At 37.5% G+C, this 58,220-nt stretch overlaps 2 protein-coding genes across 2 annotated transcripts in view; one reads left to right on the top strand and one right to left on the bottom strand.

The window, feature by feature from the left end:
* Positions 1 to 5,312: 5,312 nt before the first annotated feature.
* CC2D2A (coiled-coil and C2 domain containing 2A) lies at positions 5,313 to 51,773 on the top strand. Its single transcript, XM_031066498.1, has 33 exons — positions 5,313 to 5,396; positions 5,903 to 6,004; positions 7,798 to 7,899; positions 8,693 to 8,869; positions 9,035 to 9,185; positions 10,350 to 10,486; positions 11,755 to 11,886; positions 13,598 to 13,807; positions 15,868 to 15,971; positions 18,726 to 18,866; positions 19,282 to 19,438; positions 21,508 to 21,737; positions 22,638 to 22,815; positions 24,006 to 24,162; positions 25,272 to 25,419; positions 27,280 to 27,418; positions 28,256 to 28,459; positions 31,784 to 31,876; positions 33,693 to 33,784; positions 35,547 to 35,714; positions 37,147 to 37,252; positions 38,619 to 38,728; positions 38,848 to 38,944; positions 40,169 to 40,267; positions 42,843 to 43,019; positions 44,908 to 45,111; positions 45,591 to 45,680; positions 46,456 to 46,569; positions 48,001 to 48,135; positions 48,625 to 48,747; positions 49,354 to 49,412; positions 49,855 to 50,032; positions 51,022 to 51,773. The coding sequence occupies exons 1-33, from the start codon at positions 5,370 to 5,372 to the stop codon at positions 51,208 to 51,210; spliced, it is 4,530 nt and encodes a 1,509-aa protein (XP_030922358.1). The 5' UTR covers positions 5,313 to 5,369; the 3' UTR covers positions 51,211 to 51,773.
* Positions 51,774 to 53,686: 1,913 nt separating this feature from the next.
* FBXL5 (F-box and leucine rich repeat protein 5) overlaps positions 53,687 to 58,220 on the bottom strand; it is a 22,684-nt gene continuing 18,150 nt past the window's right edge. Inside the window, exon 11 of the mRNA XM_031055437.1 lies at positions 53,687 to 54,329. Within this exon, the coding sequence (XP_030911297.1) occupies positions 54,253 to 54,329 (77 nt within the window). The 3' untranslated portion in view covers positions 53,687 to 54,252. The remainder of the gene's footprint in view (positions 54,330 to 58,220) is intronic.

The following is a 58,220-nucleotide window of genomic DNA, read 5'->3' on the forward strand; positions in this document are numbered from 1 at the left end:
GTTCCCCGCGGCCACAGACGGCGGCGCTGCTGCGGGAGGAGCGTGGGGCGCTCCCGGTCTGCTCCTCGCTCCTCCTGTCTGCTTCCTGCTGGCATCCGAGGGGTGGGCGGGGGTCTGTGCTTGTCACCACCGGGTCAGCTCCGGCTTCGAGCGGACAGGCAGCGCGGCGCTTCAACGACGTGCTCCTGTCGCGTTTAAATATGGTTAGATTATGAAAAACCCTTCGTTTTTAGATATATTTATGAAGATGTGCGGTATTTATGTAACTGGACTGGCCAGTCAGCCTTGTCTCCATCCCTGGGAAGGCGATGGAGCAGATCATTCCCGAGGTCATCACCAAGCGTGTAGAATAAGGTCATCTGGAGTAGTCAGCATGGCTCTGCCATGGGGAAATCAGTCTGATAGCTGCCTGCCATGGCACGGCGGGATGGATCAATGAGGGGACAGCAATGGGTGTTGTCTGTCTGGACTTCACAAGGCTTTTGCACTGTCTCCCACGATATCCGTGCGGGTAAGCTCAGGAAATGTGAGTTAGATGAGTGGACAGTGAGGTGACAGTAGAGCTCAGAGGATCTTATTCAGCAGAGTAGTCCATGGCATTCCCTGGGAATTAATAGTGAGTTAATGTCAGTCTTACTCAATTTGTTTATCAATGACCTGGACGATGGGACAGAATGTGCCCTCAGCAAGTTTCCTGGCGGTACAGACTGGGGAGTGGCTGCTACACCTGAGGGCTGTGCTGCCGTTCAGTGGGACCTCAATGGGCTGGAGTTGGGCAGAGGGAAACTTAGTGAGGTTCAAGAAGGGCAAGTGTGGGGTCCTGCACTTGGGGAGGGATGACCCCAAGTACCAGCACAGGCTGGGGGCTGACCTGCTAAAGAGCAGCTCTGCTGAAAATGACCTGGGACTCGTGGATGACAAACTGTCCATGAGCCAGCAGTGTCCTTGTGCCAGGAGGCCTATGGTATCCTGGGGTGCATCAGGAATAGTGTGGCCAGCAGGTCCAGGGGGGTGATCTTCTCCCTCCACTCAGCCCTAGTGAGGCCAGTTCTGGAGAGCCATGTCCAACTATGGGATCCTCAGGACTAAGAAGGACATGGAGCTACTGAAGAGGGCCCCGTGGAGGGCAATGAAGATGCTGAGGGGTCTGGGCTATTTCTCTTATGGAAAGAGAGTGTGGGAGCTGTGCCTGTTTAGTCTGGAGAGGGCTGAGAAGGGATCTCGTTAGGGCAGGTGCCAAGAGGAGGGTGCCAAGCTTTTCAGTGGTGCCTAGCGACAGCGCATGCAGCCACAGTCATAAACTTAAAAGTTTCACTTCAACATGAAAAGGAATTTTTTATATAGAGGGTGGCAGAACACTGGAGAATGCTGCCTAGGGAGGTCATGGAGTCTCCCACTCTGGAGATATTCAGAACCCACCAGGACACATTCCTGTGTAAGCTGCTCTAGGTGACTGCCTTGCCATGGGGGTTGGACTGGATGATCTCCATGGATTGGATCACCTCCAGAGGTGCCTTCCAACCCTAATCGTACTGTAAACCTCATAATTTGTGCTTGAAGTGTTTCTCATGGTATGAAGATGTGTAGATTTATTGGCATGCTATTTTAATGTCACACATTAAATACTCCTACAGTGTAAGAGAGTGATGTGGTGGTGGGAAACTGCTAGAACTAGATGTCTAATCTTTCTGCATGGATTTATGGTTTACCTAAATAGGATGTGTAAAAGATCTAATTAAGAGCAGAATTTTAAAAAATCAGTAGAATGAAAATCTAGTGAAGTATAAACATACTTGGTTTTTCATCAATGTCAAGTTTTACCAAAATAAAATGTATGTACTGTCCTTAAGCACATTTTAACAAAATATGGTACAGACAAATTTTTAAAGACATTTACAGTTTAGGGATGTTTCCAGCTCTTCAGTGTCTGCATACATTTCTTCTGTAAGTTTTTTGAGTCTCACTGTACCAGCTTGTGCTAGGAAGTGCTATGTTGTTGACAGATAGAGTCCAAACAATTTTAAGAGTTGACTGCATGGGAAAATTGAGGCACCCTCTAGTGATGGTTATTTTCTTTTACAGAAGCTTATTTTCCAAGAATAAACAGAATATCTCAGCAGTACTCTCACGAAGAAAACTAGTCCCTAGTTTTCATATGTGATAAATGTTTTGTTTTCCTGAGTATTTTGCTCTGTTACTTCTGCTTCCAAAATACCTGTAATTTTGCAAACTTTGTATGATTAAGTGAAAAGTACAATATGTGATATTCTGGATAGACTGTAGCATTGGTTTACTTAATTGCAGTATAATTTATCCATCTATTTGGTTGAGTTTTTTGAAATTGCATCTCACATTTTGAGAAAGACTAGACCTTGAGCTGAAGCCTTCATGTATCTATTCAAAACTTATTTCAATTCCCCCTATGTCTCCAGGATTCAGTTTCACAGATTTATAAATAATTTAAATTTCCATGTTCTATATGTTATAGTTTTGAATATGATGACAACTGCTGTTAGCTATTGTGTAGCCCAGTTATCAAGTAAGAGTAGATTTAAGTTTCTCACTCCTTTGTTGATCATCACTCTGTTCATACACAGAGTGATGATCTGTGTATGAATTTCTTTTTATCATTTTCTTGCCAAGTGATAGCTAACTATTTTAAAAAAATAATAATAATTCCCCCCTGCAGTTTTCCAGGTGCCATTGAAAAGTTCTGCATTGTCTGTTTGCTCTACTATCTGGTTTTGCTTTTATTTTAATGCCTGTGATAATACATCACCTCTATTCTGAGGCCTTTTTAGTTTGTCATAGTTGTCACCATATTATGTTACATCTGTGGTGTTAAAAATATACACACCCCCACACTGCTTTTTTCAGGAAAAGGGAACTGTATTTTAAAACAAGTGGGAAGTAGATAATTTTTCTGGAATCATCAATTTGTCACATCCCTCAAATAGGTGGTTTATTTTCTTCTAGCATGGAATGATTATCGTTCTTGGCCCACTATGGCAAGCTTTTCTTGAAACATGTCCATCAGCTACTTCTTCACTTAATATTCAGCATAATTTCTGTACTAGTCTTTCAAACATTCAGTCAGTCTCTACTTTTTTTAATGCAATCTGTTTGCAGAAATTCAGTATTTTACTCTAATCCAATTATATGTCCACTTAATACCTTTATATCTTCCTTAAATGGAATGACATGGCTATGTGTCAGTCCACTAATCAGACTAGTAAATAAGAATTTCAAAAGAAGAATTGCTTTAAATAAAAAGCCTGTGTCTGGTAGTTATTGCCTTGTGAAGCCAGCACAACTGCTGTGTTGCTGTAAATTTTTCTTCATTGTTGGGTTTGTGTCTTACTGTGCATTTATGCAGTTGGATCCATGAAAAATACAGCAGTTTTTCTAGGATCTGTGCTGGAAGTTACCATTCCCTGTTTTCATTCAGGTAACTGATGCTTGGTCACAGCATTAACATCTGTCTTGTGCCTGGTTTCTGCATCCTTTGAGCTACTTGCAGAAATTCTGAGTCAGTGTCAGTGCAGAGAGCTTTGAAGCCGCTCTGAGATCCAATGGCTTTGGCCCCCTCTGAGTGCAGATGAAATCAAAGGAAAACACTACATGACATTTTCAGGTTCTCAGGTTTAATTTCAGTTTGACTATCCAGCAAACTTGTTAGATCTGCCTGACATAAAATACAGAGCCACTGTAGGAGCCAAAACATTGTGTGGATATTTTTAAGCCTTCTAATGGTGATCCTGCAAAGTAATATGTTCGTGGATATCAGTTTTACTTCCTTCACTTCAAAGATGTATTTTGAAGTTGAGCACAACTTAGTTGGCTGTAGAGCCCATTCCCATAAGCAGAGCAAAAGTGTTTGTCCAGAGAAATAAAGTAACAAAACCTTTTTTTTAATGTGGCCATTTTTTTCAAAAAGCTACAGTATCTCTCACAGCATTTGATGCAACTGCCAAAGCCTTAAAATGGTTTTCATTATATATAGAAAAGATAATGATCCTGTTGTCTCAAGGAACAGATTAATTAATAAAGAATTCTGCATACAGAGCATAAGTTCTGATGCTATATGAGTGCTTGAAGTAGCAGCAGATTTTTTCTGCCCTAATTTTGTATGTTTACACTGTTCACCTAGCTTGTCTGGAAATGTTTACAGACAATTGTAAAGGATTTCACATCATCTAATCTGTTGCTTTCTAGTTTGCATTTATCAGAATGGAATTGAATGACAGATTTGCTGCAATGAAATAGAATATGTTTTTGAATGCTAACTGAACAGAATAAAACAGTAGAAAAATTCACAAGAGGAAAATCTAAAGGTAACTCTAGACCAGCTTCTTCCTTGAAATATTTTTTTCTAAGTCTTGATACCTGTGTTTGATGGGTTTTTTTGGTTGACCGAGTTTCTTTGAGGGTTGGTGTTTATCTGTTTGTTTGATTTTGTTTTTTAACTTAAAAGCTTGCACTAGTGAGGGTTCCATAACTGTTTAAGGGACTCAGTTCCAGTGCTAGAATAAAAAGTTATATTTTTTTCCAGCGTGTACCCACCTTTCAAACTGCAGTTAAAGTTCATCATATCCATCTCCAGCAGACATAGCCTTTTTTCTGTGTGCCATAATCTTTAGTGAGCCTGAAGTTTCAAAAATTGCTAAAGTTTTTTCTCAATTCCAAAAACTTTTCAAAGGCCATCTGTGAGAAAATGTGACTTCCTGAAAATTCTTGCTTGTGTTTTCTGTACACAGATAAACACTATTGCACCATTCAAATAATTAATAAATCTTCTAAAGGTGTTAGATTGAGGAAGGACAGATGCTGAAAATTCCTGCAAAATAGGGGGTTAGCACTTTGCACCTTGTTCGTTCATTTGAAAGTTTCCAAATGCAACAAATGTTTCTTTTCTAGAAATATAAGCAATAAATTGTATAATTTGGAAATATTAGAATTCTCCCAAATCTCTTGATGATTCTGAGTAGAATCAGTAGTGGTGAGGTTTATCTTAATGTATTTTTCTTTTTTAAATGTTGGTGAACTAAAAGTGTGCTTAAGCATTTCTTACAGTGGTTCATAGTATATAATGAAAGGTAGATCTGTTGTAGTTTAAAGGCATTTAAATTATAAGGCATTTAAATTGTAAGGACTGGATTCCAAAAAAAAAATGTTTCATTCATTCATATTTTCTCATGCAAGTTCTTTCTGCTGCAACATGGGATTCTGGTATAAATGGTTTTATTTTCCATACATTTATTTCAGAAAATACTTAATTTAAACACATTTCCATTTTTTCTGTTTCAGAGTTGCCACCTGTTCCTTCTACATCAAGGACAAGCTCTGCAGAGCTTTCTGTTAGGCAGCGAATGAGAGAGAAGCTAAAAGCAGCAAGGGTAAGAATCCTTCAGAAATCCTGTTTGATTGACCTCAGTCCTATAAGGAACACCCACTTGATTTTGCTTGCTTTGTGCTATGTGGATTTGAGTTGGAATATCTGCTTTTTTATTTCTGAAGCTGAAAGATTACTCAGTTCATCAGTACAGTTACATTCTGTATTGCTTTTTTCTTTTCTAAAGTTAATATTTAATTTGTTGATAGTAACCTAAAAGGTATCGTTTTGTAATTCAGATGATACAATCATTACAAGTTCCTTCTGTGTTCTTTGCCAAAAAATTTCCTACACTATTTTGAAAGCAATGGATTTCTTTGTGTGTTTGCTGTACAATTTAATAAGGTGCATTAATATATGGATCTGAAAAACCACTTAAGCTGATTTTATAATTATAGATTCTGTCCCTAACACAAATATAAGTAAGTGTTGAGTTCCTGGGAATCATTGAAGCTTTGATCTATTTCTGTTTCTATTACAGCTAAACATTTTTGTCATTTGTTTGCTTAGACAAAAGCTGAAATTACTTTATCACAAGAAGACCCCAGCTCACAGCCAAGGCGCTTAAAAGGCATCAGAGAAAGAAAACCAGGAGTCGGACTGGAGAAAAGGGTAAAAATGTGCATTCTGTCTTGCTGTTCTTATCATAAGAAATTGAGTGTGAAACATGAAAAAAATCAAAGTCTACACACTCTTGAAGATCAATTTCATTTAACAGAATTATGCTGCTGTTTGAATTAGTAACCAGAAAGGAACCATTCTGGTTATTATTTTTATAGTATATATTTAACAGTAATAAATTGCTTACATTGTAGTATGGACATCATGTGAAACTTGTGTCATTTAGAGGTTCTTGGCTTCTGTTGCTTAAGATGCCTTGAAGTATTTAAAATTTACTGTAACAGGAGCTTTATATAAACAAAGCTCCCACTGTAATAGAGCTTTAAATAAATTTGAACAGTGCAATTGCTAAATGATGGATATTAACTTTGTCATTGTATTTTATTGTATTTCCTTGTTACCATTTTATATTGAGGTTTTTTTGTATAAACATGTTCTTTGTTAGAAAATGAATTTTGTATTTAAAAAAACAACAAAGGCTTTGCCTGTGCAGAACTGGCACTCATATTCTTCAGAATTCACAAAAAGATTGCCTGCCTGTAGAAAATGTGTTCCAAAGAATGTGTTATGCCCAGGAAATAACAGCATATAGCAGTAACACCTTTATATGGAATTCCAAACAACCTGATTTAGCCTGGCTAAATCACCTGTCTAGGGGAAAATTGCCATTTCATGTATGTTGTGGGAAGATTCTTGGCAATGTTGTCTTATAATAAGTAATTATTACAGCTTTCAGTTAAGTAGTACTGTTTTAATATATTTGTATTAGGAAAATGCAGAAGTTATGTCCTTATTAAAGTTGTTTATTAATTTTATGTCAAGTATATGTGAAACCTTCTGCATGTTGGTTTTGTTTCTTGTACTTATTTATGCACAAGGTACTGTTTTGTTTCTAAACAAGTGGCCATCAGATTGACAGAGTCTGACATTTTCTTTTTGATATTATTATTTCGAAATGTAGTTGTAATAGAGGTAAACTTAAGAATTGTCTTCATTTAATCTAACAATTCGGGCCGTAAAGAAGAAAAACAGATAAAATGGAAGAACAGATAGAATGGTAGATGTGTTTTTCTTGGTTAAGCCTGATCGCTTCAAAATCTTTCAAGCAGTTACATGAAGTTGCTGAAGCAACCTCAGAACCAGTGACCTTTACAGTGATCTTGACTGCAAGTGGATAAACATGATACCTCTTTTCAAGAAAAGGCAGGGGTGTGTCACCCATGGAGTCAGAGTAGCCTAGCAATAATGTTTGACAGAATAAAATAAATAATCAAGCATGTATTTCAGCAACCAAACAATCAACACCACCTTTTTTAAACAGTACCAAGGAGGGTTTTCCTGATTGCAGCAGGGTTGTCTGAGGAGTGCCCAGATTCCCTTCCCTGGGCTGCAGCCCCTGCCAGCAGCACCCCTGGCCCTGCTGCTGGGGCTGTCTCCCCATTGCTGCCTCCCTGCTCTCCCTTTGAACATCAGCCTGTGATTGCTTGTGTTCAGGAGTGCAGCAACAATGATCCCAGCAGCAGTAAAGACAGCTACTGTCATTTAGGCAATGAACCATTTCTTCGTGTCCTACAGTCTATTTCTTGACCCATAGGAATTAACTAACAGTTAGATGTACCCTTGTAAAATAAATATGGAATCTCTTTGTTACCACAGTGGTGATGTTTCTCTTTTGTTATTTTTTTTCTGTAAAAATGCAGTATCTAGTAACTGTAGTCATTTGTTTGTATTTCTTTTATGTTCACTAAATGTATGCTAAAACTTATGTATATGTTTCTATACAGTCTGCTAATGATAAATTCAGGGAGATGCCAGAGAGTGAATCACACTTACCATCAAAAGTAAAGTTTCGGGATTCTGTAAAAAAGCTTAAGCAAAAGTCAACAGTAAGTACCAATTCCTCCATTTCAATAATGAATATTAATTTAATTTAACCTTTATATGGCTTCATGAGTCTGTTTGGAGAAGGAGACAGAATTCAGTCTTAAGCAGTGGCAAAGATTTTATTTAATTTAAAAATTCATAAGCAGTATATGCCAGCAATTGAAGTACATAAAAGGAACCTTCATCAAATACAAGAATGGCTTTGGGTCATTTGATTAAAAAACCCGAAAAGCTCTAGTAAATCCATCTGGACACTACTGGAATTTGCAGGAAAAATGTGTCTTTTGTTTAAATCCTTTTCATTTAATGCCACCAGTTGGCAGTTAAAGCATTTTACAGACTAGTATATTGATATTTATTAGCCACAAAGTACTAATGTTAATTCTTTTCTTAGAGGATTCATCCTAAAGCTGAAGGGTCCTGGAACCTTCAAAGGCAAAAGGCCATTAGAAATTTCTCTTCGTACCATTTATCTGGGTATCTGCATTGTGGCCAGAACTTAAACTTCGGTGTTCTGATTCACAAATGATTTATATTTAAAACAACAAGAATGTTAAATTAGACCAGGTAACTTTTTAAACAAAACTTTGCAAGAAATATTGAATGAATATATAGAAATAGAGAAAGTTTCATACAATTTTAGTTAGCTTCGGGATTTGAGTGAGCTCTGTTTGAGATAAAATAATTATCTTGCTGCTGTTTCATATTATTAATGGAAAGATTTATTCGATTTATTCACTTGCCCTAATTTTCTTAAGAATACCATAATAAAGTATCTTTGTCTTCTTTTTCTAGTTCCAGAATGATTTTCCTTCTGAGGAAGAAGCATATAATTTCTTTACCTTCAATTTTGATGCTGTAGCAGAGAAAATGAAAGCTGGAGCCAGGAAAAAGAATGGATTAAGTGAAGAGGAAGAGGTGGAAGAAGAATGTGTCGAAACTTATGAAGATGAACAAGAGGAGGATGAAATGGTGAGAACTGTAGGATAAATGTTAATATTCTTTATTCAGACTTCTATTAATTTTATTACTCTATATAAAACAGCATCTTTGGTTTCCTTAAAAATTCTCAAAGTGTACTTTCTCAAGAAATTTTCTAAAGAAAAACTAACAGAGATGTTTGCACTTAACCAATAGGATGAAGATGTACGTCTGGTGAAAGATGATGATTTATTCATAGGGCAGACAGATGAAGACCTTGTAGTCGTGAAACCCGTTGATTGTGAAAGCTACACTGAGCAACTAAAAAGGGAAAAAGAATTTCTCTTCATTCCCAGCATGCTAGCAGGTATGAAGATTGTGCTTATCCTGGATTTTTGCATAGCATGGCACTGATGACACTCTGTTCTGCTGAATAAATCTTGTATTGACTACCAGGCAGCAGAGAGAGATGTTTCATTGCAGCTCTCTGACACTGCTCATCCAGTCGAGTGTGAAAAAGTCTGGCAGGTGGATTAGCTGGGAGCATGCACACCTCAGCAGGTCATCACCTGCTGCACTGGCAGGTGTACTCAGGGCACCTCAGTTGCTTGGGGGTAATTTCCTCACTGCTGCCTGTAGGAAGTGCAAGGTGCTAGCCCCTCTTCTGCTGTTATTTAATGTATGCAGTGTTGATCATATCTCTGACTTTTTTGCTTTATTCGCACAGAACTTCAAAGTCCTAAAATATTGCTTTATACTATCACTTGCTATTTGATATTTGAACTGGAAGAAATAGAAGCAAGTCTCCCAGTATGTACTGGAATGGTACCAGTGCAGCTTGCAGTGCAATGTTATAATATTTGACATTGTGTGCCTCTGTTTGTTCATGTCTTGTAATTTAGTTCTGACTACTTCCTGTGTGATCCACTGTGTTCTGATTTAGGGGAGAACTTTTATTGTAACCCTCAGTACAATCCTTCCCTGTTTTGAGATTGCTTCCTGAAAAATACTGAATCCATACACACAGTGAAACAGCCTTGCAAGCAGGTCTTCAAAACGAATTCCACCTGCTGTTATTTGGCTAACATAACTCTTTTATGCATGTTTTGTATTTTGTATGAGACTAGCTTAAGCACACTATTTATTAACTGTAGGTCTGATTAGTCTGAATGTTTCATTTTCCATTGGAAGGGCTTAGAAATCTTCTCTAGTCAGTTGCTGCTCCAGGTTTTTTACACTGTTCTGCGAGCAGCCGTTAACACTAAACTCCACTAAGTAACTTGGAAGTAATTTTGATAAAGAAATTTTTAGTTATTGGTTTATTAGAATTGTGATGCTTTGTGTACTAGTATGAGATATCTGTCTTGATTAAGATAAGGACCTGTTTAAATTCCGTATTTCTTTCTTACCTTTGTAGTAAAATACTTCTGACAGCATACTTAATATACAGTGCCAATCATTTTAAGAATTAGCAAACTAAAACTACAGTTGCAAGATATTTTACATTATTTTCTTCTTAATGTCTCATTAGTGCCTGCTTCTGAGAAGATGCCTAGAAATATGCAGCCCAGGTACCTTGAGGATGAAGGTCTTTACACTGGAGAAAGGCCCTTTGTAACACAGTCTAATCAAAACATTTTAGAAAACAGAATACTCAGGCAGGACCAAGTAAGTCACTACTACCGTTTTAGTTGTAACTTTTATCAGTATTTTATCTTTATAAGTATCTTATTTTTGTTATAGTTAAGTAAGTGAATGGTCATGCTAATATAGGGCTTTCATTTTCAAAATGTTTAGCAGCAGCAGATATTGGGAAATAGATATTTTTGTAGGAGCCTGTTTTTAGTGTAACCCCACTGTTAGAACATCAGACTTCGTATTACAAAACGGATGTATTTTCTTGGCTCTGCTTGTAGCCTACTGGGGAACAGACCACTGATCAGACTGTAAGGCCAATTAAATATTGGTATAGCTTATCAGAGAGGTTTTAGAATCCTTTCAGATTTTTAAGTATGTCTTGAAGACTTGGGAAAGACTGGGGAAAGTAGCTTGGATATATTTTGTCCTCCTATATTATCATCCTATACATGGTAAGGTGTGTATTCAGTATAGACTTAAACTCCTGAGCAGTAGCTGCCTTTTATTTTTTTTTTGTCATTCTGTGTATTCTTCTTGTGCTTTTGCTAATCAGATTGGGAACATTTGGATCTAAAATTTTTGAATGGGCAGTTTGAACCCAGTTGGTTTTCTGCTTGGCTTCATGGTGTTACCACATCAACATTTGACTCAATGGTCAAGTATTGAAAATAATAATAAATATAAATAAAAGGTATATAGAACAGGTATGAAACTAACAGGGTAGGGCTGCATCCTTGGACTGCTGCACTAGTTTAAGCTGTATTTGAATCCAGGTAAAGAGAGCAGAGGGATGAATTAGGACAACGTTGAACAGGCAAAGCCATGGATAGCAATTTGCTGTGTAAAATACTTACCTGGTTGGCTTTCATAGATGCTGTTTAAGTAGTTCAGGTTTTGGATTAGAAGATTTGAGAGGTACTTTGATAAATCATCTGAGCTGCCATTTAGCTCTTGTGTAAAACAAGACTTAAAATTCTTTCCATTTTAGTGATTTAAGAAAATGACATTTAAATAAGTGACATGTTGATTTTTTTTTCTTTCAAATCTATCACCCTGAATATTGAAGGAAAAATAAATCAGTATAATCAAAGTTTGAGCAACATCTTGGTCTTTTAATTTCAAAACTTACCTGTAGTATATTTTAAGATTTCATTTTAGTGTATTAAGAAAGTTTTGGTTATTTCAGTCACAATCAATCCATAGTCACCTTTTATTCTGTATTTTTACAAGAATTATGATTTTGCAAGTAATTCCTTTATAAAGTAAGAAACAATATATCATTTTGTTTTCCTTTGTAGGGGAAAGAATGGTTTGGTGATGATGGCAAAATCTTAGCACTGCCTAATCCAATTAAACAGTCTTGTACTAGGCCTCCAATATTCTCACTTGAAGAAGACCTTGCACCAGAACTTGAAACAGTGTATAGAAAGGTAAGCATATTTCATATATGTGATTCCTGAGACTCACTGTCCCAGTTCTGCACCAGAAATCCTGAAGGGTTTTGTGCTAAGAACCATGACTATTGATTGGTTTTTGTGATTTCACGTCTGTTCTTTAAATCAGTTCTACTTTATTAAGTAAATATCTGTTTTTTCCTTTAAAAATGCATACAAAAGATGAAGAGTTTAGTTAGTGCTGGTTGAAGCAGTAAAGTGTCAGCTCATAACAATCACCTTAAAGTCTGTGAGCCACTAAGATCATTGTGAGGCTCCCTTGGATATTCTCATGCCAAGGTAGAGTAGTTCCTATATTAGTGTATATATAGAGTTTGCTGATGTAGACTAATTTTGAGTTATATAGCATCAATTCATATATTTTGGGGAGGTTGTGGAGTTTTTTCTTTGTTGTTTTTCATGTTTGTTTTGTTTTGTTTGCAGGGGTTTTTGTGGTTGGTCTTTTCCAGTCACAGCATACCTACCCTAGTAAACAGCAATCTCAATGTGCAATCAGTACAAATCAAAATAAGTTTCAATTAAAACCATTCAGCAATCTTGAAGCAAGCTTTACTTGTTCTACTTGTTAGAACTCTATTACCCTTTGGAAAAGCTGACTTTTAAGACTTTAAAATAGAGTGCTCATTTGGGACACGTAAGTGTTTCTGACTGTTGTTGACAGAGATTTAAATGTGGCCCTTCAGTTGATGCTGATGGTAAATATGCAACCCACAGGCTGCATCCAGTAGCACAGATCTGTGCAGGGTGCTTCTGCAGGCAGGAAAAATTTTCTGTTTAGATCCTGTAAAGATAGGCCAAAGGAGCTCATGTTTCAGGAGCACCATGTTGACTTGAACAGTGACATAGAAATATCTAAGTCGCAGTGGTAAGACACTGAGCTTAAGGGTCCTTTATGGGCAGAAAAACAGTTAAAGCATAAGGAATTCAAAGTTGTCATTCCTATGACACATGGTATCTTTTGATGAGAAACTGAATGTGGAAGGATGAGGGGGACTCAAGTGTTTCATGGCCATTTATATCAGTCCTATAAAAGAGCTATATAAGCCCTATGCAACAGCTTAATTTCCTTCCAAATCCTTCTTTTTCCTGTTCTCAGGAAGGGACTACAACAAACACTACATACCTAACAATCTTTTACAGCACCGCAATACCTCTGGTGCATGTCTTCTGGAGGATCTTAATAAGGGAGCAGGAGTAGTCAGGCTGGAAGCAGTGTTAATTCTCTTCTGATTTCAGTAGCTTGAGGATGTAAGCCATGGATGTCTTTTTGTTGCAGTGGATTGAAGTAGGCTTTTTAAGCTTTGTTGCTGAAAACTTTCATTTGCCTTCCTTGGTCTGAATTTCCCTGGTGTTTGAATGGGGAAGCAAGTAATATATTTCCTAATCTACACAATCTGCAAGGAGAGCTCCTTGTCTTCCTAATCTACAAGGAGAGCTGGACCCTATCCTAGAGCTCAGTTCTAAGGGGAAACAAAACAATACTAAACAAATGTGTCAAAAGAGAGCTAGCAGGCTCTGCTTTTTCTAATCCAGTGTCGTTCTCTTCACTGCTCAGCAAAACCTCCAGTATAGGAAGATATTATTTTATATTCAGTATATTTCAGCCTCACATGGGCTGACAAAAAAAATTCTTGAAAAATACTGTTGTCAGAGTCTGTAAATCCATTTTATTCTTTTTTTCTTTCAGGCAATAAAAATGACATCTACCAATCAGTATTTTGTTGGACCTGGAGATTTTCAGGGGATGTTTCAATTGGATATTGATATTTCTGGACTGATATTCACCCATCATCCCTGTTTTAGCCGTGAGCATGTGTTGGCAGCTAAACTGGCTCAGTTATATGATCAGTATTTAGCAAGAAAACAGAAGAATCTTACCAAACTTCTCACAGACAAGGTATTTCTGTTCTGTCTTCATACTTGTTGAGACAATGACATGACAATTTAAGGTAAAAACTGAACTTGTCAGAAGTTAAAAACCTAAATATTTGACTGAGTTGCTTGTGTTCAGTGCAGAATTACATTTTTAAGATTAGGAATTTCTTTGATCTTTGAATTTGAATGAACTCTGAAGTAAAAGGAATACAATAACATTTGCATAGTATTCCTTAGAGTACCCAAAATGTTTCCCAGTGAGTGACAGATTAGACATTACAGGATTGTGTACAGCAGCACTGACAGGGAGACAGCAAAAGACATTATTCAGTGATGAAGGGAAGTTAGTGAAGTTTAGTTTCAGTTATCAAATCAAAGAAAGCAGTTTAATTTCACCAGATTGTACAAAAATAGAATCCATTTCCAGGTATGTGTCTGTGACAGATGCTGTGTTTTAAATGCAAACTGCTGCCACATTTACTGTGGGACTCTTGTGACATGGCAGGACCCAAGGCTGGATGTAGACTTCTCAGTTTCTGTCTCTGTTGCTGAGTTGCTGCGTGAGCTTGACAGGGCTGCTTATTCTCTGTGTACCACCTCTTCCTCCCTCTGTACATTGGAAGTAATGGCAGTGGTCTTCTTTGATTTAAGTGTGTACAGGAACATTTGGCATTGTCAACACAGTTCTGATGTCATCTGGGCACAAAAGAACACTTCTCTGTCAAAACTTAGTTGGATTATTAAGTACATATACATTCAGATTTCCATGAGCTAAAGGCCATGATTTTCTACATTAAAGAACTATTATAATAGTCATTGTATACAAGCTCATTTTTATATTAGTGTAATGAGAGTCAGTAGGTGGTGTATAGATATTTCTGAATTTTTATAAAGCATTAGGTTATAGTTTTAATGATGGACAGACATTTCATACAGTGTCTCAAAATAATTCCTTGGTATACTTTGTTCTGTTAGTACTTTTGAAGGATTTGCCTTAGTGCTGTCCGAAACAGAACATTTGGGTTATCCATGTCTTCATTACAGGAACCTATACAGCCATAGAATCATTGAGGTTGGAAAAGACCTCTAATACCATCAAGTTCAGCCATTAACTCAGCACTACCACATCCATCACTAACCCCCAAGTACCAGTCTGCACATTTTTTAAGTTCCTCCAGGCATGGTGACTGTTCCTGCACAGCCTGTTCCAGTGCTTGACACAGCTTTCAGTGAAGAAATTATTTTCCCAAGATCCAATCTAACCTGCCTGGAACTTGAAGCCATTTCCTCTTGTTCTATCACTTGTTACTTGACAGAAGAGACCAATATCTGTCTACAGCCTCCTTTCAGGGATGGTTTACCTGGAGTTGCTCATGAGGGACCCTTATTTTTCTCTACTGCCTGAAAGGAGGCTGTAGCCAGGTGAGGGGTCAGTCTCTTAGCCCAGACAACCAGAGGCAAGTCAGGAGGATTGACTGGCCAGAAGCTGTGCCAGGGAAGGTTAAATTGTACATCAGGAAGAATTTCTTCAGTGAAGTGGTGATTAGATATTGGAATGCACTGGCCAGGGAAGAAGTGGAGTCACCATCTCTGGAAGTGTTCAGGAAATGACTGGATGTGGCACTTACTGCTGTGGTTTAGTTTATATCTGGGAGGTCTTTTTCAACCTTAATGATTCTGTGATTCTATTCTATGATTTTCTAATTCACTAAGGATTACCTTTAGTAGCCCTTCCTACTCCCAAGTTTTTGTGAAAGTTGGGGGTTTTTGCTGACTTCAGGTCTTTTTCCACTTTCACCTTTGATTCCTGAGCTTTCAGAATACTCCCTAAATCAGTCTTCCCCTTGATTAGATCTGCTGCAGTGATAAAAGTTAGTAAATCTCCCTCCTATATCCAGGGATCCTAATGAAAATGTCATGCTGAGGAATCACCTCACAGCCATGGCAAAACCCTGTAAATGCAGAATCAGGATAGTTCAGGGTTTTCTGTCACTAGTAATTAATTCTTTCCTTTCAAAGTGCAGCACACTGGATACCTTGTTAAGCCACCTGTTAATTGCCTTTTTTGTTTGTTTGTTCAAGCTGCATGCTTTGAGGAGTGCAGTGCAATACAGTATGGAAGGTGCTGGTGGTGATGGTGTTCCTGTGGCTCAGCAAAGCATACCTGAATACAAAATGGAGATCAGGTGGGTATGAATTCATTGCATTGTTGGCTTTTAAAATTGTATTCCTTTTTTCCTTTAAGTGTTGGTACAGAATATGATTCATGTCAGACTTTTAAATTCTACTATAAATAACTCTAGAAGAATTTTGAGGATTTAAGAGTTCTCGCTGATAAGTTGCATAAAACATTATGAAGAAAATACAGTTTAGGCTGAAATTTTCATTCAAAAGTGGTCTAATTTGATTATGGTTATTAATTTCTCAGTAGCTATTTACTGGTATGTTTTGTATAATTAAATTTAATTAAAGTTTCAGTAGACTTCAGCTGGATGCACAAAGCTTTTACAATACAATAAGATAATTTTTTGAACAGACAAAACCCCTAGTTTTTTCCATCCTCTTCCTCATTACACAAATGTTCTTGATTTCCTTCCCATTCTAAGGTATTTTGGCCATGTTTTTGCCAATGGGTTAATACAAATAAAGTGGTAGAATTTTGTTTTATAAGATCACAGTTATTGTTCTTGGAGAAAAGCTGAGTTGTAAAAATGTGCTACAGTTTTTGGCTCTGTAGTGACAGTTTGTATTATTTTTGGCAGATGGACAGTGATGAACTGTAAGTGTTAGCAGTATGATAAAAAAGAAGTTATTTTGGATATCCATGCTGAACAGTCTTTTAACTAGCAGATAAAAAAAGTCTGAAAGTTTTTTGCAATCTAAGAGTAGGCGGTAATGTATTCATTTGAAGAAACAGAACTATAAAGTGATGTAATGGGTCACATTATACACACACAATATGAAGAAGAAAAATGTTTTTAATAACAATTCTACTTTCAGCCTTGAAATTTACATCTGCTAAACTTATGCATCCACACACTCCTCTTAGACAGAACATAAAGCAGTCTATAATTTATTATTTTATTCTGAAGGAAAAAGAATTCCTTCAATTGAAAATGGAATAGCTTTTATCAGTATCTTATTAACATATCTTCTAGAGGACAAGGAGCAGGAGGTGTGCAGTTACCGTACTGTACCTCGGAGACAGGAGCTCTCACTAGGGAGACATGAGAATGCAGCTGGGAAGAGTCACTGTGGGAATGAGATTCTTGGGTTTTGGCACCTGAGGCTTGCTCGATGGTGAACTCCAGTAAGAAAGAATACATCTTCTGTGCATCTGATGTGTTTTTCTATATCTTGAGTGCTTTAGTTTAGTTTCATGCTATTATGAATCTGGAGAAACTCAGCTGAAATCAGTGAGATTAGTGTTGCTTAAGTAACACGAGATGAGTTTGGCTAGTATTACTCTAGAGCTTTTCATATCTGTAATTCCTTTTGGCTACAGCTCTGTTATTGGAAGTTGTTACACATGTGAAGCTCAGATGGGCTCAGGAATTTTTGCTGTCATGGTATTCAGTACTAACTTGGACCACTTAGGTTGGTAAAATCATCTGACCTGCCTTGTCTCTCTTTTAACATTGCATTTCCCTGATGGTCAATGTAGAACACTCGTGAGAAGTTACAGACATGTAGCATGGAAAATAATCTAATTGTTTCCTCCACCCTGCAATAACATAACAGATGTATACCCTTTGCTTTCTGAAGATCAAAGCTATAATTTTCCATTGGCTTGAGGAAGAAATGTCATCTGAATACAGAAAACTTTTGCAGATTAGGAAATTCATCTTCACTTCCTGAAGTAGGGAGCCAACGTATGCTGTGGATTCTGTGATTCAGGTTCTTGTGGGTAATGTATTTTAGCAGAGATGATACTCTGCTGAAAGGTCCTGCTTCTAAATCCCATACATTAGATAAGTGTGGTTACTGATCTCTGTGTTCCTCGTGTTTCATCTTCTGGCGTCATCTGGTAGACAAAAAAGAAAAGATTGCTACATGGATAAGTAATGTGCAAACTGCTAGCTAATGAAATGGACAAGTTACTCATAGTGCTTTCTGAAGTCTGCATTTCTTCTTTGTTTATTGTTTTCCCTAAATTGGCTTGTGCTGTTAAATGATGTATGATGTCTTTCTTCTTTCAGCTCTAACTCTGTCTCTGCTTTCCACGTTCTCTGAATATTACAAGTAGCAGTGTGTTAGTTTACATTGTTTTTTTTTTAATCACAGACTTGGTTTTGTACCAGGATAATAGTGGAAACAGCCTGTGCTTGTGCTGTATGGACATTTACATTGGAAGTGTGTGATGGTTATTAAAAGTGCTAATGAATAGCTCTTTTACAAATAAATTAGAGGGTTGAAATGTGAAATATCAATTCTGAGACACAAAAAAGACTGTGTTAATTTTGTTTGTAGTAAGAATCTTGTATGTCTGTCAAAGGACATACTAAATTACTTCATCTCTTCAGGTCCTTCTTACTGGAGCTAGAGACGTGAAGTTTTAAACATCTTTTGTAATGTACACATGTAATAAGCATTACTTCACAGCAGCAGTGTAGGTTTTCTGGGCTGTTGTTTACATGAATTTACTTCAAAATATTTTTAATTATGTACAGCTGTAATAAGCATTTCCGAAAACTGTGAGATCTCTAAAGAACAGACTTAATGGAAGTCAGATTGTTCCAAATGAAAGAGACTGGAAAATAGGAGGATATCAAATCCTGCAGTCTTCAAGTCTGTGTTTTATGTTCCTTGGATTTAAACCACTGCAGCCATCAATCAGCCTGAAACCCCTGTCACATGGCTTTTGGTATCCCAAGTTTTCAATCTGTTCCACTGCGTGAGACAATTCTGATTGATCTTGTGCTGTGTATGTGTATTTCTAGACAAACCAGAAGACTTCGTGATGCTGAACAAGAAAAAGACAGAACGTTGCTTAAGACCATTATCAAAGTTTGGAAACAAATTAAATCCCTCCGGGACTTTCAGAAGTTTACTAACACACCCATGAAACTTTATTTGAGGAAGTATGTCTTGATAACGCTTTTTGTACTTTATTTGCTAGCAGTGGAGTTGTAATAAGATTAGTTAATTTAGAAACTTAGCATTTTGATATGCAGAAGTAAGACTTTGAGCGGTGCTGGCACTTTGAGCCTGCCACTATTCCTTTTGAGTTTGGGGAAGAGGGAAGGTTTAAATAAGCAATAACTGTAGCAGAAAGGAATGTCTACAGACTAAGGAGTAATGAAAGTTACTATCTGGAATTAATGTAATTGTCTGCTATCAACATTTAAGAGTATCTATGCTAGTCTTTTAAAATAAAACATACTTCTGATATAATGAAGTTAATTCATGGAGAAGTAGATTTCTGTTATATGTTACAGGCTTAATTGTAACCCTAATGTAATTTTATGTAACATGCTGCTAATTGTTGTTTTGAAGGGAAGAGGTTGATCAGAAATCAGATGAAAAAGCATATGAAGCAGAAATTCAGGCTGAGATAAAGGAATTGCTAGAAGAATGTATGGAAGAATATGAAAAGAAAATGGAGGAGTATAAAACTGAGCTACATGACTGGAAATCCTGGAAGAAGACTCAGGTTTGTTTAAATCATTCAATTTCACAGAAAAAAAAAATTACTAGCAAATGTGTCAAAAATTCCTCCTTCTAATACAGAAAAAATTCAGAGTTATGTATATATTTTATGTTCAAATGCATTCTGTCTACTTAGAATTTGTTAGTCAGGTAGTTGTTAATTAAAAAATTAGAATGTATTAGGTTTTTGTGAGGCACTGTTTTTCTGCTACTGATTTTCAGCACTTCAGTTCTTTCTTTCAGTTTGGTAATTTTGGAGCATTTCTGTTAAATTAATTTCTTTCTTGCAAAGAAAAAGCATGAGTGAACTTTGTGCCTGTGAGTGATGAAGCAGAATAATTAGGGATGTTTCTAATGAGCTAGCAGTTGATATCATCTCATGTAAATATATGTTTGGGAATGTCTTACTATGTTCAGGAATGTCTGACTGAAAGATTTAATTAATATTCTAGCCTTTCACCTTTGAAAAGCTTTATTGCTAGCAATCTGTGCTGTAGTTAAGGTCTCACTTGTGCTTCACTGGGATATTGGGAAGTACAGGTGCTGCAGCAGCACCCTGCAACAAGATGATCTTTGAAATCAGCTGTGGCAAAATCAGGTTTGCTTTCACAGTTAGCTGGCAGTATACAGGATTACTCAGGGTAATGGTGATTATACTCTAATATAATTATTGCCCAGCTTCAGCACCCTGGGTTTTTGAATACCAAAGAAAAATAAAGCTTAAGAAAATGCTTCAAATACTGTTTTCAAGAATCTAGTGTGTCTGCTCATACTTTAATGGAGAGTCTTTTCATGTACATACAGCCTCTAAGGAAGGCATATAAAATATTTGAGAAGAAGCCAATATGCAGGAGTTGGAAATTCCTGTTATCAGAACACAAGTGGGCACATGACTCATTAGCATCATGTAGGTTCACTTGTGGGATAAAATGAATAAGTGTAAACCTTGAAATGAAGGCAGGTAGTCATGTACATTGATCCTAATGCAAACTGTTCATCCATGCCTTCACAAATACCATTGTGGCATCTTTTTATTGTGCTAGTCACAAACTGTCTTGAGACTGAGAGGATTGTGGTTCTTTCCTTTTGGAATGAAATTACCTTTCTTTCTTACCCATAAGTGCCTTATTTTATTTTACTCAAACTACTTTTTAACTTAATCACTCCTGTTGATTTCTTCCTAGTACAGATCACATGAATCAAACACACTAGAGCTAAGTGAGACTAAATAAATTTAAAAGCAAATACAGGAGCAAGAAGGATAACACAAAATACAGCAAAGAGTATTTTTTAAGAACAATATGTGAACAAGTTGTTTGGCTTACTATTTTAGTTACTGAGCAGAATCTGTTTGCTCTCTTTCCTTTTGCTTATGACGTGTTGTTGTGAAGTGGTGCTTCTAAGCAAGCTGTACTTCCAAGTAATCTAAAAGTCTGTGGAAGGAGGAATTGTTTTGCAGTTATGTAAAGCTGGGCATGCATGTAAACACTGGAGTTTTGTAGCTCAGGAGATGCTGAAAGGCCTGTGTTGTTCTGTTTGTTTATTCTTGTTTGGCAGGAGGAAGGGAAAGGATCATTCTGTTCATGCTAAAGAGACTATGCTAAGCCAAAACCTCTTGTGCTCCAGAGTTTGTGGCACATGTGCATTTGTTTTGTCAGTGTATGTGCAGACAGTGCATCTCAAACAACTGTGTCTACTGGCAGAGTAACCTCCCTTCAATCCTAACAGAATGTTCGTGGTAGCTCAGGCAAATGAGAAGGCAGCATCTAGCCAGAATGTTCAAGAAACAGGCTGATTTTGAAAGTTGGTAGAGAAGATTAAGTAAATGTTTTGCTTGGAGCACATTATTATTTTGAAGCATATGAATGGAATGTATTGCTGAATTCTGAAACTGATGCAGTCCTTTACAATGAGAGAAATCTTTTATGTGTTTGTGTGTAATACTAAAATTGTACTGTCATTTTACTGTACATACACCATCTGTGTTTAGGACTTGTGAATCAAGAGAACAAGAGAAAAAATTGCAGAGATTGAAACACATTCAGAAAGAATGTAATTTTTTTTTATATGCAGAAGTCCAAGAAGAAAAAGAAAAAAGATACTCTTGTAGATGAAGAATCAGAAGACCATGATTTTGGTGAGGAACGTATAAAACCCATCCCACCTAAAATGGCCAATAGCTTGGAAATAGAGCAGCAGGTTAGAGGAAAAGCTGACAGCTGCCGAAGGAAACCTGGGGAGCCTATTCTAGTTCCTGAGCTGACCCTCTCAGGAAGCATAACTCCAACTGAGCAGTGTCCTCGGTAAGATAAATGTTGGCCAGCAAATTACCTTATTTGTGAATTTCTATAATTTATTAATTGCTTGTTTATACAACTTCAGATGCATGAGCTCACCATTCTGTTTAGCCTAGTGATGAAACCTCTGCTTTTGAAGGTGATATAACTTAATTCATTTTCAAGTCACATATAGCCTTGTACATAGTGCACTTAAAAAATGCATGTCTGCACAATCCCTTTGAACCCTCTGCTATTCCTTGATCATCTGCACAGAACAGAGTGCAGATACAAAGAAGCTGGTTTCACTGTAGAATCTGGGTCACTGCTGGCAGTACCACTGTCACTAGCTAGTCTTTTGCACAGGGTCTGTGCTGTACTCAACAAAGCGAAAATAAAGGAATTGTGTACTAAACCAGAGATTGCACTGTGGATAAAAGAAATAAATGCACTTGTTTTCTCTTACTTTCCATATTTGCACACACAATTTAACATACATCTGCTGTATTTCAGTAATTTAAATACTGCTTTGTTTTGTGCTTGGTTCACAAATAGCCTCATCAGGGAATGCTGCTTGGCTGTTGTACTCCCAATGACTGAAATATCATTAGCTCAATATCATTTTTGTGCTTTGAAGGAAGAGGGTGGAAGAAAATTTTTTTTCCTAGATAACTTCTTTTATATGGAGTTAGCCTTTGTGGATCCAAAATTTACCTTGATCATTTTAAAATCATTTATATTGACAAGAAGATAAACCACTTGTTAAGTAAGTGTTCTAAAGTCATTCCTGTATAGTGACTTTTTTGGAGGAATACCGTCTATTTTTAGGTGGTTTCTGTCTCCCCATGAGAAATCAGATTTTCATTAAAAATAGATAATAAAAATGTTATTAAAAATTATATGATAGCTTGTTTCACATATTTACAGAGCAGAAGTTTTGCGACGAGAGGATGTGAAGAAACGCTCAGCATTTATTAAAGTCCTTTTCAACTCCAAGGAAGTGTCAAGGACTGTTACCCGACCAATAAGTTCCGATTTTAGAGTTCACTTTGGACAGATTTTCAATTTACAAATAATCAATTGGCCAGAGAGTTTGAAACTACAGGTAGATGTTGATTTATTGCAATAACTTTTAAAAGATGATATAAAATGTAATTACTCCTGCAATGCTTGTGTTTCACTATATGATAGTGTCATAAAGGCTGAAAAACCTATGAAAGACCTTTTGTAAATCATCAATCTTACACTCCTTTCTTGCTTCTCCAGTCTTTAACTTTTAACTTTGCTGTTATCTTTTTGATGCTTATGCTTTCTAGAAATATATAGAAAAAGCTATAGTTTGGATGGGAGAAATTAAATAATTGGGATTTGTGATTAAATATGTTTGTGGATCAGCCTCTTGATTTTGGAAAAACTGATTTGTGTTGCAGATCAAATTGCTAACATGGTCATCTTAAAATGTTATTTTCCACACAGTAAAACCCTCATAATGTTTATTGGATGGGAATAAGAAAAATAATTTCTAGTAATGTCCATAACTGCACTTGACTTGAGTGCAGCAGGGTAGTTAAATCAACATACTGCCACGCCGAATTCCAAGTATGAATTAATAAATAGTTCACATAAATCAGAGTTAATATGAGACAAGATCAGGATCCTACTTCTCCCTTTAGAAGACTCCTCTGGTTAGGTAAAACAGGTAGTTCAGGGAATGATGTAAAAACCCCTTGTCTGCTTATTTATTTAACACATAAATTGAAAAGGAGAAGGAAGACCATTTTTCTGGATTCAAAACAATTGAATGGAGAAACCACTGAGATCACTTTGAGCCTGCAGCTGCCTAGGAAAGAGAGAAGCAACCTGCAGTGCTGCCAGAATGGGGACTGTGTGCCACACTCTGCCTTCATGTCAAGGGAGAATGAGCCAGGCAGAATCCCTCCAAAATCTTCAGCTGATCCAAGGGAATGTCACAAGCAGTTGCATATTGTACAGTGATGCTCTTAAAAGCCTGGATTTGTCATACTTGTCTCAGGTGCATTAGAAAAGTGAAGAAGATGGACTTGTAGGAAGAATTCACATCAAGTAAGCTGCTGATAGCTGCTGAAATGTCTTCTAATTGGATATTTTAGAAAGTGAATTAATACAGTTGCCCTAAATTTTTTATTTCATGCTTAAGCCATAGTGAAATCTTTTCTCTAAGGTGAAACCTTTTCTCTAAGTTGAAATATATTTTCAGCTTCTCAAGAATGCACATGTAAATTTTTTCTTCTGTCCCCTATCATATATTTTTCCTAGATATATGAAACTACAGGTATCAGCAGTACCACCCTGTTAGCTGAAGTGTTCTTACCTGTTCCTGAGACTTCAGTTCTGACAGGCAGTGCTCCTCTGGAGGAAATAGAGTTCAGCAGTGATCAGCGTGTGATGTTGGATCATGAAGGAGTTGGGAGTGGTGAGGACTCTTGTTTTCCTTAGCTCACTGCTTCTTGTTTTGCTGGAGCCATGTAGCAGTAAGAGGCTGGAGTGGGTTTCAGAATAAATCCTGCTAAGAGCCTTCACAGCTTCTGTAACTGAGTCTTCCATAATTGTCATAATTCTTATTACTGAAGCTCGCTGCAGAATTTTTGTCTCTTACTAATTTTAACTCTGCATAATAAAAATGTGTCTGTTTCTTATTTGTTGTATTGTATTAGTGGAGCTTTACAAGCTGTAGAAGATGTTTGGAATTTTTTGAGCATTTGAGTAATCAGGCCTTTGACACTGCATAGCAAGCAGACATCAATCATTATAGCTCCAGTGATTTTAATGTTTTAAACCACTGAAAAACTGTCTGTAGAAGTGTATATGCAGAGTAATTTTTTTGTCCCCCCATTTGCTTTGTTGGCAACCTGCACACACCTTTTCCCCTTTTCCCTGGGGCTTTAGGCTAAAGATAAAACAAGGGAGAGATAAGAAAAGGGGAAACAAAGAATACATAGCAGCATATGGAACTTGCAAGTGTGTATAATGAATTTGAACAGCATTGTGAGATGACTGACTTGCATAAATTTGCCATATATAAATACAGATAAAGTTAGAGCAGAATAGATTAAAAAATGAGGAGGGAAAAAATAGGGTAAAAAAAAATCATTACAGTAAATGTCACTGACTATGATGACCATATGTACAATTGTGTGTCAAAAGCTTTAGGACTGACTTCAATCGTACATAATTCTTTTGACTCTGAATTTCTGTTTTGTTGATATCAGTATGCTGAATCTGAAAAGTACCAGAAATATTAAATGGTGTGCATCTGTGGAGGAAAACAATGAGCCTTTGGCATAGCCTTTCCTTCCAGCTCAAATGGAAGGCCTTTCTGTAGGTGTAATGGAATCTTTCACTCATTATTGTAGAACAGAGTTCTTCCCCACAGCACACAGCAGAATCATTGTTTCACATTAACCTTTTTAGATAAAGGCACGGGTTATTTGACTACTCATTTTCTGGAAGTACTTTTAAAAATGTTAAGATATTGTGTTTAAATGCATAAATACACTACTTTGGATTTTTCCCCTTTGATAGGTGTATCCTTTTCATTTGAAGCTGATGGTAGCAACAAAATGACTTTCATGACCTCTGGAAAAATATCCAGTAGTGTCTCTTGGGCAGTTGGAGAAAAAGGAATCCCCTTAATTCCTCCAGTATCTCAGCAAAACACAGGCATTCCAAGGTAATAAGACACAAAGTTTCACTGATTCACGGGAAACTGATTGTACTAGTATTTAAAAAAAATTCATAATCAAGACTTCTCATAATCTTTTTCCTCATATTTAGATATTTTACTTTGTGCTGTAACCCTCTGCAGATATCTTAGGGTACATGTATTTGGTAAATGTATTTTAGTTAGAAATTTTCCCTTTTAGCATATGATTTCTAGAAAATTCAAGCTAATTAATTAAATTTTATGATTTTCTAATAGAGAGTGAATATATTGTCAAGGAACTTTCCTGTAATTACTTTGCTAAGAGCAGAAACTCCAGATCTTTCTTATCTGAAGTGCATTTGGAGAGGCTATGTCTAATTTGCCCTGAGGCTGCAAGTTGGTTATTTTAGGTTATTTGTCCATTCTGTTGCTTTTATTTAATTCCATAAAGTCAAAGAGATTATACATAAAGGCTGCTTTTGTAACATCCTTAGGCACCTTCACTATAAACCCTTAAAACTTTTCCCATAGTTATTAATACTGAGCAAGTATGAATACTTCTTCCAGCTGATTCAGTTGTCAGGTTTTTATTTACTTAGAGGCTAGACATTGACTTACAAATCATCCTGTTACTATTGTTAACCAAGCTACAGCCATTCAAGTACTTTCCTGATCAGTACATCAGCATCTGCTGACTTCAGTGAGAGCAGAGTAGATGAGATTAAAATGTAAAGATGGATTCCCAACAGCTAACTTTAACTCTGGAGACTAATCACTGTATTAAACGGAAAACCGAAGAATTTCAGAAGGAAGTTTACTGTGAAACACTCTTTTTCGAAACACCTTGTGGAGATGAACAGCTCTCTGTGACTTTGCATTGTCTGTTGGGAAAGTCAGAGACAAGATTTTCATGACTAACGTTAGCTTTTGCTGCCCATGAGCTTTTTAGCACAATTGTGATTCAGCTGGCATTTGTTCAAGACTGATGCCTAAAGATAAACTTTATGTTCCTGCTTTATCTGCTGCTCCAGTAACTGCTGGATATTTGGCTGATTCTAACCAAACACAAGACAGACCTGTAAGTTTTAAAGTTTTCCTGAAAATACTCAAGTAAGTAGAGATCAAAAACTGAACTAGCACCCCTAACATGAGAAGGGGCAACATCCAGTGGTATTTGGCTAATACCACTTCAGTGGTATTTGGCTAATAAATAACACACATATCCTGGTGTCTTGGCCTTATGTGTCAAGGTTTGAGTAGCAGTGGGCCTTCAGAGGTGGCTCCTGTGAGAAGATTCAGATGGCAAGCAGGGCAGTGTACAAATGGCCTCCAGACTACCTACCACACTTCCCTGCCTACTGTGGATACAAGAAAGTGAGTAGGAGGATAAAGACTTGGGAATGATTCAGGCCCCAGGGTCTATGCAGAAACAGCAAGGAGGGGGCAGAGATGAGGGCTGAAATGCAGAGCTGAAAGCACCATCCAGGAGGAGAGGTCAGAGGCAGGAGCTAAGATACAACACAAGCAAGGACTGTATGTCTGAGAAGTTGTCAAAACTTCCACGTTACCTTTCACAGTGTGAGGCAATTTATCTTCTTACTTGCAGCAACATGGAATAGCATAGGTATATCAGGAATATATCAAAAAGCACCTTATTAGCTGTATAAAAGTTGTCTTCCATCTTTTCCTTCATATTTCCCATTTATTTTGCTTTGCAATTGATCATTCCCTCAGTTCCATAGCTACAACTAAGAACTGTGAACTGGAATTTACTATTCTGGTTGTGGGGAGCTTTTTGGGTTTTTCTAAGATTGTTTTAAATGCTTTTTTTATGTTGCTAAATCAAATGTGCTTTGGGTGTAAGTTGTGTCAATTCTGTCTTTTTAGTGCTTTGAAAAATATTGATGCTATTGCATCCATCGGCACATCAGGCCTGACTGATATGAAGAAGCTAGCTAAGTGGGCAGCTGAAGCAAAGCTTGATCCAAATGACCCAAACAATGCAGCTCTGATGCAGCTGATCATGGTAAGTAATGTTTTCAGAGCTGAAGGGCTGCTGGAGCTGTGGAACTCCTAGTCACCAGACCCTCCCCAGGCAATCTGCATGCATCCAGGGAGGTAGCAGCATTTGAATTTGTGATTCACACATATTTGTGTGAATGTTAAGAAGCAAAATATCTACTAAAAATATGATTAATGCATTTAGTAGTGGGTTGTTTACATAGTAATGAATATGATTTATTAATCCATTCAGTAGTGGCAAAAAATAGATGTAAGGGAATGTGCATACAGATCAGTTAATAAATTAAAAACAAAATATGGATTTTGAGTTTGTTGTTTCCTTAAAGTACAAGGGAATTTCCAATGTACTTGTGTGGTACTGAATAAGAAGCTGCTCGTTAATGAGGGTTGCACAGAGATCTCGGGTTTTGTAGAGGCTTCAGCTTTTCTACACAACAAATTGAGGAGCTGTTTATATAGCTGTTTAATTTACATGGCTGTTTATTTACATAGCTGTTTAATTTACATAGCTATTTACAAAGCTGAAGTTCTGTAAATGGATCTCCTTTACTGTACAGTTTCCTAGGTTACTCTGACATGTTATAGTTTTCATGCTCTCTGATCTTATGTTTATGATACAAGGAAATAGAATTTTATTCTATTCTGTAATGTATGATCTCATATGCTTTGCTCAGCAAAACACTGCTATAAACTACTTGGTGTTTCAGTCTGTGTGATCCATCTTTATTGCTTTTGCTTAAAATGAACATCCTTGCAATATGCATGTAAAACTTATAAAAGCTATTTTATAGATTTTTGTCACGTTTTATGAAAAAGTTCATATTTTTTGTTACTAATTTAGATTACTACAAGTGGAGAGGCACACGTTCCTGATTTCTTCAGATTGGAGCAGTTGCAGCAAGAATTTAATTTTGTTTCTGATGAGGAGTTTAGTAGATCAAAGAGATTCCGACTGTTGCAGCTCAGAAATGAGGAGGTGGCAGAGTTCAGAAATTACAAGCAAGTCCCTTTACATGAACGAGAAATCAGTGAGAAAATCTTCCAGGTAGGATGTTTTCTGAAATACTTCTTTTCTAGTTTAAGTGCTTATAATGTTTGACTTGCAGTTAAGTCAAGTGGTTGTTAAAGAATGTAAAGCTATGCTGACATGAAAAAATAAGAATTTTATTCCTTCCGTCTTTTCTAGTTGTATTTTCATCTAATTAAAATAGCTTCCTTCCAAGGCAACATTTCCACAGCCATACTTTATTCAGAGTTAAATAAAACAGAAAAACTGCTGTAGGCAAAAATGTTATAAGTTATTAGTTTTTGTTAAAGTTGAGATAATTTTTGAAAAAGTGATTTTAGATATAAAGAGGTAATTCAGGTTTAGGCCTATTAGCTTTTGGGCCCTTTTTTGGGGGGGACTGTTAGAAGCAATGACTCTAACAAGAATTAAAACCTTTTTTTGTTTTATTAGAGCCTGTGTTACAGATAGTTCTGTTTTAGTACATTGCTCCGATTAGCTTACCTTGCTCTTGCCTGTCTGTTAATTTCCTTATTGAAATGCAATGTGTGCAATTTTTTTTTATTTGGGTTACACTTCAATTATTTTTATCTCAACTCTTTTATTAGTGTTAAGTCATGCATTTTTTTTTTGTTCTTAGCAATTCATGTAGCTATGGAGCATTTTAGTGTGTTCATTGGCTTAGGAGGGTCAGAGTCATCTCAGATTCTGGCAAATGCTGTTTCATCCCTACTTCTTCTGACATAGATTTATTTGAAAAATTCTTTTTTTTTCCTTTCTATTGAATGTTAAATTTTTCTAAAAGATATTTATTAATTCAGACATATCTGTCTCTTTACTTTGCAATAAATATTATTATTTTTTAAATTTTAGGTTAGTTTTGTAGCTTTTATTTAAAGATGTACCACATGTTTGCTGCACATTTCTGATCCAGTTCATTTTATGGGCTGTTTTCATTCATTTTATGTTATCATTTAAAATTTGAAAACCATAGTTTAAGAATTATTTTGATGGAGGGTTGTTGGTTTTTTCCATTAAGGATAAATTGGATAAACCCACGATTGCCCATTCCAAGTTTATTTTATATGCTGTGATCTTCAAAACTAAGTTTCAAGTGATTTGTTCCCAGTTGATTTACTAGCTATTTGGCAAAAAGGTCTGGAAGTTCGTAGAATCATGGAAATACTATTTGTAAAATATTCTCTGGAGATCATCTGGTCCTGCTTTCCACTGAAGTGGTGGTACTGTTGCCAGCACTAGATGAGGTCAGCTGTTTATTTGTCTAGCCAAGTCTTGAAAACCTCTAAATGGGAGACTCCACTGCCTTTTTGGGTAACCTGTTCCAGTGCTTCACTATCCTTCCAGAGACTGTTCAAAAAAGAGAAGAAGTCACATCCAACCTGAGCCTTCCAGGTTGTGTTTAATGTTGTACTGTCTGGAACTAGAGAGATGATTTTGGCACCCTGTCCTTGTGCCCCTCAAAGAGTTGTGGGCAGATACTGCATTGCTCATTAATCTCTTCCTCACCGGACTGATGAATTTGATCACCTCGCCCAGTGCAAGAAAGACTCTGAAACACTGGAGTAAGTCCAGTAGAGAGCTACCAGAATATGTGCAGTGCTGAAGTCATGTCCTACAAGGAGAGGCAGAAAGGACTGAGGTTGTTTTGCCTGAGGGGGCAAAGCTTGAGGGGGTTTCTTACTGCATCCTTCAGGTACCCAGTGATGCAGGGAAAACAGAGACTTATCTTTGAGGTGAGATGGTGATAGACACAAGTTACTCCCAGAGACGTTGCAGTTAAATATAATGAAAATATTTTTCACAAAGAACATGTTCAAGTTCTTGAGCTCATTGTCCATCAAGTTTGTAAATCTGCCATCTCCAGAGATACTGAAAATCTGACTGTCCAAGGCCCTGAGCATTCTGATTCAAGTTGTTCTGATTCTGAGAGTTTGGATCAGATGGCCGCCAGAAGTCTCTTCAAATCTACATTAATCTGAGATTCTGACCTCTGCTTGTAGGTCATGGCCTGTAGGCCTCTTGCTGTCTTAGCAGCCCTTCAGTGAATTCCATCCAGTGTCTCCACATGCCTCTTGAATTGGCAGCTGCAAACTGGCTGCAGTATTTCAGGCATGCCCCCTGCAGTGTCAGGCTGGAGAGGGTGGTGGTTTCCCTTTGTCTGTAGGACGTGCTGATCCTTATGTATCCTGTGGTTTGCCTTTTGCCAAAAGAACATGTCACTGGTTGGCATTAAACCCACGCTTATTTCAGTATGGCTGTTATTCTTCTGGTTGATTTCCAGTCTGTGTTAGTGCATGAAATTTTTTGACCCTCAATACAGAATTTTCCCTTTTTATAATTGAGGCTTCAGTTGTCATCGTTTTAAGTCATAAAGAGCCCTCTGAACTATGGTTCAGTCACTCATATTAACCCCTCTTCCTAATCAAGTATCCTTGGCTAAATTGCTGTTAATGCATTGAGTTTCCTCATCCAGGTCACTTGTGAAGAAACTGAATATAATCAATCCCAGGGGCCATTTGCTTTTTAGAGGACACTAATTAGATGTTGAGCTGTTTGTCCTTACTGTTAGAGCTCAGACCTGAAGCTTAATTTTGCTGAGTACTTTTACATAACGAGCTGTGGTTCTGAAGCCACTGTGATTCTCAGATCCTGTGAGAGCCTCTTGACTTGTAAGCTCTGGTTTTTGCTTGAAAGTTGAGTGTTGCCTCTAGCCTTTTCTTAATTTATGAGACACTTTCCTAAACTTGTGAATAGAAGCTGCATCTCTCAGTAGAGCTTTCACTGTAGTCCATCTGTCTCTCACAGCCCTGAGAGATATCCCATCAGCATACTTCTCCCTAAGAACCAAGTGCAGTTCTACTCACCAAGTGAGTTTTACACTCTATGAAAAGTAATTACTAATTATTTGGAAAGGTACTTACTAGTATTAAAACACAGTTCAGATTTTTGACCATCTTCCAAGAATCCTGCATCATTTCTGCTTGAGAAGGACTCTTCCTGTTAAAGCTGCAATAAGTGAAGCCACTTCCAGTTCAAATGGAATTTCAGTTTATAACAGCAGGTCAAAGTTCAGCTTTCAAAGAAGAGAGGGAAATTGTCAAGTTATTCATTGTAATTTAAACCACATGAATCTTGTAACTGAATGGTATTCTTGTCTCTGTTCATGAAAATTCAGCATATATTGTCTACACTAGCATTAAAAATAGCTTTACAAACTTCTCACATCTGCTGTGGTTTACTGTGGTCCATACATTATTATTAATGAAATACTTAGCATTTTTTCTTATATTTGACAAAGTACTGAATATATATTGAAGCACAAACTGTAATAAATATCTTTAGGACTATGAGAAGAGAATGCAAGAGAGGGATGTGATTGACAGCAAAAACTACCTAGATGCACACAGAGCAGTTGTTGCCAACTATCTACAGAAGGTAAGATGCTAAATATGTCCTTCACCAAATTCCTGTAGGCCGTATGTTGCTTCTGTACTTGGGTACTTTATTTCCATGAATACTAAAACCTGATTCATCTCTAAATGTGACCTACAGACATCTTTAAAATTCCAAGTTAGGCCTGACACTGGTGTAATTGAACAAATGGAGGTCTGTGTTATATAATGCAGTTGAGAATGATGCAATATACAAAATGACAAGCCATTCTGGATATTTCTGTCAGTTCTGTAAATTCTTCTTTGCTCTAGTGCCCCAGAGTTTTGTACTGTTGAGTCCCAGGAATTCAGTGATTTCCCTCCTCCCTGTTTTCTTGTTGTAGGCTGTGATGCTAAGAACTTAATTAGCTCATGAAAGTGGCCCTAATCACTTCTAAAAATCATTTAATGTAATACACAGTGTCTTGTTCTGCAGCCTAAGGCAGAGGGCATATCTTCCATCACATTTACCTTCATTGTGGTATTACAGTAACTTCTTCCTCTTATATTGATTTAATTAATTTTTCTAGTTTTCATTATATTAAGATGACATTCCCTTTAATCCTTAGGGAAAAAGAAGGAAAACATTGATCATCTAACCAAGAAAAGTTTACAATTTCAGACTGGCAAAAAAGCAAGTGTGAATCATGGCTACCAGTTTCTTACCAGTTGTGTAAATATCAAAAAGTGTATCAAATCCTAGCCTTCCAGCAAAACATGAAATATGATGATAAGGTTGAATTAAAGTAGGACAAAACAAATTATTGGTTAGGAAGAATGCTTCATGAAAGAAGCGTAGGGAAAAAAGTGTTTAAATCTTCCAGGCAAGTGCCAAAGTCCAGATTCAATATGAGTATAAAAATTATTTTTGACAAAGCTGTCATGTCTGTGTCAGCCCCATATGTTTTGCATGGCATTGAACATATGGGTTTTGCAGCACACTGAATAGTAATGGAGTAGTACAGAATAGCATTCATTATAGTACTTTTGTTTGCCTCTTTCTTAGATTAAATACAAGTAGCCTTTTTTAAAACAATAGTTGGATACTTTACACTTCTGTAAATTGTCAGATGGGCAGAAAATTATATTTCTTGTATCAGAACTGAAATTCAATTCACTCCAAAATGTGATCTTTATACGTGTATCACTTCTGATGTTGTACTGGCACAGAGTATAAAGCCACTACTAGCATTAGTGCTAAGATAAAAGGACAAAGGCAATATCCTTTCAGACTGCTTCCACATAGTTGTTAGGAGATGAGGGAAGACTTTTATCTCTGTGCTTCACTCTATGACCTCAGCAAAGATATGTAAGGAACTAAGAATTTTAAACATTTATTTGAAATCACAGGAATTTAATACAGGTTTCACCAGTTCTGTAGTCCAAAGTATTTCTTTTGATCCACATAACTGGTACTATAAAGATTTCTCTACAGCCTTTTTTGCAACTTCATTTAGATGTGGAAATTAGATGTCTGTTGGTGTCATTTGTTTTTGTAATTGTTTCTCATGGTGAGCTGTAAGCAGATAAAGGCATAATTTTTCAATATACATGAATATATGTTTTCATATATTCTTCTGTCAGTCTAGCCAGTCTGTTTCTAGAGAAGCATTGTATTGGTAAAATGAGCTGCTCTTACATTCTAAAGAAATAGCTGGAGGAAAGAAATTTTTCTTTCAACTGTGACCGTCATAAAATTCTGAAAAAATGAAGAATATGTATGTGCATATTTTGTTTGTGTTTAACAATTAGAATGCAAATATTGGCAATGGGTTTGGATTAGAAATGCACTTCTGTCCCTTCTCCCTCCCTGTTCACAGGTTCGAGAATCAGTAATCAAACGTTTCCTCATAGCAAAACACCATTTCATTCTCTCTGACCTTGTCAATGAAGAGGAGATTCCAGGCCTGGGGTGAGAGACCTACCTTTATTTGTTTCAAATAAAAAAAGTATTGTAAAACCACCTGCTTTTCTTATTTCTATTTTACAAAGTGTGTTGATGTGACTAACTGATGTGACGTTGTGTTTAGTATAATAGATAACTCACAATCACTGTGTACACCTCTGCCAGTACAGTTTATTGATAAACACCTCTGTGTACACCTCTGCCAGTACAATGTATTGATAAACAAAGTGTAGTAAAAGCTTTTTTTAAGAAAAAGCCTGGTTTTGACAGAAATAAAATGACTGCATATAAATAAGATATAACAGGATATGATGCATTTCTGATGAGCTGAGCATAGTCCAGCTGGTGCCAGACTGAATATTTCCAATTTTCAGGCAAGTATCAGAGTTTGTAACACTATTACTGACTGGTTCTGTAGGTGATGCCTCCTTACAGTCAGGGCCTATGCCCTGTAAATAATGTGCAATAGATTTTTAACTGTAATTTTCTTTGTTTTACTTCCCATATACTTCTGATGCTGAATGTTGTCATATGCGGTTTATGTTCAAAAAATATACTGAGTTTGGAAATTACTGCTTTTCTCTTCTAAGATAATTGTTTCTTTTATTACTTGAGCACTTTTTTTGAATTTTTCTTTCAAATCCCATACCTATCAATTTTAACATATATCAGTCATCTCAGCATAGATGGCTCTTAGTGTTGTTCACTTAAAATCTGTGTAAGTAAACAAGTTGCAAAACTTATTTTTTTCTTTCATATAGGAGTTTCTTCTATTCACTCTAAACACCCTTATACAGTCTAAGTGTTTTTCAACCAGCTGTATAAATCTAAACAGTCCCATCTGCTGGAGACACAGAGACTTGCTCTCTTACAAAAGACTTCGAGTTTGGTTTTAGGTGATGTTTTCACATCACAATAGACAAAAATCTGAACAAGACTACAGTTAGCTTTTTGTTTAGAATCAAATGCTTCATTTATGTTTTCCCATCATGCATCCTGTTCATATTGTATTCTATTTGCAAAGATTTATGGTTACTGAATTTAAAATACACTGTGGCTTGTTTAATATTCACTTAGTGAGATATTTCAGTAACTCATGATTTTGTGTTATTTTAACAGTAATTACTGTGGGGACTTGATTACATATAAGGAAGAAATGCCATTAGCTATCAGTTTTAAATGTGTTTTTGAATGTCTGCAGTTGATATCAATGATGTAAACATTACATACATCTGCATAAATGAAACACACATTTTCATTTTATTGTTTTCCTGTTTTTCTTTTTTCCTTTGGTTCTGCTTTGCCTTGGGTTATAAGTTCTGAGGGTCCAGGGTATGTTGTGGTGTATTGATTCTGCTTCCTCTCTGTAGCCTGTTATTCAGTGTACATAGCTGTGTAGATAGGTGCTTTCCCTTTTCTGTACAGTGCTTATCATCATCTGCTAGATCCCTTGTTTATAGCACTGTAGTTTAGATCTGTCTTGAAGCTGTGTAATTGTCTTTTTTGCACCTTATATAGTTTTGGGAAAAAAAAAACCAAACAACCAAACTTTTTTGCACATTGAAGTTATAATTCCTGAAATATATTAGAACTGGATTAGCGCAGCACTAACAATTGCAACATTTTGACAATTCAGAGTTTTGCTTGGCACTGGCAGGAGAAAATATTTCCTTTTTGTGTTAGTGCATAATTTTCATGTGTGTCATGGTAACACTGGAATGCTGGATTCTGTGCAAAACTGACTAAATACCTGGTTTATGATTATTAGCATTTTGGGACTCGGCCTCTTTAAACTGGCAGAGCCAAAACGACCATTAAGGCCAAGAAGAAAAGAGAGGAAGAAGGTCACAGCACAGAATTTATCAGATGGAGACATAAAACTGTTAGTGAACATCATCAGAGCCTATGATATTCCAGTGAGAAAACCAGTGATGAGGTATGTTTAAAAGCTTGTTTCCAGTACAGATTCATTTTCTGGCTTCTTCTGTTTTGAGGACAGATGAAGCAATAGATGTTACAATTCAGCCATGTGTGTTGTTTTGATTCTTATGATAAAAACATACGTATATACATTTATCTTTTTACAAAGGATGATAAAGGACTGATACTTTGTAAGTTTGTAGATTAATATAATAATTTTTTAGTAGCTGTGAAATTCAAGACATGTTTTACCAGAAACTGTCAGAAAGATCAGTTACAGCTTTGACAGCATTATAGCTCTGGTAATACCAGATGAATTATCTCTTAAGGAAGTCTGTTGATAATACTCAGGGAAATTTTAATTCACAATATCTTAATTAAATACCAAAACCAAATATTAAAAACCCCAGTTCTTCGCTGTGGGATACTATATTTGTCTCCTGAGTGCAGCATGTTGATCTTCTCCTTGATGAACCATTTAAGTTAATAGACTGAGCCTAATGTGGCTCTAATTCTAAAGGTGACCTTTACACTCAGGCACATTAAGACAATGCCTGCCCTGCATGATGGTGTGTCATGCAGAGACACTGAGCAGTCTGCTTCAGCTCCAGAAGCAGTGTATTAATGTACTGTTCACTCTCTCCCCCCCAAAATTAATATACCTTGCTTTTAACTCAGAGGTATTTCCAAGCTGACCAGTTACAGAATTCAACATTGTCAGCTGTGCTTTCTCTTGCTGTATTAGAGGTTCTGCTGTACTCTGTAAATAAATTGATACTGAGAAAAGCAATTCATTGACAGGAAAAAGATGGAAAATTCAGTTCATTACAAGAATTACAAAAATAATTAAAACCCATCCAGTCGTTTTGCATTATATGATATCTTATTTTGAGCTGTTTATATGTGAACAGTTACTCTTTTATGGTCTATAATGTGGTCTTACCACAAAAAAAAAAGTTATATGGAAGTGCTGTAAAAATAAATGTTTTAACATATATAACATATATTGTCTTTTACTTCACACACAAATCTGTAATATTCATATGAATTATTTTGTGCCATAGAGGCCTTGCCTGAATACCACGAGATCTACACTGTTCATGAATTCTGCAGGGATTCAATTACTTGAACTTAAAAGCTTGTAGCTCAAAGAGATTGTGTGGGGTAGGCAACAAAAAAGTCTGCAGTTAATAAACTCTTCAGACAAGAGAGCCTCCAGGCGCAAAGTACTCTTTTGCAATGAGGCTTGTAGGAAGCATACACTCAATAGCCTTTTCTGGCATTTTATTTGTGTTCTTTGATCTAATAAATATGTTCCCAAGTTTAAAATTGTAACCAAAACCATCAGTATTTCCAGAATTCTGTATGGCTAACAGACTGTGAGGGATTTATATTTTGTAATGAATTCTCTGTCTTCCCTGGTTGTTGTTGTCTGTTTCCTCTTGTAGCAAACTTCAGCAGCCATCGAAATCTTCAAGGTCCTTTAACGAGATGTTTGCAGCCTCTCCATCAGCTCAGAACCCACCCAACAGCCCAGACTGGGCATTCAACCAGGTATGGTACAAAACTGACATCTTCAGGGAAGCTGTGAGCATTTTCCACAGACAGTAGCATTCACCCTCAGAAACATACTTTATTGGCAAGGTTTCCTTGCCCACTCCTCTATCTCTGAGAGTAAAGCTGCAAAAGGTTCAGAGAACAATATACAGAATGGCTCCTGCCCAGTGAAAAATGGTGGGACTTTGAGCCAGAACAGCCATAACTGCAAGTAGAGGAGGAGAAGTATGGTAGAAAGGCACAAATTCACGAGTCATAGACACTGGATAAGGATTGACTGTTTCCTGGCACTGTAAGTACAAATGTGAGTGATGGGCAAATGAAGCTGGTAGGAGTTAGGTTCAAAAGAAAGTTGTGATTCTGCATTCAGCAGTTGGCCAGTGCCCAGAGAAGTTGCTTGCATAGTGGATGAAAGAGGTTGGTTTGTGCTGAACTGGGTATTGGACAAGTATGTGAAGAGTGATCCATTGGGAGTTACTTAATAGAAAAATCATTATAGACTTAGGAAAGTCTTTCATCTGAAAATGTTTGAAGTCTGGAAGAGTAATAGGAGAAAATACCATCTATGCCTGCTCAGTTCTTACTTTTCTGTGTGTGTTGGCTGCTGGCTTTTTTCACAGGCTGCACTTTGGGTCCAGTACACTCCTAGTCTAAACCAGCACAGCCATTCTTATGGCTGACATTGAAATTACAATTTCTTGCTATTTAAAACTAAATTCAGCATCCTTCTGAATGAAGATGAAAGACCTTCAGGGTTTTTACTGATTTCCTTGTGATTTTCCTTCAAAATTACAGCTTTTTGAAATGTAGAAAAGCTTCTGCCATATGCATTTGAATGTTAAATAAGGCATTTTTAATCACATTAGGGGTTTGTTTTGTCTAGATGAAGTTGCTTATCTGTCATAGGAGCCAGTTTCAGTGGCAGCTGGGATTGTAGCTGTAGGCTTCTTGGATTACAGATAAGAGGATACAAGTGCACTTTTTTCCACTGGTGTCTGGATCGCATATTCTGTTTCAGTTACTTTCCTTGATTAGATAGCCTGTACCTTTTCCACTCTCAGGAGAAAATGTGGTTTTCCAGTGTATATAAATACATCAAGTATTTTGAATACACATAAATTTTTGGAAATGCTAGTGTATAAAATATTATTAAAAGAATATGAATTCTTGAATTTATGAATTCTTCATAAATGCTTAGAAACCCATGAAGTGCAATATTTAAGGTGTATTAAAGTTATATCTGGGCTGAACCATCCTGATTGCCACAACATATGTTTTTCTAAATGCATGAAATGTGTAATTTAATGTGCTCTGATGAATTTCCACAGAGGTGTGTTTCCTTTGTTTTGATTTCTATTTATAGGTTTTGGTCCGTCCTTTTGTAGAAGTTTCTTTTCAGCGAACAGTCTGCAGGACAACAACAGCAGAAGGTCCAAGCCCCTGCTGGAATGAGGAACTTGAGCTTCCATTTAGGTATGGCAAAACAAAACTAAATTATTTCTGCATTATAATAGTTTAATTAGAGCATGCAAATTTGTCCTTTTTTTCCTGTATTGTTCAAATCACTTTTTTGATTTATTTAACCTCTTCAGAGCTCCTAATGGTGACTACAGCACCCACAGTTTGCAGTCAGTAAAAGATGAAGTCTTCATTAATGTTTTTGATGAAGTACTTCATGATGCTGTAGAGGTGAGTTCAAAATTGAAGGACATTGTACAGTAGAGAACATAGTGAGCTTTTTGAAGTTGTCAGAAAGACTTTTCCATGTAATAATTTCCACCATCCTGTGCCTCTCTTTTCTCTATTTTGTCATTCCTTATGATTTTATATCTAGTCAATACTGCAAGGTTATCAGAGAGGACAATCTTTACAGTGTTAACCTTTCTACAGATTCAGCTTGTGCTACATAAAATGCTGCTAGAGTTGAACACATGTGTGTAATATGTTTTACTGATACTTAATGAAGCTGAAGATCCTAAAATTGAGAGGCATCATGAATTGTAATCTGAATTCTGTTCTTAACCTCAATCAGAGCTTTTTACTTCATTCCAGATGAGTGATCCCAGTTCTTGTATTTTTTGCTAACTATCTTATTATGCTTTATTGCATCTTATTTTACAAGCTCTTTGGTGAAACAGTAAAAAAAAGCCCAAACCACCTATTTGTTGTTTGTATTAATTTTTTTGAATGAGACAAGAATTGCAAGTACTAGTAACAAGAAATTTTTGTAAGCTCTCAGTGTTGGCAAAACTCCTTCCCCTGTTGAATCCAGTGAAAGCTTTCCTAGTCAATTCAGCAGACACAAAAATAGCAGCACTCAACATTCTTGAAAACATAGCCCAGAAATAAATAATGCACACACTTCACTGGGAACAGAATTCTCTCCTCAAAACTAAAATGATACTCGATGAAGCAGAAGGAAGAAAGCTACACACTTGAAACTTGGATGTCATGCCAGAGTTTTTTTTTTTAATAATTCGAGGCTGATCATAAAAGATTGGGAAATCTGATAGGCAGTACACATGAAAACAGTTTTTCCATTTCACAGGATTTACTTAGATTTTCCTACAACTGTAACTTCAAAAAGCTTTTCTAAACCAGAGTTTCATTTACTTTGTCTGAGAAGAGTGTTGTGGACTCCTTGTCAGAGCTTTAAGTTCTCCATCACAGGTTATACAGGACTTAAACCCTAAAGTGCAAGCACATTGTATCATGGACTGTGATGTTCTTAATGTTTTCAGTATCTGGTGTGCTAGAAGGCTGTGCAGAATAATTACTGCTGCACAAGTAATGGAGCTGATACTTACAGGAAATTAATACAGAATTTTTATTAATGCCTGGATTCAGTTGTTGACTGAATCAAAGGAAATGAAGCTGTCTTACAAAATGTTATGTTGGGCAACTTTTTAATAGGATGATCGTGAGAGAGGAAGTGGAATCCACACTCGCATTGAGAGACACTGGCTGGGATGTGTTAAGATTCCATTTACTACCATATATTTTCAAGCAAGGGTAAGTGATTTTATTTGAAGTAAAATACAGAACTGAGAATGCAAAAGGGCTGGAAATGGAATGTCAGATTTAATTATATTCATTGTAATTGTTAGTTTATTTTTATGGAATTGTTTGAAGATGTCTTTGAAACCACTGGGATTTTTTTGACAGATTTGGTGAGTATTTTCCCAGTAAGTTCAAGGTTTTGAAGAGAGAAGAGATAAAATATACTCAATAGTGACAATGCAGCCTGACTTCCTTCAGCAGCAACATTAGAAGCACAGATTTTTTTAGGTGGTTTTCTCAGTGGCATTTGAGGGCTGTGGTGTTGCACAGCCTGGATAGATGAACTAGGAATAGAATCACCCAGATACGAGAGGAAATTTGAACTTTTTTTTGCACTTTCCATGAATCACAAGATTTTGATCTTTGCCTCTCCCAATCCCTTCTTTCTTCCATTTCTAGAACTTTTCAAGAGAGGCTTTCTTCAAGAAATAGCCACACTTAGTCATGGGAGTAGTAGTAAAACACTTCTTCAGAGGAAATAAAACACTTCTTCAGAGGAAATATTTTTTTTGTCCAGCCATTCATCCTGGACTTAGTTTAAGGAAACTATTTCTTTCATTGATAGTCCTGTCATATTGTAACACAGCTGTAGGACTTCTTCTGCATGGCAGTTGCTTTTTGGTGTAGATCAAGTTATCTGATCACAAAAGAATCTTCATGAAGTAATAAACTGAGACATCAGTTAAATTCCTAATGAAACGTTCATTTGCTATTCTGTGGCCATGTGGGGGACTTCTCAGAACCTTAAGGACTTCAAGGCATACTCTGAGCCTCCCAGATTCTTTGGGTGGAGGGAAAGTCTATAGGAGTCTCATTTGATTTGAGTGCAGTGCTTGATGATCAAAGTGGTTTTCCTGGGCTATCTGCAAAGCATAACAGAATGTGATTGTCGTGGGATTCAGGAAAGCATGAAAGCCCTTTTCATTGCTGAGAAATCTTGGACAGTATATGTCTAACCAGGCTTAGTCCTCTTGTTTCTGCTAGATCATTAATAATATGTGCTCTTCAACTTCAGAGGTTAATCAGTTAATTTTTCTCTTTGAGAGCCGTGGTGCCCTGTACCATGAAGCTTTCATTGATTTTAAAGAAGATGTAAGTAGTAAGAAGATCTGACTTTCTTTTCATGAGTCTTTGGCCATCCTGTGCAGAAAATGTCACATAATGTGATCACCATTGCTGTAGGTCAACAAACAAGAAACAACATGACTCAGTGCTCATTTAGGGAATTGTTCCATGCTGAATGGAGGAAATCCACCTGAGAAGTGTGTCTACTCACAGAGAGACCTAATGGGCAGACTTGACATTTTAACAGACTGCTTACCAATGCAGCCACCATCCCCAATCCATCTTTAAGGATTTCCCATACTGATGTCAACTTCTGTTCTTCACCTTCTTGGTCTTTCTGCTGTAGAAGCAGAGTAGCTCCAGAATTCCTGTCAGATACACTTCTGAGTCTCTTTGACGAGGTGTTGGAGTTTCTGATTGCCTAAGCAGAGTGTGTGCTTGTATTGATCTTCCCAGCAGTAGAAATTCTTTGCATTTGAATAGGATTTCATGAGGAATTTTAAAAAACCTGATCAGCACAGTGGTTATATCAAGGTGCATCTAGCAACTAAATTTCAGTAGCAAATGCAGCATTTCATCATCCTGTTCTAATACACTGGAGCAGAAATTTTGAGTGATATATTTAGTTTTCTCCTCATCAAAACTTAATTTTCTTCTTAAATGTTTGATGAGCCATGCCAGTGAGTCATCTGTTCATTTCCCTCATCCACTGAAGATACTCTCCTGGTGACAGTCACCTCAATTGTTCCAAATCAGGAGCTTACTGGTTTTGCTTTTCTTTTAAAGCTGGGTACTTCCACTACCGAAACCTGCCCAGGCAAGTCAGCCTGCCATCTCTTGTCTCAGCCAGCCCTTCAGAAAGACTTCATTCTCTGTTTGGAGTAGCAGGGGGAGCTGCAAGGGCTGCTGGGTCTGGCAGAGCACTTCCATACAGAAGCTGGATAAAAGGGCCCAGTTCCACCCAAGAAGCATCAGTAGGTTGTGCATGAAGAGGGTCCATCTGAGATGCTGGAGCATCCTTCCCACAACACTCATAGGCAAAGGCCTGTTGGTCTGCTGCTGCCTTGAGAAGAATAGTCATGCAACCTGTATTTTGCCATTTTTTCATTTTTCCAGATAAACAGAGCCATGTAGAGTTTGCTGTTTGAAAGAAAAGCAGTGAAAGGCCAGCACTCTTTCTTTCTTTGTGAACTAGTGTGTATGATTTCCATTTCATTAAATATTAGTGTTCATAATATGCAAGAGAGGCTGAAATCGAGTTATGATTAATATATTTAACAATGAGATACTTTGTGTTTTCCCCACAGTTAATCAACATAAATGTCATATTCTCTTATTTTGTTATTTTGTAACTTTAATAACCAAAAGAAGAAAATATGCAGACACAAGTAGCAAATTTATGTGAGAGGGAACTTTTGCTTTTTTGCTTTTAATGAGAAGTATTTCTCTGTATCTCTTGTAGATTGATGGTACATTTAAGGTCAATATTCCTCCAGTCCTCCTTGGCTACAGCAAAGAAAAGAACATGGGCATGGAGAGAGGTTTTGATTCTGTGCGAAATCTGAGTGAGGGCTCATATATAACTCTGTTCATTACCATTGAACCACAGCTCATCCCTGGAGAGTCTGTCAGAGAGAAGGTAACTAATCACTAATTCATCATTCTCTTGCTCTTTGTTTCCAGTGGTGCAGTTCTTGAGATGCATATTAATAGCTCTCCTTAGTGTACCAAAGGACATGAATGTGAGTGCAGAAGGACATTCATACAAATTTGGAGTGGTTTATTTCAATTTTTTTATCTCAGTTCAGTTTAATTAGATGCACCATTAAGTGAGGTGTGCACTTGATGCATGAGAAATAACTTGGCCCAGGTATCTAATTTTAGTCCTCAGGGAAAGCAAATTGGCATTCCTGTCTGTGAGCCTGTAGTTTTTCCATGTGCTTGTGTAAACAATGAAGCATTCGTGTGAGTATTTGTGAACAAAAGGATTTAGTGGACAAAAAGGAGGTGGCAGGTGCAAAGAGTATTTTCTTGCTTCTGTTTTTATGCTGTTCAAATGAGCATTTATTATTTATGGCTTCATGCATGCCTTGAGATCTTGAAGATAATAATTCCTAAACAGCAGCTGCTGTTTTTTTCAGTTTCATTAGTAACCAGAAGTGTCTTAGACTAACAATAGTCATTACAATTCTTTGCTGCAACTCTCGAGCTGCAACACATACACCTATTATAGAAAGAATTTGGCATATTATGGAAAAAAAACCTAAATAATTTGCCATACTTTCTTCCTCTTCCTGACCTGCAGTTAATTTGAAATGCCTGTGTAGTGCTTTAGGATGCTGAGCATAATTTTAGTTTAATTTTATGATACCTTTTTTGTTTCTTTACTTATTTTTCCTCTCTTTCCTGCTGTCCTTCCTGAACATCTATTAGATGAATGAAATGCTTAAGAAGGTACAACGTTAATAAATCAGCTGAGATACTCCTGTTGTTCCCAGTTTAAGATTTAGCTTGAGTTTGTGCCATTCAGCAACCTTTTTGCAGTTTGTGTTACTTGACTGTGACATAATAATTGTTTATTTGCCAGTAATATTTGCAGTAAATTGCTACATTTACATTTACAACATGCCAGAGGCTCTACTTTTCTGCTCTTAATTATGGTTGAGAAGAATCACCACTGTGTGCCTTCTCTTCTAACTTGGAGTTCTAGCTGCAGGGCAGTGCCCAGCTGTTCCACCTCAGGTTAGTTTAAGAGTAACAAATTACAAAAGTGGTTCATTTTAAACAAAAATAAAGGATAAACTTTAATACTCAGCACCACTAGAAGTATTTATGGAATTCTAAATAGATCATTTTGACCAATCTTAATACCTTTAAAAGATGACATCTTAGGTATCATCATGAAATAATTGTCATTGTTATATAATTATTATGCGCTTTTGAGTTCTACATTTTCTTCTGAAAAACCTCATTTAAAAATGTGGAAATTCTAAACACCTCTGAATTATAAGGATCCATCTAAAAATCACTTGAACCTTCTCTGCAAATATTTTGGCATTGAGCAGTGTTGTTGCAGTATTCTTTATATAAAAATTATTGAGATTTTATGCTTAATGTCAGTTGTAGTTTTAATGGAGTGCTGTGGGAATAGCACATAGGATTAGTACCTAACTACAATTGTTTATTTTTTACTTAATATGTGGTGTTACATTCTCATGCCCCCAGTGTTACTTGGCCATAAATTTCACTACATTTTTCAGTGCTTCAGTAAAGCCAGCTTGTATGTATAGGTCATTATGGGCATTCATAAGTAAGTGCAAATTACCTGATCTTCCGTTGCCTTGACCTTCCTTTTATGTCTGTAAGTAAAACTTTGTACTACAAGGCAAGTTCAAAGTGCTATTAGAAAAGAATTTAACAGTCTTTTTATTGTCCTCCAAATGGTGAAATATGGCCAAATATAGTAAAGACTTAAGTCCAAACCACAAATTAAACTGATTTTGTATAAATTCTACTGTCTTTTGAAGTTTGATACCCAAGAAGATGAGAAACTGCTCCAGGCAGCAGAAAAATATGAAGCTGAATGTACATCAAAGTTTCCAAGCCGCCAGTGCCTAACAACTGTAATTGACCTTGATGGAAAAACAGTTTTTATTACCAGATATATCAAACCTCTGAATCCACCACAGGAGCTTCTTGATACTGTCCCAAATAGATCTCAAACAGCAGCAGTAAGTACTTAGAAAAGATGGTGAAGTCTCTGGGATACAGATTGCGAGATGTTTGATACAGATGTCAAGATGCATATGCACATGCAGATGTACATAAGCTTTTGTGTCTCTGCTGTACAGCTGCACCTTTTGCAAAGGAAAAACTACAGATACAAAATAAAAGGAGTAATGACTATGTGTACTACACAGTAAATCCAACTATAATGATACTGTAAAATAATATTTGTTTTTTCTGGGGAAAAAAATAAGTGTATTAACGAGTATTGTCCTTTAAAAGACAAAGAATTATGTCAAACCTCAATGGCAGTAAATCATATCAGTCTTTGATACAAATTGTAATATGAGCTAGCTGCTACTGTACTGAGGTTACTCAGTGTTTCATCATTGAGTGGAAGCAGCAATATTCTTCACATCTGGTATAATAACACTAGAGCATTTTGAATTAAAGGGGTGACCTGCTCTGTTCTGTTTTCTTGCAGGAACTGGTGGCTCGATATGTTGCTTTGATTCCTTTTTTGCCAGATAGTGTGTCATTTGCTGGAATTTGTGATTTATGGAGCACATCAGATGTAAGCAATGTATTAAAAAGTTCTTTATCCTCTTGAGTGTGATAGAACATCCTAGTGGCCATGTTTGTGGAGGGAGGTTGTGCTAGATTAGCTCTTGTGGTCCCTTCAGACCTGAATTATTCTGTGATTCTGTTATTGTAAGGAATATTTTTTATTTAAGCCATTTATTTTAAAGGATAAGGACCAAAGCTTGAAAGAAGTTGCTTATTCTGATCTGAGCCAAAAGTTTTATCTTTAATACGTTGCAATAAGATAAGAATATGTTAGGGCTTCAAAGCATCTCCCATTTTTTCTCAGTTACAAACCAGTCCATAATGTCACAAACACTGTGAAGGGATGCTGACTGATGGAGACTTTACTGCTAGACTTAAAACGGATCACTGTCATTTCAAGGAACTACAGAAAAGACATTGCATGTAGTGTAAGCAATAATGGGGTATTTAGTGTTCTGCCACACAAATCCTGTAATTTAGAGAATAACAGCAGACACTGTTTATCATAGATGAAGTTTTTATCACCTCAGAGCTTTTCTGAAAAAGGGTCTTTCTAAAAAAGACAAACACCCTGGTTGTTGTGATAGGATCTCAGATCTCATGTATTCTCACACCATTCACTCTTCATCCTGTGTGTTGAAGCAGTGACCAATAAACAGTAAGGATCAGTGGCAAAGATCTGAGAGGACTCCTTGCTTCAGATGTGTTAAGAAACATTATCAAATATTGTAAGTTGAAAACTACTTAGAAAAACCTTTTTTTTTTTTTAACACCTCAATTAGCAATTTCTTTATCTTCTGGCGGGAGATGAGGAAGAACACGCCGTGCTCTTGTGTAATTATTTTCTTGGTATGGGGAAAAAAGCCTGGCTTATCATTGGAAATGCCATTCCTGAGGTAAGAGCATTCTTTCATTTGGCCTGAGTATTAACTTTTATTTTGTGAAGTCTTTGGCCCCCAACAATAGATAATTGTTTCTTGCTGGGATGTTTTTCCAGGATATTATCTAAAGATTGGTGCTGGGCACTGATTCTTTTCAGAGAAGTAAATAAAAAATTGAAAATATATGTTAGTATATGTCTGGGGTTCTTTTCCTGGACCTTGGTTCCCATGCTTAAAATGGTAGTAGTTGTCATCACAATACAGCACCAAGCATCTGTAACCCTTGATTTGACTTTAGCTTGTATAAATGGTGTATCCAGGCAAATTGCTGGAGACAGTCCCTTGACAGCCTCTCAGTCATGGATACACAGAGTCTGAGTTAGTGTGGGATTTGGTACAGGTTCAGAGGTGACAGGAGAGGGCTAGGGGCATGCCAGGGATTCTTAGTGGTCACACACATCTGCTGGTTCTCTCTCAGGCTGATGGCAGAGCTGCAGCAATGGTACAGATAGATTGGTTCAGGCTGGACAAGGGCCTCTCCCTCTGCCCACTGTAATCAGGCAGGTGAGGTGTCTGCTCTGCCTTTGGCTGGGAGCCACTGGCAGCAGCTGGGCTCAGACTGGCCCAGAACTGAAACACTGAGCTTGTTTTGCTGCTTGGGCGATGCCTTTGTTCTCAGGGAAGCACTCAGATTTCAACTAACCAATATTGCTCTTTTCAAAAAGGTGATAACTGTTTATATTGCAAATTTAACATACATATGAAAGGTTTGTTTGGTAAAAATTTCTGTCTAAGCTCCTTTCTTAAGTACATTCTGAGATACTGCAGTGACAGGAACAGGTACTCAGATACATTCCTCCCCCACAAAATCTGATGGAGACACTAGTCACTAATAAAGCATTTTGTAAGGATGGAATTTACTCCAGGTATTTCAAGATACCTGGAAAATATAAGGGATGACAAGAACACAGGAAGCAGTTTAGGGATTCCTGATACAGAATATAGAGAGAGCTGGGAAATTCCTTACATGCCTGAGAGGGAGGCTGATGGCTGAGACACAGAGTGTGCTGCCTGGATGGGAGTCCTTCAGCTCAGAAGTTGCCCATGGATGGGAGCTGGGGCAGTAGCCAAGCAGGATGTGTTGTTACTGAAGTGGCATCTGATAATCATTCCTGTATGTGGAATTTCACATCTGTTTGTAGCTGAGACAAGAGCTTTCAGATTCTATACATAAAAAATGGCTTGGAGCTCTGCATGTCTGACATTTCTCTCCCACATTATTATATAAGTGTTGAATTGTAATGTACCTGTAAATTCTTCCAGTTTGCCCTAAAAAGCACTATCAACCTCAATAGTAAAAATTTAGTATTACAAAGAATACAAAGCATACTGTCCTTGTAGCCAGTTTTCAAACATCTTTCTCATACTTTTTTTTTTCCTTCTTAGGGACCAACTGCATATGTATTAACTTTGGAACAAAGTCAGTATGTAATTTGGAACCCCAGTACTGGATGTTTTTATGGGCAGTATGATACTTTCTGCCCATTACAAAATGTGTACTGTCTGATCAGCTGTGATAATGTAAGTGTGGCCAGTCTTGTCACATTTCTATACATGAAACACTTATTTCAAGGTCGTTAGAACAAGAATCCTACAGTGCCTGCATGCTCCAGACCAGGCACAGAGGCCAAAATAAATGTCTGTAAAGAAAGGGAGTGCAAGATATGGGTTCCACTTGCTGACAAAATGTGCACAGAAGCTGTGACTTGTGTGTCTGCAGTCTCTGCTTGTATTCTGTAAGGTACACTTAAAAAAGCAGTACTGTTGGGGTGCAGCAGCTACCAGGCATCACAGCCACAGCAGCACTGGGGTGGGCTCTTGGAGGAATTTAATCAGAATTCAGAAAAAAATTGTGCAGCAGTCCAGAGGGGTGAAAATGCAGCTCAGAACAGCAGAAAAAATTGCTACACGAGGTCAACATTATATAGTATTTTATTGCTATGCAACTGAAATGTGTTCCATAAGTGTTGATTATATGCTAAAATCTAAACCAAAATTGCTTTCCTACAGATTTGGTTTAATATGCAGGAATATGATTCCCCAGGAAGGATATATTTTGATATCAGCAAACCAAAACTTTGGAAGCCTTTCTTTTCAAGAAGTTTGCCATTCCCTGGTCTCCGCAGCATTCAGGTATTGATGGATCTATTGCCAGCTCCAAAAGAGGGGTTGAGACATCACAGACTTGGTATAAAGAAGCACATACTAAATTCTTTGGACTTCTTTGGTTAAGTATATCTATGTAATAGCATTGGTTTTTAAAAGGATTTCCTAGTTACTCCTTTAAAAAATGAAAGCAGGAATATTGAAAAAAGTTGATTTTATACAGAATTAATGGTTTTGCCCTCTATGTAAGATCTCAGGGCAACAGTGAAGTAAATGGAATAAATCTTTAACACAAACATATCTAAAGTAGTAGCTCAGTATTATAAAGAAAAAGTCAACTTTTGTCTCATGACTAAGAAGGCATTTTTTTTCAAGCTGTATGACCATCACTAGTAAAAAGCCAGAAATTTCTGTACAGTTATGAAAGGTGTAAGCAGTTGAAATTTACTGAAATTACCCTAGAATTACACAAAAATATCTAGTTAAATTTTTATCATGTCTCTGTTAAAGGATAGATTCTTTTTGCATAATTGTAAACTTCTGTGAGCATCATCAAGGCAGAAGCTCCTGAAGTTACATTGTTTTATGTTTAGAAGAGGTTGCATGTTTTAATATTTATTTATTTTTCGCTAGCCTGAAGAGCTAACTTATGAGCAATCGGATAAGGCTGCTGCACGGGAACTGCAGAGCAGGTAATGCTACCTCCAGAACAAGTGCCATCAGTGCTAGTACCAGAGCATTCCTAGGTAGTCATGCCTAGCTCCTAAAAATCAGTGCCAGGAGAATGGCTTAAAAAATCAGAAGCTATTGTTTCAGGGCTTTTTAAAATTTTCTTTCTTCAGTAGAGATTGCCAGGTAGAAAGAACTAATTGGTCATTGCTCTACCATTTCACAAAGAACAAAATGCTGTGGGGGTAAGAGGAAAGGGTGTAAACTAAAAGGGGTTGTAATTCCATGGCTTTCCATGCAGACACTGACAGTGCAGACATTACTACACAGCTGTGTTGGCTTTTCTGCACTTTTAGTGAGCAGTAAGTTTAACTGACGTCATGTGTGGTTCTCAGAATCTGTCCAAGGGAGATCAGTTCAAATGTCCAATACTAGAATTGTAATAATCAGTCTATCTTACTGCAGGATTGAAAAAATATTAAAGGATAAGATTATGGAATGGAGACCAACGCGCCCAACACGTTGGAACAGATACTGCACCTCCACCCTCCGCAACTTTTTGCCGCTACTGGAACAAAATCAAGGCAAAGATGTAGAAGATGACCACCAGGCAGAGCTGCAAAAACAGCTGGGAGATTACAGGGTACGCTGTGAACATAAATGCCTTGTGCATAGAAGGAAGAAGTTAAATCCCTAGGTTTTAGTATCACCATTCTATGGTATAGAAGAGTGTTCTAGGCTAGTTATTTCTTCTCCTGCCAAAATTCACAAGAGATTTTACACCAAAGAGAAACCATTATAATATTCAGAGAGTGAAGGAGTGATGATCTGGTTTATTTCATTTGCAATGTTGAAGCTAAAACAACAGTGCACCCAATTAACTTTATATTCTTACGTTCAGCAGAAACGTGTTGCTGCACAACAGCCACTACAGCCAGTACATCAACACCAGTGCTGCTCTGGGGCTGATGGGTGCAGCTGCTCTCAGGGTCAGTAGAAACCTGCTTGCTGGTGCTCAGTAGTGCTACACACAGTCTACTCAGATGCAGGAGCCCACACAACATGCTTTTCTTCAGTTTTCTAGTCTTTGCTTCACTCTCTAAAGACAGAAGAAAACTGACTGATGTGTTCACTGCAGCCACTGGTGTGCCTATGCATTATTCCTCCAGGCTGTTGGAAAGGCCTTCTGCTTTCCACATGGAACACCTGTGACAGCTGGCAGCTCTGGCCAGCTCCAAAATGAGTTAAGGTTTCAGTTCCTGTTGAACAGGAGACATTTGCACTCAAATCCCAAGCCAGGAGAACAGAGTGATATAAAACCAGCCACAAGGCTAAAAAGCAATGAAGCTCTACTATACGTGTTCATTAATATAACTTTATTCTAGTGGATTCTAAAGAACTTCACTTTGAATTTAAATGAAATTAGAGAGGAAAAATGGCAGAAGCTTGCCTGGAGTATGTGAAAAAGGGAGGTGTTACCAAAATGCAAACATACGTTCTTCTATGCATCACCTGTGTCATCTCAGGCTGGCAATAAAGAAGATAATTTGTTTTATTCAGCATGTAATTTTTTTTAACTATGTATTTATTCATCTTTTCTTCTTACATGTTTACTTTTCTTTCTTTTTCCAGGTCTCTGGATTTCCTATTCATATGCCATATTCTGAAGTAAGACCTTTAATAGAAGCTGTACACAGCACAAGAGTTCACACCATTGATGTTTCCAATGTTGAATTTGCTCTGGCTGTGTATATTCATGCTTATCCCCAAAATGTTCTCTCTATATGGATTTATGTTGCTTCACTTGTGCGAAATAGGTAGTATAGACCAGTCTGAATACTGCAAGAAATTTGCTTATATAGGTGTAAATATATGATTTCTCTCACTGCTGAACTATTCCAAGTATTTTAAAAATCAAATGAGAACATGATTTTTAGTAGTGTTATTTGCCCTTAAAATACTAATTCCTGCTAAGGAAGAGACTGACAGCATAAATTTCCAGTACTAATAGGTGATTTTTGTATAGTCTTTTATAGCTCCCTGTGGAACCTCACACTCTTTAAGCATTATACGTCTCCACATAAGTGAGAGTACAGAGTAAAATGTTTCCTTGGTATCCCTGTAGCTAGTCAGTTTATCTATAGATGTTCTTCCTCTTCAAAAGACACTTGTAAATAAAAAACAGTTCTTGAATTTTTAGCTATGACTAAATTTCATATACCTAAGAGCCATCAGTGAAGAGACCATACTTCAATTTTTGAGGCTGCTTTATATCCTACTCTGTATTTTATATCTGTATAATGCCAGCATCATTTAAAGGTGGAAGACATTTTCTTAAGAAGTTAAAGATGAAGGATTTAATAAATATTTTTACTAAACCTTAAGCAGAAGCTGATTCCTCTTATACAAGAATTTGATTAAATTACTTATGAGTATGAATTCCTTGTCTGCAAGTTAGCAAACCTGCAAGTAGATTATCAAAAGATTAGTTAATCAAAAACCAAATTCACTTACTACTATGTAAGTAGTTGTGCTGTTAATACTGATATCCTTTTCCTGCTGTTGTCTTGCTAATCAAGCCCTTCAAGTAAAAATGACAGTGGGCTGAGCTTAGGAAGAGAGGTCAGCAGGACCCTGAACTTGCCTTTGTTGAATTCCAGATGATTCCTTTCTGCCCATCTCTCCAACCTGCCCAGGGCCTTCTGAAGGGCTGCACAGCACTCAGGGGGACCAGCCCAAAGCTCCTCCAGCTTTGTGTTGTCTATGAACTTGCTGAGGAGGCAGCTGGACCTTCATTCCAGTCAATGATGAGTAAGTTAGCCCAGTATTCAGCCTTGGGGGACACCACCAGTGGCAGGCCTCCAACTACATCCTGTGCCACTGATTACAAACCTCTGGGATCTTCTGTTCAGCCAGGTCCCAGTTCAGCTCACTGTCCACTCATCCAGTCCAGTTCCTGACCCTGTGAGGAGGTTGTGGGAGACAGTATTAAAAGCCTTGCTGAAGTCAGGGTTCTTCTCAGTCCACTGCTTTCCCTTCATCCAGCCTGGGAGTTGTTTCATCATAGAGAGAAAGTGGGTTGGTCAGACAGTGAATCCGTGCTGACTATTGCTGATCACCTTCCTGTCATCTATGCAGAGAGATGGCCTCCAGAATGAGACACTCCATTACCTTTCCAGGGACAGAGGTCATGCTGACTGGACAGTTGGTCCTTGGGTCCTCCTTCTTGTCCTTTTTGAAGGCCAGGGTGAATTTGCTTTCTTGCAATCCTCAGCCACCTCTCCTGATCTCCATGACCTTTCAAAGATGATCATGAGTGGTGTCACTTCAGTGTCTGCCAGCTCTCTCAGCACTCATAGACTAGCTCAGATTCAGGGGCTGTTGCCACCCTTCTGCAGGCCCCACTAGAAAGTACATTGTCATCACATGATGCTGTGCTGAACACTGACGGCATCTCCCGGCTTTATTCCACGGTGTATCTGCAGCTCATTCTGTCCTCAGCTGTGCTTTACACTTACTAGTGTTTTTCTTACCTTATTCTTCAGTTTAGCATGACCAAGATGGAAACTTGCAGTTTCCTCCAGTAACCTCCAGCTCTGCCTGCACACCAACTTCCCAGACACTTTTCCTTAGAATCTTGAAAGCTACTACGTCACCATGACTGGTGTTCTAAATAAATACTACTCAAAAGAATTTATCCAATTAGGAAAACAGGTAAAAATTACTAGCTTGTATTGTCAGTCCTAAAAATTAGGCAGGATAGGAGAAAGAAAACGCCCTGTTTGCCTTCTACAAAAGCAGGCACCTGCCCCTCCTCTGCTGTACAAAAAACCAGCCTGCAACTGTGCCAACCATGAGCAGGTAGCCATTGAAGCTTACAACTTGCCATGGGCAACAGTACTCATCCCTCACACAGTGGGCTCTCCCTCATACCACCACACACACACACACTCATGCACTACTCTCTTCCTAGCACATATTTCACTAATCACAGCAGAATTTCTGCTCCCTGCTAGTCTCTACTGTCCAGAGAGGAATCTTTTTAGCTATCAAAGCAAGGGGAAAAATGCATTGCTATCTTTCACAGAGTTCGGATTAATGAAAACTGACTTCCTTGGAAGCTATTTCAAAAATGCAACTTAGCAGAGTCATGGGAACCATAAAAGCAAACCAAAACCCCCCTACATACGGTACAGTTGACAGCTCTGCAACCATGACAACACCCACTCACCTGCCCAACCTCTGCAGCCTTCTGGCATGGCACTCTAAAAGCACAGATATTCAACTGCTGCACACATTTTTTTATTGGTGGGAATGTTTTATTTATGTCTTTCAAGCCCAAATACAAAACCAAATGCAAAAGGAAGATGGCAATTTCCCTAATTTTGCAATAAAAAGAACAACTTCAGGATGAGAGGAAAGGGGAAGAAACCAGGCTCCTAAAGATGTATAATTGTTACCCAAATGAAAACAGTAAAATTCAAATTCTCTGCGGAGCTTTATATGGTACTTACGGATTCAAAATTAAAAAAAGAAAATCACCTAACACAAAATAATTCAGTAAAGTACAGTTAAGTGCCAAAATTGGAAGAAAGTGGCATTAAAAAAAAAGAACTGAAGAGTTTCCCATCTTTCCCAAATTATGTAAAATAAAACCCAACACCCTTCAAGCCAAATGAGGTTGTGAAATTGTTACAACACTGTACAGTACACTCATAATTAAGATTCTGAAGTTGTGGGCAGGGTCAGGCTAGTATAACAAGTCTCACTCCAAGGATTGTTAACACAAGATGCAAGCTGTAAGTAAAGTGCATGAGAGGAAGCCTGCTCAGCTAAATGGAGTAGAGGATCAGACGTCAGCGGTCACTCGCCAGAGCGGCAGCAGGCCCGAAAACCACACTGCAAATTCTGGCATCCACTGGCAGTTTCAGCATGAGGACCTGCACAAAAACAACAGCAACGTGAAAAGAAGGAAAGGCCACTCATTTAGATTCATAAATCTGATGAACTGGTGATTCAGAAAACATCTCATTTTTTACAATGCACTACACTTCATTCAGTACCGTGAAGTCCGAAATGCTGCTGGTACTATCACAATGTAAAAATCCTCACCTGGAACACGTATTTTTCAAGAGATTTTTGCTCCATAGCTTAGTCCCATGAAGATAACACATCCCAAATTACACAGAAGTACCATAAGCAACACTAAATGAGCAACTTTATGCAAGATGCCAGAGCTTCAGAACGGAGTAGTTTTGACAAAGTACTTTTAATTCCCATTTTTCAGATTCAGATGATCATCACCAAAGAAACCATAATCTCCAAAACTATGTCTCTGGTAATGGAAACAGTTTTTTAGCCTGGAAGTTTTTTTTTTTTTTGTTCCATGAAACTTCATGGTTGGCCAGACTCTCAAATACTCTTGACTGGAAATTCAAAAACTATAAACAGAATCACCTTAGCATCGCTGCAGTCATCAGAAGCCATAAGGCTAAAAATGAGCCATTCAGAAAAAAGAATGAGTTGCAAGCACAGAAAGCACAAACCAACACTGTAACTCTACCCACCTCCACTTACCTTCACTTACTCCTTTCATGTAAAATGTTAAAGTGACCATGAGATAAGAAATTATTGTATTTATTCAAACAGGATTTTGTTTCCTGCAGCCATATGTCTGCTTTGAGACGCATTTACACTCAGGCTGCCTGAACTCTGGCACCCAACAAACACAGAAGTGGGTTGCTGAGCCAACTCAAACAAGCTGGTGAAGACCTAACCAGGACAACACAAATTTTCTCCATTTGTATGAGAAACAAATCAACAAATATTTCAGCTGTTTTTAATGTATTTAGAAATTCTAACAAAATATTTTAATGAACTAAGGCACCATGCCATATCTGGCTTTTTTTTTACCTCCTTCAACAGCAAAGCCATAATTCAATTAATTTCCAAGAATCTGGGGTCTTGAAAACAGTTTCCTACTTCATGCCACAGACCAATAAGCAATACTCTACACTGTAAATAAGTTAAGATACATGAGACTGAATAAAACCTGAAACTGTAACGAAAGACTACAGTTGCAGTATACTGAACTTTTCATTGGTCAATAAACTCATTTTCCTTTTCAAATCTTTTTATTCACCTGAACTAAATTTTGATTCTCCACGTCACTTACGAGCTAGAGTTTGAAAGCGTCTTCGTAAGTCCTTTAGAAAGAAGACTCGGTGCTCCTGAGCAGCCGCTTTGGCAGAGCATGTTCTGTGCAGCAGCATTTTCCAAGCCGTGGCTGACCTTCCCAGCACTGCCACAGCTACACAGCACAGCAGTGATTCTGGAGCAACTGTCACACTGCTAGCAAAATGCTTGTTGATAAAACGTACAGACCCACAACATCCCAAGAAAGGGAATTCTAAGTATAATTTAATATTGTTTTCCATCCCTTTCTTACTCATTTTGTTATTCCTCATGCTCCTAACTGGAACATACCAACTTCTAGGTGTGACCAATGCTCCATCTAACACTACCTCCACCACTGGCAAGAGCAAATGGTAGGGACGTGATATAAGCCTATCATGCACACCTTTTGTGCTTTCCCAGCAACCCTAACTGTTGCATCAGGGACACTGAAGTCCATTTCCTTCAGTACTTGTTTATGGCTCAGTTGTGCATGCGGGTTTTTAACCTCTTTTTAAACCTCCTTCCAAAATTCTCCACAGGACCAAGTTCCAAAAGTTCACTACATTGTGCATCTGTGTAAAATTCACCTAGTGCCCCTGAGCTCTAACACTGCAAAATTTGGAGAATTACTAATGCACATTGACCTCATCTACTGCTTTCCCAGTTCTGTAACAGTCATGCTCCCTTTTCAGCCACCTTATTCCCAGATTGAAACATCCAGCCTTTTGAGTGTTCAGTTCCCTAACTTTTTAGAAGGCCTCTTCTGTATCTTCTGTAACTCCAGTGTATACTCTCTCTCCTCAGGATGGGGAGACCAAGCCCATCATGCAGTGCTCCACATGTGAGTGCCTCAAGGCTTCCAGGACCATGCACAGAACCCTCTATCTTGTTCTCACCACCCTGATGATGGTAACATTGGTGGCTTTTTGGCTGCTGCTGCAAATAGGAAAGATCTCAGAATTAGCACCAACAGCTCTCTGAAATCATTATCTGCACACTGCACCTGCCAGCTCTGAATTCTGTTTCATGCAGTTACAGTTTGATTATTCCCAGCCACCCAGACCTTCAGCCACACATACAGCTACAGTGAAGCTTCTAGAAATCATCAGCATCAGTATCATTACCTGAAGACCACAGAGCACCACTCAAAATGTGGAAATTACTGTGTGCATTTCTCACACCACAACACAAGGGAATGCTGGGTAAGACTGATCTCAGCACAGAACTCTTGGGAAGGGAACAGGGAGAAAGTTGTCATCTCCCAGGTTCTTTCTTCCTAGCCTTTAGTTAGCTTTCAGTTTTCAAATTTAAGCCACTCTAACAGCAACTTAAGATCTGAAAAACTTTGATCCTTCTAAGTAAATTGGACCACCTGAAATGCTTTTATGTTCATTTCCCAATTTATTAGGCACTGACTTACAAATTACATTAAGCATACCACAGTGAAATTTCACCCTTCTTCCCACACTGCATTTCTTGCCCCATGTCTAATACCACCACTAACTTTCCTTTATAGCCTGTAACAAAGAATTTAGATAAAATGAAACACTCAGGGTCCAACCACATCTTCTGGAATCTGCCCTCCCTCTACTCTTTCTTATCATATATGGGCAATTCCCATCACTTGGAGGGTATTCTATGTTCTTGTTATAACAAGGCAGTAAGTATCATTAATGGTTGTTTTAACAGTAAGACTATCTGGGTTTGAGTTATTTATGGTTTGACATGTCAATTGATTTCCTCCATCATAAGTCATTTACCTCCTCTATAAAATCCCTAGTGCTTAGTTTGCTCTCTTTTACATTTGGTACAGACAGCAAAATTCAAATGCCTTTACTTTTGATAGCTACAGACATTGGGTTTGTTTCCCTGGCTTTATTTACCACCACTGACCTTTGGCTACATCTCTTTGGCTTCGTAACCTCTGACTTCCCCAGTCTTTGCTACTGACCTCATTTGGACTAGACTTTTAGAATTCTCTCTGTTTAAATTCAAATGGCCTCTTTAATCTCGCCAAAAGAACAGTCTTCTGTTTGCTCTGGACTCTGTATATGAGGTCTCCAACTCCTCTCACCTCAGGGATGCATTAGGTTAAGCAATATGGTAACTGTGTATATTCCTTTCATATTGTCCAGTGTGATGGTCATTTCAACCTAACAGTGGAGATGAATCACTTCCATAGAATCACAGGATAATCTGGGTTGGAAGGGACCTTTAAAAGCCATCTAGTTCCAACCGCCTTGAAATAATCAGGCACATCTTCAACTAGATAAGGTTGCTCAGAAAGCCCTTTCAGCCTAAACCCAAATGTGTCCAGGGATGAGTCTTGCACCACCTTTCTGGGCACCTGTTCCACTATCTCCCATCTTCATTTGCCCATTATTGCTTTCAGCACAGCCCAGTTAGCAATGCACTGGGTATCTAGGAGGACACTGCTCCATACAGCAATTTCACACACTGCATACTTTGAGGACCAGCTGATGATTTGAATGAACTTTGACAGTTTTGATGGGCAGGTATAGCAAGCAACCACTGGGTGTCTGCAGTGTCAGGTTCTGGCTCATGTAATAGAACATCTTGACAGGGATGAGCCAGATACCATCACTGCTGGACTTAACAAGGAGCCCTAAATGTAGTCTTTTAAAACATGTGAT

This window comes from Geospiza fortis, unplaced genomic scaffold (assembly GCF_000277835.1).
Source record: "Geospiza fortis unplaced genomic scaffold, GeoFor_1.0 scaffold40, whole genome shotgun sequence".
NCBI lineage: Eukaryota > Metazoa > Chordata > Aves > Passeriformes > Thraupidae > Geospiza > Geospiza fortis.

Excerpts from the sequence above, each read along its gene's own strand:
- CC2D2A (XM_031066498.1), top strand. The coding sequence starts at position 5,370 with ATGAGAGAGAAGCTAAAAGCAGCAAGG. Across the intron at positions 18,867-19,281 it reads ATGAAACTTTATTTGAGGAA|GGAAGAGGTTGATCAGAAAT; the intron begins GTATGTCTTGAT and ends GTTGTTTTGAAG. Across the intron at positions 19,439-21,507 it reads AATCCTGGAAGAAGACTCAG|AAGTCCAAGAAGAAAAAGAA; the intron begins GTTTGTTTAAAT and ends TTTTATATGCAG.